This window comes from Pelobates fuscus, chromosome 9, assembly GCF_036172605.1.
Source record: "Pelobates fuscus isolate aPelFus1 chromosome 9, aPelFus1.pri, whole genome shotgun sequence".
Lineage (NCBI taxonomy): Eukaryota > Metazoa > Chordata > Amphibia > Anura > Pelobatidae > Pelobates > Pelobates fuscus.
In genome coordinates, this window is record NC_086325.1 from 152,027,689 (window position 1) to 152,099,777 (window position 72,089).

General features: G+C 44.1%; 1 protein-coding gene across 4 annotated transcripts; it reads left to right on the top strand.

Annotated features, from left to right (window-relative positions):
* Nucleotides 1-4,100: 4,100 nt before the first annotated feature.
* Nucleotides 4,101-38,285, top strand: LOC134573199 (oocyte zinc finger protein XlCOF7.1-like). Of its 4 annotated transcripts, XM_063432779.1 has the most exons (4): nucleotides 4,101-4,364; nucleotides 6,127-6,191; nucleotides 34,821-34,958; nucleotides 36,493-38,285. In XM_063432779.1, the coding sequence occupies exon 4, from the start codon at nucleotides 36,558-36,560 to the stop codon at nucleotides 38,106-38,108; it is 1,551 nt and encodes a 516-aa protein (XP_063288849.1). In that variant the 5' UTR covers nucleotides 4,101-4,364; nucleotides 6,127-6,191; nucleotides 34,821-34,958; nucleotides 36,493-36,557; the 3' UTR covers nucleotides 38,109-38,285. The 4 variants fall into 4 exon arrangements, with proteins under 4 accessions (XP_063288849.1, XP_063288847.1, XP_063288850.1 ...); XM_063432777.1 differs by lacking the exon at nucleotides 34,821-34,958; XM_063432780.1 differs by lacking the exons at nucleotides 6,127-6,191; nucleotides 34,821-34,958.
* The last annotated feature ends 33,804 nt before the right edge of the window (nucleotides 38,286-72,089 follow it).

The window sequence follows — 72,089 nt, forward strand, 5'->3', positions numbered from 1 at the left end:
CAAGTGGCTTGATTTGTCACGGTTTAAAATCTCAACTGTAAAAGTGCATGTCAGGGTGACATGCTACCCAGCAAGGTGGTCAAATAGGGCTGTCCATCTGTAGTGTGCTGCTGAAACATCCAGCAATTTGCATACACTAAGCTTCAATACTCTTTAATAAGTTGTTGTTCCTTCCTCTCCACTGGACAGGTAGCTTGTTAAGGACAGAACCTTTAAAGGTTTTGCTCTTCCTATGACTCAAACTCCCTCATCATATAACTGGCACCCGGCCTCACACACTTCACATTGTTTGAACAGTTCGTAAGTAGGCTATACCTGTCCTATGGATTTTTTGTTTAGTTAGGCTGCTAACCAGTAGTTTGTTGAATGTTATGTTCTGGGCCGCGTAGCCTGGTTACTGTTTCATTTGGTTTTATTTTCCTTCTTCTAGTGTGCTAGGCATAGGCGTGCGCAGCCTATTGCATTAGGGTGTGCACCCTAGAGCACAAACACACGCCGCGTGTATATATATGTATGTATATAGACACATATATATACACACACACATACATACACTGCTGTGTGTGTGTGTGTGCTGTTAGTGTGCTGTGTGAGGGTGTTGTGAGGGTGCTGTGTGTGTAAGGGTGCTGTGTGTGAGGGTGCTGTTAGTGTGGTGTGTGTGTGAGGGTGCTGGTGTGTGTGTGTTTGTGAGGGTGCTGTTAGTGTGGGTGCTGTGTGTTTGGAGATGCTGTGTGTGGGTGCTGTATTTGTGAGGGTGCTGTGTGTGTGTGTGGGTGCTGTGTGTGTGTGGGGGGGGTGCTGTATGTGTGAGGGTGCTGTGTGTGTGTGTTTGTGTTGGTGCTGTTTGTGTGTGTGGGTGCTGTGTGTGAGGGTGTTGTATGTGTGTGTTTGTAAGGGTGCTGTGTGTTTGAGGGTGCTGTATATGTGTGGGTGCTGTATGTGTGTAAGTGCTGTTTGTACGAGGGTGCTGTATGTGTGAGGGTGCTGTATTTGTGAGGGTGCTGTATGTGTGGGTGATGTGTGTTTGAGGATGCTGTGTGTGTGGGTGCTGTATTTGTGAGGGTGCTGTTTCTGTATGTGTGCTGTGTGTGTGTGTGCTGTATGTGTGAGGGTGCTGTGTGTGGGTTTGTGAGGGTGCTGTTAGTGTACTGTGTGTTTGAGGGTGCTGTATATGTGTGGGTGCTGTATGTGTGTAGGTGCTGTGTGTCTGCTGTGTGTGTGTGAGGGTGCTGTGTGTGTGTGTGGGTGCTGTATGTGTGTGCGTGCCGTATGTTTGGGTGATTGTGGGGGTGGAGGAGGGGGCAAATTAGTAAATATCCCCCCTCCCTTCTTACCTTATGTAGGAGGGGACCGTGCTGCTGCCATCCAGCCTGCAGGGCTAGAGTTCACTCTCGCGAGATCTGAGCGTTCCCGCGGCAACGCTCAGATCTCACGAGAGGAACCCGGCGGAGCTGCTGGCTAGAGCTCCCGGGGTCCTCTCCTGCCTCCCTCCATGCTGCTATGGGCCGGTGAGGGAGATCTTTGATCTCCCCACTGGCCCATGGAGGTTTAGAGCAGAGCCGGCGCTTGGATAGCGCCGGCTCTGTATGAGCCGACAGGGGAGATCCTGAGATCTCCCCTGCCAGTCTCTATCCATAGGCGTGCCGCGGGGATTAGGGTGTGCCCAGGCACACCCGGCACACCCTGTGCGCACGCCTATGGAGTTAGGTGAGATGAGTGATTTTGAGCAGCTAATTTGTAGAAGGCACAGTAATTGCTGGGGCCTTGTAAACAAACCTTTTCAAATGCAGACATCTGTATTCTAGGACAGCCACTAGGAGTATTAAAGGTGTGTATCCCTGGCTCATTTATCTCAGAAGACTATATGGCTGCTGATAAAATCCTTTATATTTTAAATGGTGTTTACACCTTTTTATCCCATACATGCACAGAGGCAGTTGTACCCTAAATCAGGATAGCCTACAGCAGACAATCCAGTGAAAAAAAAAAAAAAAATTGTCTCGAGTACTTAGCCTTTTCCACATAGCTGGTAAAGACCTATATAGTTTGTGTTAGATTACGGTTACTCTAGTGGGAGTCCCAATAAATAGACGACAAGGCTATTTTTCAATGCTTTGCTATGGGGAGGTCTAATGCGCATGCGCATTAGGTCTCACCCTGGTGGCCACGCATGAGCAATCAGTCTCCTCCGCCGGATGACGTCGGCGGGGAGGAGCGTGGGCGGACCCTGAACCAGCGCCGGGGATATTGGCGCTGGATGCAGGTATGTCACTGAAGGGGTTTAACCCCTTCAGCACCTTAGGAGGGGGGGTGGGAGGGAGAGGGGACCTGCAGTGCCAGGAAAATGGCTTGTTTTCCTGGCACTGGAGTGTCCTTTTAATTCCAAGAGACAAAAAAACAGTGGGTGAGTAGCTGAATATATAGCAGATGAGCAAAAATTAGGACTCTGGAAGACCCTGGCAAGTCACAGGTTGTTTCATAGATATTCCCTCTTGCAATATATCATATAGATTGTGCATCTTGCTGGAAGAAGCTGTCACTCATGACGGCTGATGGGGGTGACATAAGCAATGACCATTGACACATTTAAAAAAAAAAAAAAGTCAGATCCTAAATGAGACAAAGTATATACTCTGAATTTTCAATATAGAATCCATGTAAAGCTCCAAAGTGACAGCTCATTGAAACGGTCTGGCTGCAATGTCCCATGTCCCTTAAGCTTGAGAAAGTGCAATAATTACTTCTGAGGGTTAACTCCTCCTCTAGTGGCTGTCTACCAAACAGCCACTAGAGGGACTTCCGGAATTTAAATGGACCTTTGGTTTGGTATCTGACGCTGGACGTCCTCACGCTATTGAATAATGCTTTCCTATGGGGAAATCCTAATGCGAGCGTGGCCATTGCCGTGCATGCACATGAGGTCTTCCCCGCTGGTTGATGGCGGTGGAGGAGCACAGCCTGACCCAGCGCCGAGGGACATCGGCACTGGCTTCAGGTAAGTGACTGAAGGGGTTTTAACCCCTTCAGCGTTGCGGGAGGGGGGTACTGCAGGATTCTATAATGCCAGGAAAACAGCTTTGTTTTCCTGGCACAATAGAATAATTTTAAACCAAAACACATCACACTTCCATATCTCCAAAATTTGGGAGGTGTGAGATTGGGAAAGGTGGGTGAGTCTCAAAGGGGGTAACCTGCGACATACCGTGGCATTCCACCCTTTCTGAAAGTTAATTTCAGAAGCCGGGTGCTGCTTGGGGAACTAAATAGTCTGCACTGAAGGCAACCTTTTGGGGTTAAACCGATTTGAGAATGGTTTAACCTCTTCAGGTAAGAAAGTGCTCAGGTACCTCCTGGCACCATAACAAATTCCTTTTGATGAAGTTGTTATGGTGCCCAGAGTGTTCCTTTAAATGTTTTCTACTAACACTGCAATAACTAGAATACAATAATAATATTATACAAACAGTTACATAATATATCAGACACTGTATAAATGTGCTTGGTTCTATCGATTTATATTATTTCTCCATTTCAATGTTGCTATGCAGTCAGTACCAGTAGAAGGAGATGTAAACCCTGCCAAGAGCCCCCCTTTGATGGAAGAGCATGTTAATAGACGGTATGCTAATAGGGGGTATGATATTGTGTGGTGTGATACTGAGTGCGGAGATACATTTCATTCCATTCCCAGATCGCAAGACGTTCTATTCGGACATTCCAGCACTCTGTATCCTATCAGGGCAGCTAATGGGCGGTAACACTGTTTCCCTGAAGGCCCTGGAGGACCGTGCAGGCAGTCAGTGAGCGGCTCCGCCACATGGCGGCTGGTACTCGGTGTGTGCAGCACGGAATGTTCCCCGATACCCCGTGTTATGTCCTATTCAGTGACACTTCAGATTGTGTGCCGCAGGCTCCGCCCCCTCATTTCATTACTGAATTCTCCTGCTTTCTCTTCCCTTCCTGCAGGGGGAGGTGGAGAACTGGATGGAATGGCAGGCTGTGCAGGGGGAGGTGGAGAACTGGATGGAATGGCAGGCTGTGCAGGGGGAGGATGGAGAGCTGGATGGAATGGCTGGTTGTGCAGAGCTGTTTCCGGGGCTGTTGATAAAATAAAGGGGAGTCGGGTTTTATTGATCTTAAACTGCAGAGTTTAGTTTGGGATAAAGTATCTGTCAGTGTGGGGGAGATAACAGATACATGAACTAGTGAGGCGAAGTTTGTCAGATTGGGGAGAGCAGAGAAGCCAGGATCTCCCACTCACTACTGAACGGTCTGACTGGTAACAATGTGTCAGCAGTTTATATAGTGAGCGAAAATACCGCGCGCAGGCTCCTCCCTCTGCTTCGGGTTCGAGTCTTCTGATGGTGAGTTAGAACTATCAGCCTTTATACCATATCGCCTGAGTGCATTTTATACCCAGACACGGCCTGAGTGCCTCTCATGCCCAGACACGGCCTGAGTGCCTCTCATGCCCAGACACGGCCTGAGTGCCTCTCATGCCCAGACACGGCCTGAGTGCATTTTATACCCATGCGGACAGAGAAGGGAGAGGCTGCTGTTTAAAGAATGAAATGAGAGACTGAGCCGGGGAGAGCAATGCGAGCAGGGCCGGCCTTTAGGCGCCCTGTGTGAAAAATCTTCACTGTGCCCCCCCTCATCCATGTATGATGTAATGTTTGTGTTGTCTGTGTATGTGATAGTAGGTGTGATGACTGTGTGTGATATATATGCTATGTGTTGGCTGTGTGTGATATTTGTTCTGGGTTTATTGGCTGTGTGTGATGGTTATTTAATTCAGATAAAAACATGCATATAGGCCTGTGTGTGAATGCAGGTGTATATTTTTGCAGAGTTATGTGCACACAGTCAGATGCACACAGTTATACATATACACTGTCAAATCCGTCACATACACAGGATCAGGCAGAAACACACAGGATCAGGCAGAAACACACAGGATCAGGCAGAAACACACAGGATCAGGCAGAAACACACAGGATCAGGCAGAAACACACAGGTACAGGCAGTAACACACAGGTACAGGCAGTAACACACCTACACAGTTACAGGTAGATAAACACACTCACACACAATTACAGGCAGAAAGACACACATACAGTTTTACACACACACAGCCACACATACTTACATGCAGACAGCCACACACACACACACACAGTCAGGAACTCACACACCCACAGGCAGACAGTCATACATACACACACACACACACACACAGACAGTCACACTGACAATCACACCGTTACCTGTGGCGGCAGTGCAGCTCCTGGAGACTGGTTGTTGGGGAAGCAGGGACTCCTTCCTGCTTCCCCTGCAGCAGTTATCCGGCGCTTATAGCTCCGCCCCGCCGCAGGGAAGCTCCGCCACAAGTTATTTTAATATTTTTAAATGCCAGCCATGTGTGAGCGGTGGTGGCCACACAGCTCGCACACCCCTAAGGCCGGCCGTGAATGCGAGAGGCTGAGCTGGGGAGAGCAAGGGGCTGCAGGTGGATCAGCACTGCTCCATCCAGACAAGGAATCGGGAAGCAGACAAATATAGGTAGATACTGAAGCCCCCTGGTGGACAGCAAGGTAGAGAACCTGACTGGGATGCTGGACCTGTGAGTTGAAATCCAGCCAGGTCTCTTAAAGGGGCGGCCACACCTTGCTGTCTGCAGGTTCAGGTTGCACTATGACAAGGGGTGACCTCCGAGCGAAACACAGACAGGGCTTCAACTAGGGCAGGGCTGTCCAACCTGCGGCCCCCCAGATGTTGCTGAACTACAACTCCCATGATTCCCTGGCTATCGGTTTCATTGAAAGAATTATAGGAGTTGTAGTTCAGCAACATCTGGGGGGCCGCAGGTTGGACAGGCCTGAACGAGAGGATCTAGTTCAGGCTCAGACAGGGAATCCGTATCAATATATATCAGTATATATTGTCCAATGCAACTTTGACTGTATTATACCTATTCTATGAGTACAATATGTAATGTATTTGATATTTTACTTCAAAATGTATGTGCGCTCACCCTTTTTTCTTTTCTGTACACCTCTGCACAATCTGCAAAAATGTTAATAAAATTCTATTTAACAAAAATAACATTACAATTTTATTTTTTAGAACGTTTTATTAGAAAATAGTTTCCCTAAAGCAAACTCTGAGAAGCAGCTGTCAAACACTATTCGGTAAGCTGAATACGTTTTATTATATTTGTGTCTGTGTAATGCACTCATACATATGTGTGTTTTTGTGTATGTATACATATTTGTGATCGGTGACAAAAGACCAATGTTAATCAATAAGACTTGATCTATCCCAGTAATATCAAGTAGGTAGTGGTGTGCTGAAACAGACGAGCAGGTAGGCCTGAAAAATGAGGGCAAAAATAATTAATACTGCCTAATCTCAGAACAAAATAATTAGCAAAATCCACCCCCAATTATTAGGCCTGACTTATAGAAACATTGAATGTGACCGCAGATAAGAACCATTCGGCCCATCTAGTCTGCCCAATATTTCCAAAAACCTTTACTTAGTCCCTGGCCTTATCTTAAGTCTAGGATAGGCTTATGCCTAACCCACACATGCTTAAACTCAGGGCCGCCATCAGGGGGTGACAACCATAACGGTTGTCACGGGCCCGGCGGCCCTGGGGGGCCCGGCCGCCCGGGCCCCACGTGTAGCAGCGGAACTGCGGCGCCCGCACGCTGATGGGGCCCATCTCTTCAGGGGCCCGGTCAGCGCTGTGGCCGTGGTATAGCGCGACCGGGCCCCTTTAAAAAATAAATTGCCGCCGCAGCGCAAGTGCTGCTGGGAGGAAGTGGTCACTTCCTCCCAGTTCACTCCGCGCGGGAGGAGGGAGCGCCCGCCCGCCCGCCTGCCCGACAATGAAGAGGGAGAGCCCCGCCTGCCCGACAATGAAGAGGGAGAGCCCCGCCTGCCCGACAATGAAGAGGGAGAGCCCCGCCTGCCCGACAATGAAGAGGGAGAGCCCCGCCTGCCCGACAATGAAGAGGGAGAGCCCCGCCCGCCCGACAGTCCCATCAGCCCCAGCCAGCCACCCTCCTGCAAAGACAAGGTAAGAAACAGGAGGGTGGCTGGAAAATGAGCTCTGTGTGTGTGTGAATGTATGTCTGTGTGTGTGTCTGTCTGTCTGTGTGTTTGTGTGTATGTATGTCTGTCTGTTTGTGTGTATGTATGTCTGTCTGTTTGTGTGTATGTATGTCTGTCTGTCTGTGTGTATGTCTGTCTGTGTGTATGTATGTATGTTTGTGTGTATGTATGTCTATCTGTCTGTGTGTATGTCTGTCTGTCTGTGTGTGTCTGTCTGTCTGTGTGTGTATGCCTGTCTGTGTGTGTATGCCTGTCTGTGTGTGTATGCCTGTCTGTGTGTATGTATGTCTGTCTGTGTGTATGTATGTCTGTCTGTGTGTATGTATGTCTGTCTATGTCTGTGTCTGTGTGAATGTATGCATGTCATTATGTGTATGAATGTCAGTGTATGTATGTATGCATGTCATTATGAATGTGTGTATGTCTGTCTGTATGCATGTATGTCTGCATGTCATTATGAATGTGTGTCTGTATGAATGCATGTATGCCAGTATGAATGTATGTCATTATGAATGTGTGTATGTATGGATGTCAGTGTCTGTATGGATGCCAGTCTGTATGTATGTATGCATATATGTCTATCTGTATGCATGTCATTATGTGTGTATGAATGTCAGTGTATGTATGTCTGCATGTCAGTATGAATGTGTGTATGTCAGTATGAATGTCTGTCTGTATGTCATTATGAATGTGTCTGTGTCTGTATGTCCTTATGCATGTGTGTCTGTATCTATGTTAGTATGTGTCTGTCACTATGTACGCCTGTGTGTCTGTATATGTGTGTATGTCTCAGTATTTGTGTGTCAGTATGTATGCCTATTTGTGTCTCAGTATGTGTGTCTGTTAGTATTTATCAGTGTGTGTGTGTGTGTGTATCTGTGTCCTTTTGTATCAGTGAATGTGTTTGTGTCTGTGTGTGTATTCCTGTGGGCTGGATTTGGAGACCGTCTCTGTGGGCGGTTTTGGAGGCGGGCCCCCAGGGGCCCAGACCCTGAGCTCAGTTAGGGGCCCCAAAATTTCTGGTGGCGGCCCTGCTTAAACTCCCTCACTGTGTTAACCTCTACCACTTCAGCTGGAAGGCTATTCCAGGCATCCACATCCAAAGTAATACTTTCTGATATTATTTTTAAACTTTGCCCCTCTAATTTAAGACTATGTCCTCTTGTTGTGGTAGTTTTTCTTCTTTTAAATATAGTCTCCTCCTTTACTGTGTTGATTCCCTTTATGTATTTCAATGTTTCTATCATACCCCCCTGTCTCGTCTTTCCTCCATCCTCCAATCCTTTAACCTTTCCTGGTAAGTTTTATCCTGCAATCCATGAACCAGCTTAGTAGCCATTCTCTGAACTCTTTCTAGAGTGTCAATATCCTTAATTGATTCAGCAACTATTACAAAGCACAGAAATCTTTCCAGATTGCTATGAAGGTAAGTATGAAGGATTAATAATGTAATTAATTGGTAATATTGGGCAAAATGATACCATAATTCAGTGAGGAATATTTAAAACCTGAACCTATGCTGGTTATAAGATAATGTATTGGATGTAACCACTGCTCCTGACTAGCTGCTGTAAGGAAATACTGTCTCTTCCCATTGCTTCGTGTCTTGGTGCATCACCCAAATCTGGACCTGAAAACAAATTGTGAGAATGTTTATCATCCCCTAATTCCATCTTCTTTCTCTCCTCCGCTCTCATTCCACGTATAGTAGGGCTGTTATAACCATATCTGAAACAGAAGAAAATTGTTATACTGAAAAGATTTGAATGAGCCCCACTATGGGTTAGTAGGACAAACTGTAAAACACCCAGGTACTGGCTTACCTATCTCTTGCCAAGTGGCAATACAAATAAGTTCCAATTAATCACTTGGGAAACCGAACTAGTTGCCAAGTGGCAATGAGCGGCACTACATATGAGTTAGGGCGATGCGTAAGTAGGCCATCGAGCATTGTGGTGACAATAAAGATATTTGAGATAGATTGTCCTGGGACACGTGTGGCCCTAACTGCTTTGTCAAGAAGTCAGGGTTGTGAGGCATGAATTATGATTTGGGCTGAAGTTCGAAATAGCTTCTTAGTTGAGGTTGGGGATTAGCCTCATGTGATTGCTAGCTAGTGGCACAAGAAGCCAAAAACTAAGGCCAACAAAGGTACCCTAACAGCAAGACAAAAACAAAATATAAAAAAATATGGTACACTTACTAGAATCATATCTGTCCTTTTGTGAGTTCGTGCATCTGCCGGCTAAATCAAACCGTGCACCCTCATGATCGGCAAAGGCCTCCCGGAAGTATCCTGTGAACTTTGCCGATCGTGAGGGTGCACAGACTGTTTGATTTAGCCGGCAGATACACAAACTCACAAAAGGACAGTATTTTACAGGGATCCGGAACATGTGAATGGATGCTGTGTTTTTTTTTTTTTACTACTGTGGAAATAAACCGTTTTACCTTATTGGCTGCAGTGGATCTTTGCATTTCGAGCTGTCAAAAGTAGAGCAGGTTCCTCTGCTCTCTGCTTGTGACTGAAAATTTTACATACACTCTGTATTATTTTTTTAAAAAGCAATATTTCACTATATGTGCTTTGTATTGTATTTCTTTTTTATGTAACACTATTTGAAACCGAGGTTTACTTCAAGCATATGATTCTAGTAAGTGTACCATATTTGGTATTTTAATGCACTAGGTCACTTTACAATTTTGGCATTAAGGAGTTTTTCATATTGCACTTATAAAGAGTGGTATAAGTGTTTGGATGTAGCACTTGCATTTTGCACTTCATGAGAAAGTGGTATAAATTGTCTGCACTACCTCACTTTATTGATACAGTGAGTTAAATTTGCACTTATATAATAATATTTAACGCACTTATTTCTTTGTTTGGATTTTATTGTTGGGTGTTATGAGCTGATACACTTATATGTGCTGCTTTGTGTAATAAGGTCACAATCACTATTATAAGCGCCTTTTTTTTCACTTGCTTATTGTTGTTCTACGATGCGTAAGTAGGCCATCGAGCATTGTGGTGACAACAAAGATATTTGAGAAAGATTGTACTGGGACACGTGAGGCCCTAACTGCTTTGTCAAGAAGTCAGGGTTGTGAGGCACGAATTATGATTTGGGCTGTAGTTCGAAATAGCTTCTTAGTTGAGGTTGTGGATTGGCATCATGTGATTGCTAACTAGTGGCACAAGAAGCCAAAATATTAACTAAGGCCAACTAAGGTACCCTAACAGCAAGACAAAAACTAAATGTAAAGTCCTGTCCGAACAAGTGGCTGCCCTAAGAATGGAAGTCAATTTGGGGAAAAAATTGACTAAATAGATATACACCTGGAAGATTGAGAAAATGAGTACTGAAGCTGAAACTTCTCAGTAAGTATAAATAAATAGAAAAGTGTAAGGCAAAAAGTGTAGAGGTTCAATAGCCTAAAACCAAACCAGTACTACAAAGTGAAGTATGTACAGATTAGGTGACAGAACCATTTAACATAAAACTATATACTATTACTAGGATTAACAATACATTGTATATCATACTGTCTTACTTTGGAGGTATAGATAAAGTTAAATATATGTTTTCTGTATAACCAGTTTGTGGCTCAAGTTGCAGGGAGCTGCGAACAATACAAAACCAAGCGGTTTGTATTTATTTTTTGTTTTTATAAAAAATAAATGTAATCTAAATTATTGTTACGGTTGCCCCAGGCCAACTAAGGGGTTGGACCGTAGAAAGGATGCTCCTAGCGCTCACCAAGGACCATCAGCACCGCACCAGACACCATAAGCACTGCAGACCCCACCGACCACCGCAGCTTGGTTGGGGGGGTCTCGCCGTCTCCTACCCACCCTTGACTTACGACAAGGCTCCAGGTTCCAGTGGGTAAACATCTCTTCCTACCAGAGAGCGAAACAGGAAGAAGCTCTTGGAAGAGCTCAGTGAAGCCAAGGCAGTATGCAGAGTATAGCAATCCCTGTAGTGATTATAGCTGTCCCCTCCATACACGAGTCAAGGCTGCGAGTTGAGGGTCAAGTAGAACTGGTTTAATGAGTACAAAGGCATTTCTTATATACAGTTTTCCCCTCAAGGTTACCACCCACGTGGATCTTGTGGAGCACAGGACACAGTCACAACAGCCAATCAACACAGTATTGTACAGTTAGACACTCCCAGCTAATGTACACAAACCCTCCCCTCTGCCTGTGATACAATTGCCAAACACAATGGACTAACTCAATTACCACAGGCAGAAAATATCCTGTTTTACCCAAAGTCCAGAAACACCCTAAAAGAACAACATATCCCCACAATACATCCCTGGATAGCCCTGATCTGGGTGAACAACATATCCAAAAATCACCCAGATCAGATCAGTGGGGCTTGTCTATCTTCTCCTCTATCCTGGAGATAATTGACTTAAGTGGCTGTGGTACCTTAATTATCTCCAGTAACTGGAAATATCTCCAAGTAAGAAAAACTGTTACAAAAACCACATAAAATACATAACTCCTATAATACAATGTTTAACCTATATGTCCAACATATCCCCAGATAGCTTGGATCTGAGTGCTCAATATGTCCAATGTTAAAAGTGCACTATAGTACAAGGAAGGGTGTGGTCAGACAATAGCAAGGGCTGATGGGAGATTGAGGAGGGACAAAGCAGCCAGTTTCAACTGGTCTGGCAGTGTCCCTGGGACAACACCCTGCTGGAGAACAATAGGATAGGAAAAAGGGGGAGAGGAAGAGGCACATTTTCCCATGGAAGTCACTTTTTTGCATGTCTTTTTGCAGGGCCATAGTCATAGGGCAGGAGGCTGGCAATCAGGCTCCTCCAAAGGCCAGTGGCAAAGGGTAGTTTGTAACAATTATTCTCATATATTTTGACAAAAATTGCAATAACCCAACCCTATTGCAAGAAAAGGACTGTATGGTAATCCGCAAGGTTTATAACCCCTGATAAATTTCAACAGACAAACCAAATAGAGATCCGACTCCCAAAGAGATGGAGTCAAATCTCCATAGATTACCACTAGTATAAAAACACTTATTTTAACCATACAATAGTGATAAAATTAGAGATAATTAGATTATAGTCTTTATTAGTAATAACTTCTACATATACACTATCCTCAAAAAATAAAAAGTGAATGTGAATTAAAATAGGAGGGAATGAAGAGTACTAAGCTTGATATCTATCAGGGTACCTGAAGTCTCTACCTCCGAGAGAGGTAGAGACTTAGACGTCTATCCGTCCGGACGGCCTGTTTCCTCTGTTCCTCGCGGTCCACCCGGTCACGTAAACGCCGGCCGCGAGGGAGTCACTTCCTTTTGTAGCATGACGTCCGGAGGCCGACGTCATGACGCCAACCCGGAACGACCTGTCACTCAATCCTTTAGAGACTAATCCGGACTCGTCGGAGGCGTGTCTTCCTTCCGAGCCAGGGTATTTAAACATGCTTCTCCCATTTGCTCATTGCCCTGTCGTGGTTCTAGTCTGCCTAGTCACACAGTGCTCTTGTATTTCTGTTATCCCTTTGGTTCCGACCCGGCTTGTTTGACTTACTCTGATTACCTCTGTTACCCTTGACCCGGCTTGTTCCTCGCTTACCTGTCTTCTCGTTCCCTCGACCTCGGCTTGTCTCTGACTATTCTCTATTATCTCCGTACGTTAGTCCGGCCATTCTAAGGTCCGGTATACGTATCCTGTACCTGTTTGTACTCTGCGTGTTGGATCCCTGTCCCGATCCTGACAATATCATACATATGACAAGTTACTGTGTATATAATTAAATTTATATCACAATTTAACAGAGGATATGTCTTCAAGGATAACCGTAACTAGTTATCTTGAGACACACTAGATACTGGGCTTAGATATTTGTAGTTATATTAGCACACTATGGGGTCTCCTGAGTAAACAAAAGATTAAACTGCACTTGTGGTTCTCAGTTGTGGTATATTAAAAAAACAAAAACAAAAAAAAACCAAACTTGACCATGGAGCAATAGAAGATTGTTGTCTGATCTAATGAATCACATTTTCTTTTAGAATAGGTGGATGGCTTGGTGCATGTGCATTGTTTACTTGGGAAAGAGGGTACACTATGGGAAGAAGGCAGGCTGGCAGGGGCAGTGTTATCATGCTCTGGGTTGGGCAGTTATGTGGATATTGCTTTGACATGTACCATCTACCTAGAGATTGTTGCAGATAATCAACACCTCTACATGGCAATGGTGTTCCCTGATGGCAGAAGTCTCTTTCAGCAGGATAAAGCACACTGCTACACTGCCAAAAATGTTCAGAAATGGTTTGAGGAACATGACAAAATGTTCAGAAATGGTTTGAGGAACATGGCCTCCAGATTCCCCAGATCTCAACCTGATTGAGAATCTGTTTGATGTGTTGGAACAACACCTCCAATTCATGAGACCTCACCAAGCAACGTTCATGACTTAAAAGATCTGCTGCTAATCATTTTCTGCAAGATATCACAGGGCACGTTCAGAGGTCCATGGCGTGATGCATTATAGATGTTTTGGCAGCACAACATGCACCTACAGGATATTAGTCAGGAGTTTTTAATGTTGTCTGATCAGTGTTTTTTTTATATGTAAATAACCTAACTGGTTTTGCACTATATTATCTAGTTTTACATTATATGTACCTTTCTGTACCATGTATATCTGTGTACATTCATTTGAATTACTGGCATAATGAGCACACAGCAAGGGTGCAGGAAGCAACTGGGTCAAAATTTATGTTTAAACCATTTGTCGTTTACACTGTTCCTTCATCAGTAGGAGAACGTTTTTGTGCCATACACTTTATCTATTATTTTCCAGATGTTGACCTAAAAGTGGAGGATTTTAATTATTAGTAAACTCTCCATACAGCAAAAATGTGTTAAGAAACTCATTATACCTAATCCCCAGTACACAGAACGTGTTGCGTCTTGTTCCTAACTGAAGAAACAGAGTTCCATGTAGTGCAAGGAGATACATGGTCCCATTTATATAATTCATTGCACTTGCAGTAGTTTGGAAGAATTGGTGTGTCTATTTTACCATCCTCCCAAGTTACTGAGATCATAGAGGAAACTTGACTTCCTCCTGAACCACAGTCAGGAGTTCATGCCTCAACACATTAGAGCTGTTTTGGCATCACAGTCAGGAGTTCATTCATATTAGGCAGGTGATTTTAATGTTGTAGCTGATTAGTGTATTTTGTATGGCAAAAACTTTTAACTGGTTTTGCACTTTATTTGGTGGTACACTATATAATAGCTTTCTATTTCCATGGAAACCGCTGTGGGAGCTCTTTGCACTGTTGTACGATACCGTTGTACATCCGAAGACCGTACATTAAGTTCACGCATTTGCAAAAGTAGGTCCTCCATATGGAAAAACCACCAGTTTTCAGTCTTTTAGAACCAAAAAGTATCCTACAAAAAAAATCCCTACAAAGTTACAGTACTGTGGCAAACAACCACTTAATACCCCGGGAGGGAGAGGGGGTGGGATTTAATAAAAGAATAAATAAATAAATAAACACACCAAGAAATGTTTTGGATATACAGCTTAAAAAACTTTGTTTCCATCAGCATTTAATGTAGAATTGGAATGATCTAATATTCACTAAATGATGGGGCATATTTTGTTAAATAAGTTTACTTTATCTTACCTGGTTCGTGTGAACAAACCCACCGAACAGCGCTCTCCTGGCTTGTCTGAAAAAAGAAGGAGGCGTTCATGAAGTTGACCTGTGTTCGCTGAGTCTAGTGTCCGACTTTGGGTTCCAGACACTCGACGACCAAGTCCCGCTGCCTCTTTTCGTGCGACACGATGGCCGCTGTTTTCTCCAGCAAATGGCGTTCGGTTATATGAATGGGGGTAACAAGGAGAGAGCACTTAATCCTGCGGTTTCTTTATTGTTAATAAGCCAGGGGGGTGCTCGGTGTTCGGTAGGTTTTATCTACCGAACAAAGAAAAAATAAAGTTTGGGAACCAAAGTGTATAGCTTCGTTACAAGATGGATAGATACAAATGGATAAGTACAGAGGAATCGAGATGGATGGATGCATATGGATGGATGGAGTGATATATGGATGGAGTGATATATGGATGGATGAAGTGATATAGGGATGGATATGGATAGATAGGTATGGATGGAGTGACCAAACCCTGTAATTTCCTGGTCCCAGTTATTTTCCCTACATGCGGTAGAGTGATCTACCGAACACCGACCATCCCCTTGGTACTTGGTCGTCGAGTGTCTGGAACTCCTAAGTCGGACACTCGACTCCGCGAACACCAGTAACTTTGTACAAACGCCTGCTTCTTTTCACGACAAGCTAGGAAAGTGCTGTTCGTTGGGATTGTTTGCACGAACCAGACGAACAATCGCTACCTATGAGCCAGGAGAACCGTTTGACATTTTGTTCGTTTTGGAACTATTTTGGGCAGACGCCACGTTACAGATGGGGAGATGGAAATTAACGCCTATTTGCAGGATTTCAAAAGACAATGTGCTCTGGAAGACCTGGATAAAGAGAACTGGGCAGCCATTCTGAGCAGCAAATTATCAGACCGTGCAGCTGAAACCTACTGGGCAGTACCTGACTCAGACATACAACATTATGAGCGGGTAAAAGACATATTACTGGCCCGGTACACTGTAACAACCAAAGCTTACAAGAGAAAATTTTGAGGATTAAGAAAGGGTAACAGACTCTTTTGCAGAATCGAATTTCTGGATGCAGAGATACTAGGCAACCACCTTGGGAGATGCACTACAACTGTTGCTGCTAGAACAGTTCATTGACCATAAACCTACAGAGATCTGGGAATGGGTGAGGGATCGTAATCCTGGAGCAATGGAGGAGGCAGCTAGGTTAGCAGATGAATATCACGATGGAAGGAAGGTAGAATCCAGCAGAGGGTGACCCCCCTTCAGGCTGTCGTATCCGGCGCAAAGCACTCCACCTCAGCCCAGATGCGCTCCATTCACTCTGGCACCCACACCTCCCCACTCTGACACACTGGGCCCTTGTGCCATGGGTGCAACCAACTCGGGCAGTTCAAAAATAATTGCTCAATCCGTAACCGAGGGAGCTGGGAACGCGCAGTAGGTGCTTAAAACGTTCACAGCCTCCGGTCGGCACTGGGAAATGTTCCTTCCCCCACCTCCTGTTTGCCTATCGCGAAGTGCCCCAGAAGTCCATAGAACTCTCCACCTTCCAACTCCTATATGGGAGAAAAGAATGGGGACCCCTGGACCTCATATGGAAGCACTAGGAGGGTGACACAGGAGAGGGAGGGATCCCTATTGTACCCTACATCCTGAAGTTGAGGGATCGCCTGCAGGCTCTAACTGACTCTGTAAGGGAGAATCTGCATACGACCCAGCGACGCCAAAATAGGTTGTATGATAGGGGGGCACGGGATAGGATCATAGAAATAGGACAGACGGTGTTGGCGTTGAAGCCGACCAAAAAGGACAAGCTTCAGGCTGCCTGGTAGGGACTGTCTGTCGGCCTGTACCTCTCTGTCGGCCTGTACCTCTCTGTCGGCCTGTACCTCTCTGTCAGCCTGTACCTCTCTGTCTGTTGGCCTGTACCTCTCTGTCTGTTGGCCTGTACCTCTCTGTCGGCCTGTACCTCTCTGTCTGTCGGCCTGTACCTCTCTGTCTGTCGGCCTGTACCTCTCTGTCTGTCGGCCTGTACCTCTCTGTCTGTCGGCCTGTACCTCTCTGTCTGTCGGCCTGTACCTCTCTGTCTGTCGGCCTGTACCTCTCTGTCTGTCGGCCTGTACCTCTCTGTCTGTCGGCCTGTACCTCTCTGTCTGTCGGCCTGTACCTCTCTGTCTGTCGGCCTGTACCTCTCTGTCTGTCGGCCTGTACCTCTCTGTCTGTCGGCCTGTACCTCTCTGTCTGTCGGCCTGTACCTCTGTCTGTCGGCCTGTACCTCTGTCTGTCGGCCTGTACCTCTGTATCTGTCGGCCTGTACCTCTCTGTATCTGTCGGTCTGTACCTCTCTGTATCTGTCGGTCTGTACCTCTCTGTATCTGTCGGTCTGTACCTCTCTGTATCTGTCGGTCTGTACCTCTCTGTATCTGTCGGTCTGTGTCTCTCTGTCTCTCTGTCTTTCAGTCTGTCGGTCTGTACCTCTCTGTCTCTCTGTCTTTCAGTCTGTCGGTCTGTACCTCTCTGTCTCTCTGTCTTTCAGTCTGTCGGTCTGTACCTCTCTGTCTCTCTGTCTTTCAGTCTGTCGGTCTGTACCTCTCTGTCTCTCTGTCTTTCAGTCTGTCGGTCTGTACCTCTCTGTCTCTCTGTCTTTCAGTCTGTCGGTCTGTACCTCTCTGTCTCTCTGTCTTTTTTTCATAAAATGTTTGTAAGGTAAAGGGAAAATAAGAAGGTAAATGCCAGAAGGTGATACATCTGCAATATGACACATACGTGTTTTAGAGGCATACAATTGGCACACTATAGCAATCGACTTTGCAGCCAGACAATCTGGAATAATCATGGCAGCTTTAGATGAATAAACTTAGCACATTATGGCAATCTGCTTTAGAAGCACATAATTGGCAGATCATGCATAAAATTGGCATATCATGGCAGTTTTAGAGGCATAATTCTGGGATATTATGGCAGTATTAGAGGCAGTAACTTGGCATATCATGGCAGTTTTAATGGCATAATTGTGGGTATAATGGCAGTTTTAGAGGCAGAAACTTGGCATATCATGGCAATCTGTTTTAGAGGCATACAACTGCTTACTCACAGACTCGGTCAGAATAAGACTAAGACCTCTTTGTTCGTTCGTTCGTTCGTTCGTTCATTCATTCATTCATCCTTTCATTCATGCACTCACATTCATTCATTCGTGCATTCATTTATTCACTCATGCATTACCCATTATTTATTTGTAATGTTTGTTTATTGTATAGATTGCACACTGAATTCTCTCTCTCTCTCTCTCTTTTTCTCTCTCTCTCTCTCTCTCTCTCTCTCTCTCTCTCTCTCTCTCTCTCTCTCTCTCTCTCTCTCTCTCTCTCTCTCTCTCTCTCTATATATATATATATATATATATACACACATACATATTTACTATCTAATTAGGAATATATTGTTTTCTACTTTTTATAATTTAACTTTACATATTTTTATACATTTTTTTTTTCTTGAATAGGGTTTTTTAACACATAATGAATACCAAATGTGTCCTAGGTCCATTTCTCTAACGCAGGCACCTATGGTTTTTGTTTTTTTTTAAACAAAAAAGCATTTTCGGCTAACATGCTCAGCCTTTAAAATTGCCAATGTATTATGCCCCGGTGTTGAGTATAATTTTCCCCTTTTTTAAATTAGCTTGATCAGTGGTGGTCAGTATTATAATGTAATTCATATTAGCAATATTATTTCATTGACGTTCGTCAAACCGGAAGTGACATACAGACGCGGAAGTGCCGAATGCGTTCCACAGTGGAACGCACGCCAACAGCTGCCGTGAATATTATTATTATTATTTATATAGCACCAACAAATTCTGTAGCGCTACACGTTATAATGCTGATATAAAAGCAGAAGCTGGTCGGTTCAGATCTACACATCCCTGAGGAAGTCCAGAAGAGGAAGAAACGCGTTGGATTGACTATTTCTCTTGTTCATATGAACATTTTATTTTATCTTGATCTGTGATCCTGTTGTTGCTGCTGGAATTTCCGCTGTATTTTTTTTATCTGCTGAACACGTGGATTCCACCTTGGTGTGGAGATATGCTGTTTTCCATTTGATATATTTTAAGTGCCATATATACAATAATTTTTATACTTTTTATACAATCTGCACTATCTATTCTCTTCTTTGATTTGAGTGTCTAAGAAGATATCCCATATACCTAAGAATTTCATCGATGGAGGATTCTCTATATCTACACTATTACCCTAACATTAAGGGAGACATGCCTGAATTAATCATCTTCCTGTGAGTTTTATACCACCCCCACTTATGTTAATTGTACTATACTATTATGTTTTTTTCCCCCAATAGATATGCACCCATGGTAGATTCTACCAATCACTATACAGATACACGGTGCTTATGGTAAAATTACATTTACTATTGTACAGGTTGTACCATTTACTATAATCACTTTTTGGTGAATTACACAACTCTCTCTCCTTTGTTTTTTTTTTTTTGCTTTGTACGTTTTGTATTTTGAGTGTCTCTAGGAAACACTTTAACCTTAGGTGCTTTGTGTATATCAGAGCATAAACGTTAACTCATTGTTTGGGCTTTATAAAATATACCTTCTTAAGACAAATGCGGATCAATCCTAAGTCACATGATAAATGTAAAGGTTTGTTGGTGTTTCCTGATCTTTTGCTAGCTACAAGAATGAGTAGAATCCGTTTTAAAGATATAGCAACTCATCTTCGTTCAAAAAACAAAGGATATAGATGGGGCTTTCCAACAAAATTACTCATGCTCATCAAAGATGGTGAATTGAAGAAGCAGGTTACAGGATTTATGAAGCAGCTCTACGCGTTTCGTCTAGATACTAGACTTCATCAGGAGCAACAGCAATCAAATATATAAAAAGCATTTTATGATCCTGATTGATGTTAATTGGAGTATTGTGTTTCTTGTGTTTTGATATGTAATTTCTTGTTTTCCCATCGGTATCCACATTTCTCGGCGTTGGCCGAGGTGGAACGCATATGCGTTCCGGCCACGGAAAGATGACGTATTAGGATATGCGTCCGAAAGAGAGGATCTCTTCCGGATGGGTGGAACGCACGTGCGTTCCACGGCGGCAATGCGGAAATACATAGACGGACTTGAATTTTGAGAAAATGTATAACAGCTGCTATAGAACCCACGGATTGGTGAACTTTTGGCGCGGAATGGGACTAAGGACCTATATAAGAAGATTTAAAGAAACTAGACTTTTATTAATGCATTTGTATTTTACTATTGCTTTTTATATATTTGATTGCTGTTGCTCCTGATGAAGTCTAGTATCTAGACGAAACGCGTAGAGCTGCTTCATAAATCCTGTAACCTGCTTCTTCAATTCACCATCTTTGATGAGCATTTTTACTTCTGATTGTCTGTAAGTTTTTCCATTAAATGTGATTTTTTATTTAATTAAGATTTCACACTATGTCCAGTTCTCTTTTCTGCATGTACTCCTGAGGAATCATACTCCAGGATTTAAAGACATCTGATGGGCTTGAAATACTCCTTTATTTTGTGAGTGCATAATATTCATAGTAGGGACATATACACTAAACGGTGTTACCCTATGAGTGTTCTCTGCTTCCATTTTATCTAGGCGTATCTTGTTTTACAAATAAATTGGACAAGCCTGACTATAGATAGATGGTTGAAACGTACAGTTAAGGATAGTAACCTCAGAATTTTATATTAACCTATGGACACTTAACATTGCATTTGGGTTATAAGTAATTATTTAAGGTTAATGCGAATTAATTATATATTATTATTGAAAAGAAAACAAAAAAGGGCTAATAGTCATATACAAAAAAGAATAATTTTATAGAAAGTGAAATTTCCTCGTAAAAATTACTTACTGTGGCTGTCAAATACCATTTAAAAGATTTTTGAAGAAGATGGGCCTTAACACAACTTATGTAATATAACCTTATGTAACGGATCTCCAGTATTCCGACCGAGTACCTCCGTTTGACGGATGCTCCTAGTGCTTCCCGAGGGCTTCAAGCACTCCACTAGACACCATAACCACCGCAGACCCCACGAACCGCCACAGCTTGGTTGGGGTCTCGCCGACTTCCTCCTACTCTGGGCCCAAGACCAGGAACCAGCTTCCAGTAGGCAGACCTCTCCTAAATCCGGAGAGCAGGAACAAGCTCTTACAAGAATCTACTCTGGGGAGTATAGTGATTATAGCAATCCCCAGAGTGTAGGTCTCCAATCCCCCAAACATGAGCCGAAACTTTATGAAGGTGCAAGATGATCTGTTTATTGAGCACAAAAGGCATTTCTTTCATACACATTTTCCCCACAAGGTTACCACCCACGTTGACCTTGTAGAGCACAGGACACAAAGGACACAAACCAATCAAAACAATACAGTAATGTTTGACACTCCCACATACATCACAAGCCCACCCCTCTGCCTGGGATATAATTAAAGCAGCTAATACAATAACCTAATTATCCACAGGCAGAAAAACACACATTTCCCCCAAAGTCCAGAAAACACCCCAAAACATAACAGCCCCATAAATAATTATACATTCTTGGATAGCCCTGATCTGGGTGAACAGCATATCCAAAAATCACCCAGATCAGGGGTTCAAAAGTTTTGTGGAAGTCTCTTTTGACCGACCGCACGCATGATTTCATGCCCAAAACAGTTCCAGAGAATTTGGCTGTGCTGCCGGTCTATTTCCCATGTTAAAGTCAGTTCAAATAGACGAACGGCAACCGTTCGTGCAAATGTCAATGTTAAAGTGCCGTTCGTATTGGCGAATGGCGTTCGATTCCAGTCGAAGAGTTGAAGTTCAGAGAAGGTAAAGTTTCAGCAGTGTTAGTGCCGTCGCGTGTCCGATTGAAGGGGTAGACATCGGAGACCGTCTTGTCTTTGAGCCTCCTGTAGTCATAGAAACATAGAATGTGACGGCAGATAAGAACCATTCGGCCCATCTAGTCTGCCCAGTTTTCTAAATACTTTCATTAGTTCCTGGCCTTATCTTATAGTTAGGATAGCCTTATGCCTATCCCACGCATGCTTAAACTCCTTTACTGTGTTAACCTCTACCACTTCAGCTGGAAGGCTATTCCATGCATCCACTACCCTCTCAGTAAAGTAATACTTCCTGATATTATTTTTAAACCTTTGTCCCTCTAATTTAAGACTATGTCCTCTTGTTGTGGTAGTTTTTCTTCTTTTAAATATAGTCTCCTCCTTTACTGTGTTGATTCCCTTTATGTATTTAAATGTTTCTATCATATCCCCCCTGTCTCGTCTTTCCTCCATGCTATACATGTTAAGATCCTTTAACCTTTCCTGGTAAGTTTTATCCTGCAATCCATGAACCAGTTTAGTAGCCCTTCTTTGAACTCTCTCTAAGGTATCAATATCCTTCTGAAGATAGGGTCTCCAGTACTGTGTACAGTACTCCAAGTGAGGTCTCACCAGTGTTCTGTACAATGGCATGAGCACTTCCCTCTTTCTACTGCTAATACCTCTCCCTATACAACCAAGCATTCTGCTAGCATTTCCTGCTGCTCTATTACATTGTCTGCCTACCTTTAAGTCCTCAGAAATAATCGCCCCTAAATCCCTTTCCTCAGATGTTGAGGTTAGGACTCTATCAAATATTCTGTACTCTGCCCTTGGGTTTTTACGTCCAAGATGCATTATCTTGCACTTATCCACATTAAATGTCAGTTGCCACAACTCTGACCATTTTTCTAGTTTACCTAAATCATTTTCCATTTGGCTTATCCCTCCTGGAACATCAACCCTGTTACATATCTTAGTATCATCCGCAAAAAGACACACCTTACCATCAAGACCTTCTGCAATATCACTAATAAAAATATTAAAGAGAATGGGTCCAAGTACAGATCCCTGCGGTACCCCACTGGTGACAAGCCCAAGCTTCGAATATAGTCCATTGACTACAACCCTCTGTTGCCTGTCACTCAGCCACTGCCTTACCCATACAACAATATTGGAATCCAAACTCAAAGATTGTAGTTTGTTGATAAGCCTTCTATGTGCAACAGTGTCAAAAGCCTTACTGAAATCGAGGTAAGCAATGTCTACTGCCCCACCCTGATCTATAATTTTAGTTACCCAATCAAAAAAATCGATAAGATTAGTTTGGCATGATCTCCCTGAAGTAAACCCATGTTGTCTCTGATCTTGAAATCCATGTGTTTTTAGATGTTCAACAATCCTATCCTTTAACATGGTTTCCATCACTTTCCCCACTACTGAAGTTAGGCTTACTGGCCTATAGTTGCCCGACTCCTCCCTATTACCTTTCTTGTGAATGGGCACAACATTCGCTAACTTCCAATCTTCTGGGACTACTCCTGTTATCAATGATTGGTTAAATAAATCTGTTAATGGTTTTGCTAGTACACCACTAAGCTCTTTTAATAGCTTTGGGTGTATTCCATCAGGTCCCATTGACTTATTTGTCTTTACTTTTGACAGTTGAAATAGAACCTCTTCCTCTGTAAACTCACGTGTAATAAATGACTCATTTATCCTTTTTCTTAACTGAGGTCCCTTTCCTTCATTTTCATCTGTAAATACCGAACAAAAATATTAATTGAGGCAGTCAGCTAGACCTTTATCCTCATCTACATATCTTCCTTCTTTTGTTTTTAATCTAACTAATCCTTGTTTTACTTTTCTTTTCTCATTTATGTATCTAAAAAAGGTTTTGTCCCCCTTTTTTACTGACTGTGCTATTTTCTCTTCTGTGTGTGATTTGGAAGCTCTTATAACTTGCTTAGCCTCTTTCTGCCTAATCTTATAGGTCATTCTGTCTTCCTCACTCTGGGTTTTTTTATAATTACTAAATGCTAACTTTTTGTTTTTTACTATTTTGGCTACATCTGTGGAGTACCACAGTGGTTTCTTGAATTTTTTGCTTTTACTGACAAGCCTAATGCAATTTTCTGTTGCCTTCAGTAGTGCAACTTTTAAATAATCCCATTTCTTTTGGACTCTATTTAAATTGCTCCAGTCTGATAATGACTCCTTTACACATATTCTAATTTTGGAAAAGTCTGTTTTTCTAAAGTCTAAAACTTTAGTTTTTGTGTGGTGTGACTCAGTCACTGTTCTTATATTAAACCACACTGACTGATGATCACTGGATCCTAAACTTTCACCTAGTCCACACAGAACCGCGTGGTTTAGTCCTGTTTCGGATCAGCTTGATAAAGACCCTTAGGGGTTGAAACGTCGCTTTGTAGCTGCTGGTTCCAATAAATTGCCTTTTTCTTGGAATTCATTTGGAGTGCCTGGATTCATTTTCTATTTTTACCCCCCAATACCTGACACAATGGGTGCAGATTGAAGCCAGCTGCTTCACAGTCCCAATTCACACAGTACCATGGCACAAAACAGGAACAGATCTTCTGAAACCAACAAACTGTCCACACCACACAATCCAACCCACTCTAAAATCCTTGACTATAATCAGAAGAGGAAGAGACATAGCACCACACCCATCCCCACTGTACCCAATAACCATTCTCTCCGGGCCTACAACAGGCCACATTCCGAGACTTCACGGCCGAACCACGACATCTCCTACTAGAAGATGTGGTAAACGAGAAGGGGATCATCCCATTCACAGATCTAGTACCCCAATCAAAGAGGACAGAACTACATAAGTTCAGACACACACAAATCAGGCACTACATTCAATCTAAACCTCACCTGCTACTTGGAAGCAGACAACTCACGACCTTTGAAACAATTTGCAGTCAGCACACACTACGAGTAAAACACCTCTCCACATTCTACAAACTCCTACAAAAAAGGTCGGAGGACATTCTACCAGATTTCAATAAATCCTGGGCAGAGGAACTAGACATCACAATACAACCAAAGAAGTGGAAGCAAATATTCTCTAATATCTTTCATTCCTCCAACAGCAATGCCACGCACGAGGGCAATTATAAACGAGTTGCACGTTGGCATTACACGCCCTCACGCATCCATAAATTTTTCCCTACATCATCTAACTTATATTGGAGATGCAAACTCATGGAGGGCACTACTAGCCACATATGGTGGTCTTGTCCTATAATCCAAAACTATTGGAGCAAAATAACAGACCTAATACACATAATCACAGGGTATAAGGTCCTCCTGACTCCTCAGGTACTAATATTCATTATGTACCCCAACCCAATGGCCAGAGCACGACGTATATTATTAAACCACTTACTCACAGCAGCAAATGGGCTAAATGGAAACAAAACAAGGCACCAACCATTAGGGAATGGATCTCCAAAGTAGACACTTTTAGAATAATGGAAGGACTTTTCTACTCATTCACCCACAAATAGGGCGAGTACACAGACACATGGGCACCTTGGCTCTGCTTTCTTCAGGGGTCCACTCAACAACAATAAGATATGTGATACACACGGAGTATACAAGAAGGAAAAAAAAATCACTACTAGATCCCAGATTGTATCCCCTCTTGACGCCTCTCAGTAACAGGATAATAGATGAGCCGATGGAATAATGTAATAACATTGGTCAATCAACTGTTAGTAGCCTAAATAAGTTGAATATAGGTTATCGTTCTGATTCGCTGATTTTTAAAGTGTAAATGTACATAAGCACAATCTAGCACTGCAACATTTTGTATCTTATTGTTCATTATTTACTTACCAGAGACTGCTATGTTAGCATGTCTAGCAACTATTCATACTGTATTGCATGGAAATATTTCAATAAAAATTATAATTAAAAAATAAAAGTAATTTAGGAAAAGATCTCCACTATGTACCAAACTGGGCTTTTGGAAATTTTTCATGAACTATAAATATGTGGTCTATACATGCAAGTTAGATGATAACCTAGAGCCAGCATGTCTCAGTTGTATAATCCCTTTTTATAACAAGAATATTTTTAAAAGTCCCAAAGGGTCTATGATTTAAAAAAAAAAAAAAAAAAAAAGTCCCAAGGGACCTAACATTGTTAAATGACTGGTTAACCACAGGTCATACATAAGAGTAAAAATAAGAATCTGCAATTGAACCTGAGGACAGATACCTCATAAAGAAGTCATTTGTGTGTGTGTGTGTGTGTATGTATATGTGTATATGTGTGTATATATATCAAAAAAATTAAGGGAACACTTAAACAACACAATGTAACTCCAAGTCAGTCACACTTCTGTGAAATCAAGCTGTCCACTTAGGAAGCAACACTGAGTGACAATCAATTTCACATGCTGTTGTGCAAATGGGATAGACAACAGGTGGAAATTATAGGCAATTAGCAAGACACCCCCAATAAAGGAGTGGTTCTGCAGGTGGTGACCACAGACCACTTCTCAGTTCCTATGCCTCCTGGCTGATGTTTTGGTCACTTTTGAATGCTGGCGGTTCTTTTACTCTAGTGGTAGCATGAGACGGAGTCTACAACCCACACAAGTGGCTCAGGTAGTGCAGCTCATCCAGGATGGCACATCAATGCGAGCTGTGGCAAGAAGGTTTGCTGTGTCTGTCAGCATAGTGTCCAGAGCATGGAGGCGCTACCAGGAGACAGGCCAGTACATCAGGAGCCGTGGAGGAGGCTGTAGGAGGGCAACAACCCAGCAGCAGGACCGCTACCTCCGCCTTTGTGCAAGGAGGAACAGGAGGAGCACTGCCAGAGCCCTGCAAAATGAACTCCAGCAGGCCACAAATGTGCATGTGTCTGCTCAAACGGCCAGAAACCTACTCCATGAGGGTGGTATGAGGGCCACAGGTGGGGGTTGTGCTTACAGCCCAGGACTGTGCAGGACGTTTGGCATTTGCCAGAGAACACCTTGATTGGCAAATTTGCCACTGGCGCCCTGTGCTCTTCACAGATGAAAGCAGATTCACACTGAGCACATGTGACAGACATGACAGAGTCTGGAGACGGCGTAGAGAACGTTCTGCCGCCTGCAACATCCTCCAGCATGACCGGTTTGGCAGTGGGTTAGTAATCGTGTGGGGTGGCATTTCTTTGGTACCCCTTGTGAGACCATATGCTGGTGTGGTTGGCCCTGGGTTCCTCCTAATGCAAGACAATGCTAGACCTCATGTGGCTGGAGTGTGTCAGCAGTTCCTGCAAGACGAAGGCATTGATGCTATGGACTGGCCCGCCCGACCCTCAGACCTGAATCCAATTGTGCACATCTGGGACATCATGTCTCGCTCCATCCACTAACGTCACATTGCACCACAGACTATCCAGGAGTTGGCAGATGCTTTAGTTCAGGTCTGGGAGGAGATCCCTCAGGGGACCATCCGCCACCTCATCAGGAGCATGCACAGGCGTTGTAGGGAGGTCATACAGGCACGTGGAGGCCACACACACTACTGAGCCTCATTTTGACTTGTTTTAAGGACATTACATCAAAGTTGGATCAGCCTGTAGTGTGTTTTTTCACTTTATATTTGTGTGTGACTCCAAATCCAGACCTCCATGGGTTGAAAAATTAGATTTGTATTTGTATTTTTATTTTTTTGTGATTTTGTTGTCAGCACATTCAACTATTTAAAGAACAAAGTATTTCAGAAGAATATTTAATTCATTCAGATCTAGGATGTGTTATTTTTGTGTTACCTGTACTTTTTTGAGCAGTGTATATATACATATATGGGATGGCCGCAGGATCCCAGGGGGATTTGCCAATATCCTTTGCACAAATCCAGGGTAGTGAGGTAATTCCACCCCCCCCCCCCCCCCCGCCATCCTATCTAGGAGCTCGTCTATCCTAGGCATGGAGTAAGCGTCAGTTATGGTCCTGTCATTGAGCTTCCGGTAGTCAATACAGAAGCGAGTCGTACCGTCTTGCTTGGGTTACCAGCACTACCGGCGATGCCCAAGGATTCTGCAATGGCTCTATAACTCCTAGTTGGAGCATCTCTTGGACTTCTGCCAGAATGCTGTCTCTAACCTCCGCAGGGATACCGTAGGGTGTTGTCTGAGCAGGGTTTCCCTTTGGGTCTCGACTCGGTAGGGCAGAGAACATGTCCCTGTATTCCTGGAGCAGCTGATAGGCCTCACTCTTTTCCTGGGGGTTTAACGCCTCGCCTAGCTGCACCTGCTATATCGTGTTGGGGCCGGCAGCGAGTAAGTTTGGTAGGGGGATGCCCTCACTATCCTCACAAGCAGGGGCACATACGGCCGCTATATCCCCTATACACTCAAAATAAGGCTTAAGCATATTCACATGGAAGGCTCTCCAGATCCTTTCATCTGAACCTTTGCTGACTATATACATGGTGTCACTAATTGTCTCCACTACCTTGAACGTTCCCTGCCAGGCGGCCTTTCTTAGAGGGCTTCAGAGCCATTACTCACTGTCCTATTTCTAAGACTCCATCTCGGGCACCCCTATCCTACCATCTTTTCTGGCGCTTTTGGGTCGCCTGCAGGTTCTCCCGAACGGATTCATTGAGGGTCTGCAAGTGGTCCCTAAACTCTAGAACATACTGTACAAAAGAGACTCCCGCCTCCCCCCCTCACCTGTGTTGCCCTCCCAGTGCTCCCGCATGAGATCCAGGGGTCCCCGGACTTTTCTCCCATAAAGGACTTCAAAGGGGGAGAACCCTGTAGATGCCTGGGGCACTTCCCGCTAGGCAAACAGGAGGTGGGGACGGAACCTCTCCCAGTGTGGACAGAATGCTGTGAATGTTCTAAGCATTTGTTTTAGCGTGCTGTTAAAACGTTCGCATAGTCCATTGGTCTGGGGATGGTAGGGAAAGCTGAACAAGGGTATCACGTCGCAACTCTACCATAATTGTTGGGTCACAATTGTGGTGAACTGTGTCCCTCTGTCAGACAAAATCTCCCTGGGGAAGCCTACCCGAGTAAAGATTTTCACTAAGGTTTCCGCCACTGTCTCTGCCTCTATATTGGAAAGGGCTACTGCCTCAGGGTATCTAGTAGCATAGTCTACTACTGTGAGGATGTAACCATTTCCGGAGGCACTGGGTTTACTGCGGGGTCCTATTAAATCTATGTCCACCCTGTTAAATGATTCCTCAGTGATAGGTAGGGGGTGCAGTTTCGCTCTCTGGCAATCACCTCCCTGTCCTTTGACACACATCACAGGTCCTTCAATAATTCTTTAGATCCTGGGATATACCTGGTAACCTATCCTTAGTTTTAGTCACTCCTAAATGACCTGCCAATGGAATATCATGGCTGAGCTTGAGTAACTCAGCCTAAATTTTCAGGGTACTACTAGCTGATTTTTTTTTACTACTTGCATTGCCCCACTCCCTGCTCCCCCTGTTACCCGATATAAGAGCCTATTCTCTTGGGGTTCATCTGCCTCCTTCCTATAGCCCTCTAACGTGGGATCCGCCCTCTGTTCCTGCCCCAAACCTAAGGGGGGTGACTGGACCAAGGGTCCTACTTGAGGATCCTCTGAGTGCGCTGGCTCCCCTCTGCGTGTTTGTGCTCTGATGGTCACTGGATAGGACCATGCTGCTGGATTGCGCGTGAGCTGGGACATGAGGTAACCCACATCGTTTCCTAATAACACGTCCGCTGGAAAATCCTTCATAATGCCTACATCCAGGTGTTAATCTCCCGATCCCCAGTTAATGTGTACTCTGGCCATGGGGAGCTTGTGGATGGCTCCCCCTGCAACTCGCACAGCGACGGTTTGATTAGTGCGAGACTGAGCTCGAACTTTGTGTGGCTTAATTATGGTGAGGGTGGCCACTGTGTCTCTCAGGACCCTGGCGTACATGCCGTCCACGGTGACCCACTGGTGGTGATGATCTCGGTTGTCGCCTGCTGCTTGCACTGGATTCACTTCGTGCAGAGTGATCCACTGCTCCTCACTGTGCTCTGGAATAGTGCAACTCTCCTGCTGACAACAAATGGGCCATTGCTTGGCTGGGTTAAGGTGCTGACCTTTCCCAACCTCCCTGGTTCCGGTTGGGGCAATATTGCTTTATATACCCCATCGGCTTGCAGAGGTGGCATGTAAGAGGACCATGACTTTGGGGGGTTGGGGTAGGGTTGTAAGGATCTGGTCTTGTAGGGGTAGGTGGTACCTGGTAGGAGGGCCTGGGAACAGGTCGCCGTCTGCTTGGTTCCATACGTCTTCCATCCTGGTACTCCTCTGCCAGTCTGGCTGCCTCCTCCACAGTCTTGGGTTTGCGGTCTCTTACCCAGTCTCTGACTTTCGTGGAGGTATGATCGTAGAACTGTTCCAATTATAGAATTTGTACCGCATCCTCCAATGATGTGGCCTGGCAACCCTGCATCCAATTTTTGGCAGCCCGGTGTATACAGAGTGGAGAGGGGTATATGCCGTTGGAGACGTCTTTTCCCGGGCCAGGTGCTTGGTTGAGGTGAAGAGGCAAAGTCCCATCAGCTAAATCCCTGGAGGAGTAGAGAGGCAGAGCTCTGAGAAGAGCTAGTGATATATAGCAGGTTCCCTTTCAATAACGAGACACAGCTACATTTTGAAGGGTGAAGTAGAACTCCGCTTTAATGGCAAATGCTCTCCTTTTATGCGATGCTCCCATGCAAGGGAGACACTCACAAGCAATTATACAGTAACCAATAAAACACAAGGTACATCCCACACATCTCCTCCACTTAGATAAGCATTAACATAATTATTAAACACACATTTTTCCCCAAGTTTCTGGATGCACCCCAAATATCTGGGGTACCCTCACAAACTTGGTATCCCCTGATAGCCCTACTCTGGGTGAGCAACATATTTAAAAAATCACCCAAATCGGGCCATGGGGTTAGGGAGTTATGAGGGTTTAAAGTTTTGACCGACCGCACAGGTAAAGTATCTGAAAACAGTTCCATAAGCTTTGGCCTTGCGGTCGGTCTCTGTTCGTGCGCTAAAAGTCCCGAACTGCTTGCCATCCATGGGTCTCCTGGGGTTTGTATGAATCCCCATACTTAACTTAGTCTTTCTACCGAATGGCAGGACGTTCGGTAGTTGCAGCACGAATTTCTGGAAGTCTGGAGGTCTCAGCAGTGTTTGCTTGGGCAAGTGTCCGATTTTAGTTCCAGACACTCGACGGCAAAACACCGCTGTTCGGGTGTTTAAGATGGCCGCCGCCATGTGTAAAACACGTGGCGGCCACCCAGGGACTTGAACAAAGTGTTCGCACAGGGAGGTAAATTGAAGTACAATTAAGCATCAGGGTGGGACGGTGTTCAGTATTTAATTCGGTATTTTGGACAGTTCGTATTATAGTCTACGGCAATCGGTTGTACAGTGGTTTTTAAACGAATGAACAGTTCACATAAAGTACAGATCCCACGAATGAGTTCAGAGGGGATCTGTTACACCATTCACCTTTCCTCCGGTTCGGGACGTCCATTCGGGATACGAATCCCTCTGCTTGCCAACAATTGTATTGGACCCTGATGTGGTCGATATCGGTTTGTTTGTTTCCACCCGAACTGCTATAAGCATGAGTGAATATACAGACAGTAGTGGGTTCAGCGCTTAGTGATCAATAGAAAGCTGAAAGTAAAATATATAAAAGGCTGCATCCTAAAATTATGACGTTCCCTCAAAAATCGTCAGAAAAGGAAAATCTAGAGAATACAAATTATAGGTTGCGCCACAAAAAAAGACACAGTACAAAGATATGATAAGACCAAAAATATTTGTAAAAAATATATAAAATGATGAGGATAATCACACCGCAATAGACTACAAAGTAGTGGAAATACAGTTATGTACTTACATATATCGATATAAGATAAATAATAGTCCTGATAAAAAATGGGCATGTAGAAGACTAGGTCCACTTGTAGGAACTTGAGTGTAATGGAGGTCTGTAAAGGTTATATTATACATTCGAGGCTGAGTAATAAATATATATAAAGTGCATATTCAATATAATGAAACTCACCTATTCTTACATGGGTGATATTTGAAATAGCAAAGTATATTATAAGTGTATTAGGATGATAGTAGCCAGATTTTATATACACAAATTTGTGTATATTATTATTAGACATTGTTTGTAATTTTCCTTAAATTTAGTGCAGTGTTTATGTAAACATGGACACTGATATACATTTGAGGTTAAGTGAGAGGTATATAAAGTGCATACTTGACACTTTAAAACTCACACATTTTTACATAATTGATATCCAAAGTGACAAAGTATATAATAAGTGACGAAGTATATTAACCCCTTAAGGACACATGACGTGTGTGACACGTCATGATTCCCTTTTATTCCAGAAGTTTGGTCCTTAAGGGGTTAAGGTGCCAATAGCCTAATCTTATGGGCAAATTAAACGGGAACAAGAGAAAGTACATTTTAGTGTTTCTTAGGAAACATATTGCTGATAAATATCATTGGAGTTTCTTCTGAGTTTAAAACGGAGTCTATCTGAAATAGACATTGATATACATTCATTATTAACTGAAAAGTGTGAAATACTTTAATAACTGAAAAGTATGAGATAGATGCTCAGTTTCGTTAAACACTCTCTTAAATAAGTGGTATTTTAAAGTGCTAGTGACCTGATCTTAAAAGCAAGCAATGGGGGGAAGAGGGATAAAGTGCATACAGTGGACCACTTATTTAAAAAAGTGTTTAACGAAACTGAGCATCTATCTCATACTTTTCAGTTATTAAAGTATTAATATACGTCGTCACGCGTTTCGGACATCTTTGGATATTATCGTCAATTGGGTGGACTCTATTCAGGACTGATTGAGCTCAACTGTTGTATTTTATTTCTTGGACCAATTTTATTTCTTTCAAGTACTGGATTTCTTTGGCTCAGATTTATTTTATTTTTTATCCCAATTTTGGAAAATAAAGTTTGCTTCTTTGAAAAAGAACACCCAGCCTGTGCAGCCTTACTTCATCCAGAAAAGCTCCAAGGTCATCTGAAAAAAAGGACGGGGACGTCCTTATGAAAAGTCCCACCTCACTATCCATGAGAGCCATATGCTGCTATTTGGCTCTAGGCTTGTGAGTACCTGACTTCCACATCATTTTACATATTGTATGTACTGACAATATTACTCAATATTATTTATGTGTCTTTTATAGATACATTAAGACGAGTGATCCAACTACTGTATTGTACCTTTGTATCTTTTAGAGTGGTGTAAGGGGTTCCCACTCAGGTGGTCTGTAGCATTGTGTGCTACCACACTCTTCCTCATCACTGTATATTTCTCTGTTTTATCTCATAGTAGTGATTGTTCCCCTTGGTTCGTGGAAATCAAGTTACCGAATAGCGCTCTCCTAGCTGTTCGGGAAAAGGAAACAAGCGTTCGTATGGTTTGACCGTTGTTCGGGAAGTCGAGTGTCCGATTTTAGTTCCTTTCGTGCAAACAAGATGGCCAACGTTTTCTCCACACAGGGAGAGCGCTGAATTGATGGTTTCCTTTGGTGATAATGAGCCAGGGAGATGGTCGGTGGTTAGGTAGTTTTGAAACTACAGAACAAATAAATGAAAACTGTGAAAATATGCAAAATATTGTTTGAAAAAGTCTTGGAAATGCTGAGTTTTCTTACACACCATATTTATTTTACAATAGTAGAAAGGTAGGTCTTCAGCACTTTATGACAGTGTAAATGTAATGTCATATTACACCACGATTTCAAACATTACACCCAAAACAATGTAAAGGGAAAATGTTGTGCTAAAATCTAAGCTAAAAAAAAAAAAAATTTACACAAACATCCCAGTGCAACTATAAAAATCACCCAAGTGCTTTGTCACTAAAAATACTTAATACATACGTAGGAATAGGAACACAGTGGTGTAAGATGTTCTTGATATACGGTAACTGGTATATCCTATGCAGTGTAAACATAAAAAACTATCATAGGGCAATATATACACCTAAAATGACAAATAAAATAATTTGGAACACTTACAATTTTTAGAGCCCTTATGAGTCGGCTCTAAACTGCAGGCATTTCATCTGTATAATTATGTAAATGTGGAAGAACGTGGCTATCAGCAAAAATCTGCATGGTTTTACCTGTAGCATGTAAGCTCTTTGAGCAGGGCCCTCAACCCCTCTGTTATTGTGCGTCCATTTGTTTAGTTACAATTACGTGTCTGTTAGTCCACCCATTGTACAGCGCTATAGAACTTGCTGGCGCTATATAAAAAAATAATAATGAAGCATTGGTCATGCCAAATTAACTTAATTGCATTCTACGAAGAAGTCATTAGAAGTATACATCAGGGTGTTGCAGTGGATGATCTGTTTGGATTTTGCCAAGGTGTTTGATACAGTTCCACACTATAGATTAGTGTTCAAACTCAAAGGAATTGGTCTAGATGAAAATTCTTGTTCTTGGGTAGAACATTGGCTTAAAAATAATGTACAGAGAGATGTAAATAATATTACATTTTCAAGCTGGGTAGATGTGGTTTCCCTCAGAGTTCTGTTCTGGGACCCCTTTTATTTAACATGGTTTTTAAATGATCTTGAAAAAAGCATTTAAAGTCATGTTTTAGTATTTAGTGAACAAGATATTACTTTTTTGCAGAAGGTTTTAGATGGACTGGGAATTGGGCGCTCAAATGGCAGTTGAAATGTAATGTAGAAAAATGCAAAGTTATGCAATTTGGGAAAAGAATGCACAAGCAACGTATACCCTAAATGGAAGTGAATTAGGGATAACAATACAGGAGAAGGATTTGGGAATTGTTATAGGCAAAAATGTGCAATGTCAATCAGCAGTGTCTAAGAGCCTTAATTCTAGGGATGAGAATATAATTTTGCTACTTTATAAGTCTCTGGAAGTTCACATCTTGAATACGCTGTGCAATTTTATGTACCTGTTCTAAAGAAGGATATTATGGCACTAGAAAGAGTGCAGAGGCGGGCTACAACATTATTAAAAGGAATGGAACATTTAGAAAAATGTCATATGAATTTTTTGTAGTGCTATAATATCCTTTTTTTTTTTTTAGAACAGGTTACAAATATTGCACTGCATATTCAAGGTGTGTATAGCAAAGGTACATCTACACCAATATAGAATAATGGATAAGTCCTAGAAATTACTTATCCAATACAAATAAAAAACAGCTTCCTTCTGATAATCTACAGAAAGGTAAAACAATCTAATAGTGGAATACAGTTAAAATAGGTTGCTGTGTACTAATTGCATTCACTAGATGGAGACTTGGAAATCGCCTTAGGCTGCCTCCCCTTGGATGATTGGGGGGTTGTTTCAAGGTACCCTCTCAGCTTGCTTTTGGATGATGACACCACAGAATGGAAAGACTGACTCATAAAAAAATTAAGAAAAATGGTCCTTTGCGTTTCGTCTCGCAAGAGACTTCTGCAGGGACACTATAATAAAAACAATCCTAAAGCAGGAAAATACCTTCCTCACCCGCATCCCTCCTAAGTCCTTCATTCTATATGGCCATCCTTCCATATCATTGGGAGTTCTGTGGCTGTTTCTAACAATATTAAGCTGTTTTGACTTGTCAAAAATCAATTTTCCCGGGTTTTCCTTGTTCAATTGACGTCCGTTCTGGTGCGTCACTTTTGGTAGTCGCGTCTGTCTGACGTGTGTTCCAATCGGCGGCCATCATGCATTCCACGCTTGTAAGTTGTCACCAGGGTTACACAAGCTTCTTTCTTTAGTGGAGCATAAGGAAGCCTTAAAGCAGGGGTCCTCAAACTCCGCCCCCCCCAGATGTTGCTGAACTACAACTCCCATGATTCTCTGGCTATCTATGTAATTCAAAAAATCATGGGAGTTGTAGTTCAGCAACATCTGGGGGGCCGGAGTTTGAGGACCCCTGCCTTAAAGGCTCTAAAGGGCCAAGTATCAGAAATAAACAGCAGCATGTAACTGCATCAGTAACCAAGTTGCATTTGATTAAATAGAGCCCAAAGCTTATGCCTGTCAGTATCACTCTGGATAATTCAAGCTGATTTATTAGGGGAAGTATCCTTTAAAAAAAATATTTTTGTTCCAGGTGTTTGTGTTTGGAACATAATAATATGACCAGAATTTTTTTTCCCTCTTTAATGCGATTATAAATCCCCTCATTTCTGTTTGATTAGTTTCAATACCCAGAGAGAACTCACATGCACAAGCCTTGGCTCTAGCTGTATATGAATTGTAAAGAGCTCAAAATCATAATAAAACTAAGACAACATGTCAAAACCCTTGGAGTGGAGAGACAGGTGTGGGGATACTTTGCTGAAAAACACTGTACATCTGTAATAAATATGCAAACTTAACTGAACTTATTACTGAACTAAAAATTGATATATATTTCGAGCAACCAGAAAAAATATTGTCAATTTTTCTAAGTATAGTAATTACTATTTCCATTTCCACTGATGGGTCAAACCAGGTATCTACTACAATTTCAATATCACAACCTTAATGCAGATAAGTGAGGCTTTATGGACTAAATCTCATTTTGCAAATTAAAGTAAAAGGGAGTATACATAATTTTGCTAGTGAAGGGGATAAAGCACACACAAAACTCGATTTCTCTACAGTCACCATGACACCCAATGTTTGTGTTTCTTAACTATTGCAAAAATATTGTAATTTTTCTAAGTATGGCAAACAATTTATTGTGACCGATTTCCTTTAACTTACAGTATATTTCTTTCAGGTGTATTTGCCAGGAGCGGCATTACTGAAAGGGGTGACAAGAACAGAAATCCATGAAGCAAGGCTATGAAGAAATCTTTTAATAGCAGAACCAATGAGTCTTACTCTGAAAAATCAAGCAAAACAGATTCCTATATGTTCTCAAATGAGATAGTAAACATTAACCCCAAACCATTCTCATGTTCTGAATGTGGGAAATGTTTTAGCTATAACTCAACTCTTATTAGACATCAGAGAACTCACACAGGAGAGAACCCATTCTCATGTTCTGAATGCGGAAAATGTTTTAGGGAACTCTACAAACTTCTTCGACATCTGAGAACTCACACAGGAGAGAAGCCCTTCTCATGTTCTGAATGCGGAAAATGTTTTCGCTATAACTCAACTCTTATTGCGCATCAGAGAACTCACACAGAAGAGAACCCATTCTCATGTTCTGAATGTGGAAAATATTTTAGCTATAACTCAACTCTTATTGCACATCAGAGTATTCACATAGGAGAGAAACCGTTCTCGTGTTCTGAATGTGGAAAATGTTATAGGCAAAGTTCAGGTCTTGTTATACATCAGAGAACTCACACAGGAGAGAAACCGTTCTCGTGTTCTGAATGTGGAAAATGTTTTAGCTATTACTCGACTCTTATTGCACATCAGAGAACTCACACAGGAGAGAAACCTTTCTTATGTAGTAAATGTGGGAAATGTTTTGTCCATAAACATCATCTTATTAAACATCAGAGAACTCACACAGGTGAGAAACCATTCTCATGTTCTGAATGTGGAAAATGTTTTAGCCAATGTTCAAATCTTGTTAAACATCAGAGAATACACACAGGAGAGAAACCGTTCTCATGTTCTGAATGTGAAAAATGTTATATGTATTACTCAAGTCTTGTTAAACATCGGAGAACTCACACAGGAGAGAAACCGTTCTCATGTTCTGAATGCAGAAAATATTTTGGTACTAAAGCAGGTCTGGTCAATCATCAGAGAATACACACAGGAGAGAAACCGTTCTCATGTTCTGAATGTGAAAAATGTTATAGGTATTACTCAAGTCTTGTTAAACATCGGAGAACTCACAAAGGTGAGAAACCGTTCTCATGTTCTGAATGTAGAAAATATTTTTTTACTAAAGCAGATCTGGTCAGTCATCAGAGAATACACACAGGAGAGAAACCGTTCTCATGTTCTGAATGTGAAAAATGTTATAGGTATTCCTCAAGTCTTGTTAAACATCGGAAAACTCACAAAGGAGAGACACCGTTCTCATGTTCTGAATGTAGAAAATATTTTGTTACTAAAGCAGATGTGGTCAGTCATCAGAGTATACACACAGGAGAGAAACCGTTCTCATGTTCTGAATGTGAAAAATGTTATAGGCATTACTCAAGTCTTGTTAAACATCGGAGAACTCACAAAGGAGAGAAACCGTTCTCATGTTCTGAATGTAGAAAATATTTTTTTACTAATGCAGATCTGGTCAGTCATCAGAGAATACACACAGGAGAGAAACCGTTCTCATGTTCTGAATGTGAAAAATGTTATAGGTATTCCTCAAGTCTTGTTAAACATCGGAGAACTCACACAGGAGAAAAATCTTTCTCATGTACATAATGTTGAAAATGTTTTGTCACTAAAGCAGAGCTCTTCAGTCATCAGAGAACTCACACAGGAGAGAAACCATTCTCGTGTTCTAAATGTGGAAAATGCTTTTGCTGTCACTCAGCTCTTGTTACACAACAGAGAACTCACACTGGAGAGAAAGCGTTCTCGTTCTGAATGCGGAAAAGATTTTACTAGTTAACAAATTTAAACCTATTTAGTTTAGAAAAACGGAAATCTATTCACAAACCGGACTTTACATAGGACACGAGGCCATGCGTTTAGACTGGAAGAAAGAAGATTTCGTCTAAGGCAAAGGAAAGGTTTTTTTACTGTAAGAACAATCAGGATGTGGAATTCTCTGCCTGAAGAAGTGGTTTAATCAGAGTCCATACAGATGTTCAAACAGCTACTAGATGCATACCTGCAAAGACAGAATATTCAAGGATATAATCTTTCAATGTAGGGTAATAACTGCTTGATTCAAGGATAAATATGACTGCCATTCTGGGGTCAAGAAGGAATTTTTTGTCCTAGCTTGTTGCAAAATTGTGCTTCAAACTGTTTTTTGGTATTTTTTTTGCCTTTTGGATCAACAGCAAAAAACAGGTGTGAGGAAGGCTGAACTTGATGGACGCAAGTCTCTTTTCAGCTATCTAACTATGTAACTCAACATTCACATTTTATTATACATCAGAGAACTCACACAGGTGATGAGTCTCTAAAATGTTATAATGCATCTATGCATTAACATAGGAATAAAATATCTTGTAGTGTGAATTTTCTCATGCTGACACAATAAATAGCTGTGATAGTAGCAGTCAATGTACATATGATGCTATCATCCGGGGTGCCTAACCTGCACTGCTAACTCTAGAGACTAGTTCCCCCAACCCCCATGTTAATACAGACTTCAAGCAAAGGTTATGTTTACTTCTATTTCTCTAGGATTTTTCTTAGGGCATACAATGCAGCTGAGACTATAACTAATAAATATACCAATTTTGTCACATTATCAAATCAGACATTCATAATTTGGAGTCAAATAAAGAGCCTTCTGAAAAATATTTAATGTGCTTTAGAATATCTGTGTTGCAGGATTTGTTTCTTTGTTATATTATTATCATTCTTGTATTAGTTGCAAATTACATAATTTCAGACTTATTTCATACACAGGAACTGAGAGGCCCTACCTACACATCTAATATTAATTATAGGACTTATGTCCATTGTATATCAATGGTCAACACATATGGTTATTGTTCAGATAGATTGATGAAGGCCTGCTGTTATAACCTTCAACCTAGCATTCCAGGCCAGACTCACATGTATATTAAGAAGGGACTCTTTTTGAATGTATTCATTTAAACATATATAGTAAAGTCCTATAACCATTTTTATAATTTATGGCTCTAACCATAGATTAGGCAGAATGGAGATTAGGTCACAACCCTTTTTACACTTATTTTAAAGAATCAAATAACCCTATCCTTTTCAAATCTTTATTGAAGATTTTAAAAAATAAGTATCATAGTTTACAAAAACATTATATTAGGGGTGGGTAAGGAAAGGGGGAAACTTGGAAGTGGGGAAGGGTATCCATCCATTATGATAATACAAATCCTAATGAACATAGTATAAATAACATAGATTTTACAATGATGCAATTCAGCAATGAATTAGCTATTTATAAACTGTATACTTTTTTAACGTCATCTTCCCATTTGTCCCAAAAATATTTTAGGGAATGCATATTGCTCCTATGCGATAGTTTGTGTGCTTTATTGTCAGGAATTTAATTTATAACTTCTTTAACTGATGGTATATTGTTTGACTTCCAGTATCGCGGCAGACAAGAGGTAGCAGAAATCAGAATGTGGCCTATTATTATTTTGTCAATTTTACTAACGGACTCAGGGAGTTTTTTAAATAATGCGACCTCGGAAGTTAACATACCAATAGTACTGTAGCGGAGAGCTGATTTCCCACAGCTTAACTCCACCAATATATTAAGAGGATGCAGGAACAAGTACTAAATCCAAGAGAATATCCAGCACACTCAGCAATAAAATCCAATAGTATCACATCACCTTTCCCAATCACTGGACGACACACAGTATCAGGAGTAGAACTGAAGTTTAATGGCAACATTCCTGCTTTTATGAGATTCTCCCATGCAAGGGAGGGATTCACATCAATTATACATTACACCAATCATATACACGTTACCTCCTACACATCTCCTCCTCTTAGCTTCACAGTTAACACAATTAGAATGCACATACTTTTCCCCACTTTTTAGATTTACCCCAAATATGTGTGATATACCTTTAGATACCCCCTGGTAGCTCTGATCTGGGTGGGAAACATATCCAAAAATCGCCCAGATCAGACCAGGGGTTCGGGAGTTATAGGAAGGTCAAGTTTTGACCGACCGCATGGGTAAAGTAGCCGAAAATAGTTCAATTCGTGCCCCAAAAGTCCAGAAAAAGGCTATACCTTACATAATGTAGTCGGTAACCGGATGAATCCCCTAGTTCGTGGGATTCATCCTACCGAACGAAGGGCCATTCGTGGGTTTCTTTCGGTGTTTTCTGCCGCCCTGGAGGTCTTAGCGGTGTTCGGCTAGTCGAGTGTCCGTTTTGAGTTCCAGACACTCAACGACCAAACACCGCTGTTCGTGGGTTTAAGATGGCCGCCGCCACGTGTTCGGCTGCCGAAATGGCGGCCACCCAGGGAATGCAGCAGCGTGTTCGTTTGTAAAAAGGGAATAGGAGAAGCGATCAGGGAGGTAAATTACATGTTGTAACGAATATATACCCCAACACGCAGGATTCAGCTAAACAAAGAACAACACAGAGGAGAGATACGTCTACCGGACCTTAGAATGGCCGGACTCGACGTATATGAGAGGAGACAGAGTCAGGAACAATCCGAGGTCAGGGACACAGAGAGACAGCATAAACTAGGACTAGCCGGGGTCTGGTACACAGTAAACAGTAAGCCGGCAAACAGAACAGATAAGGATAAAGAGATAACGTAGTCAGAAACAAAGTCAAGGTCAATACGAAGGAACACAACTGCATACAACAAGCGCTAAAGGGAACTGAAACAGAAACCACGATAGGGCAGGGAGTAAAGGGAGAGGTAAGTTTAAATAGCTTCTAAACTAATGTGATTGGCTCCTGTCATATCCACACCCCCAAAAGGTAAGTGTATGGGGAGTGTGGCATGACAGGGGCCAATGGGAGCCTTTTGACAATTTAGGCTCCCACTGTCTCTTTTTAGAGCGCGCCCGAGACTCGCGGCGCGCTCTTAGATTCAGGCGGGACACGTGACCACTTCTCGCGGTCACTGCCCGCCTTCCTATTGAAGCCGTCGGATGAGCCGCGCGCGGCTCGTGCAGCATCAGGACTGCACGCGGCTCGAAGAGAGGACCGCGGCCGACCCCTGGATAAGGTAAGTAATGCTACAGTACCCCCCCCTGAGGACACGCCCTCTGGGCAGGCAGGGCCAGGCCTGGCAGGAAAACAAGAATGGTAAGAACGCACAAGGCGGGGAGCGTGAACAGCATCCGCTGAAATCCAACTGCGCTCCTCAGGCCCATAGCCCTTCCAATGCGCCAAGTACTGAAGTTGACTCCTAAGGTAACGAGAGTCAAGAACAGCAGAAACTTCGAATTCCTCATGACCCTCCACGGAGACAGGAGGGGGAGGCGGAGTATGCCGGGTATAGCGGTTGCGCACGTAAGGCTTCAACAATGAGGTGTGAAAGACATTAGGAATATGCAAATTCTTAGGAAGACCCAAGGCATATGAAACAGGATTAACCTTATGCAGAATACGATAAGGACCAATGAAGCGGGGAGCCAATTTCATAGAAGGCATCCGTAGGCGAATATTCCGCGTAGAAAGCAAAACCCTGTCCCCCACAACATAAGAAGGAGCCGCTCTGCGATGCTTGTCAGCCTGAGCCTTCTGGCGAGCAGCGGAATCCACCAAAGAACGCTGAACCTGCTCCCAAGTATCACGCAAACCAGCCAAATGCTCATCCAGAACTGGCATGCCCTGTGAGGAGAATGCAGCCGGAAGAACAACGGGATGCTGGCCATAGACAACGTAAAAAGGGCTGTAGCGGATTGGTACCGGGCTGTCCCACAACATGTATGAGAATAATTGTATTTGGTCATATTGCTGGTTTAATGTGTGTGAACAGGTATAGAAAATCATGGTATCCGGTTATATGGACAGTTGAATGTATGTAAAGAACTGTATTCCTCTAGTTGTTCGGTAGAATCATTCATATAAAACCAGGGAATGAAACTACCGAACAACCAGACCACCCTGTGTAAAGTGTGCCTTCAATTACCGTTTGCAACAATGTTGCAAACGGGTAATTACCTATTCGTGCAGTGTGGTCTTTGTCCTCTGGGTGGCCGCCATTCGGGATACGAACACGTGGCGGCGGCCATCTTAAACTGCCGAACAGCGGTGTTTTGCCGTCGAGTGTCTGGAACCGAAATCGGACACTTGACTAGGCAACCACCGCTGAGACCTCCAGACTCCTAATACTTCGTGGGGAAACTACCGAACGGCCCGCCGTTCGGTAGGAAGAACCCCACGAACTAGGGGATTCATCCGACTCCCCGTCAGGCCACTTAACAGCAATATTTCACCCATTTGTATTCGCCTGTTTGTGACCGACCGCAGGGCCAAAATGCATGGAACTGTTTTCGGATACTTTACCTCTGCGGTCGGTCCAAACTTCAAAGTCCCATAACTCCCGAACGCTTCATCCGAATGGGCTGATTTTAAAGTATGTTGGTCCCCCAGAATAGAGCTATCTGGGGATATCAGATTTGTGGATGTACCCCAAGTATTTAGGGTACATCCAAAACTCGGGGAAAACTATGTACATGCTAAGGGGATTATGATGCTAGAGGAGGGGAGGAGATCTGTGGGAGGTTACTGCTTGTAGATTGGATAATGTCTTAAGTGATAGAACCTCCTCCCTTGCATGGGAGAGGGCTTTATAAGGAACTGTGAAATAAAGCTTGTCAGTTCTACTCCTGAAACTGTGTGTCGTCCAGTTATTGGGATTGCGATGGGGATATTGCTGTATTACTCTACCTGCTGGAAACCTTGCCTGTGGACTGATCATCACCTTGTTCCTGAGCCTCACTGGGATCTCTAGTGGAGAATAGCTGTGCAAGATCGGCTCTCCGCTACAAGGGCTTTTGCCGGAAGAATCATGAGTGGCGTTATTCCGAGCAAACTCAGCCCAAGGAAGCAGGTCAGACCAATTGTCCTGATGGTGAGATACAAAACAACGAAGGTACTGCTCCAGAGACTGGTTGGCATGTTCAGCAGCTCCATTAGACTTGGGATGGTAAGCGGAAGAAAATGAGAGAGAAATACCCATTTCTGAACAAAAGGCTTTCCAGAACCTGGAAATAAATTGGCTACCCCTATCGGACACAATAGATACAGGAATACCATGTAACCGAAATACTTCTCTAGCGAAGATAAGAGCCAGTTCCTTGGATGTGGGCAACTTGCGAAGAGACACAAAGTGAGCCATTTTGGAAAACCGATCTACTATCATCAGGATGACTGTATTACCATTCGAAGGGGGTAATTCAACAATAAAATCCATGGATAGGTTAGACCAAGGTCTCTCGGGAATGGGTAAGGGATGCAGAAGCCCACAAGGAACTCTACAAGACGATTTCATACATGCACAAGTAGTACAAGCACCTATATAGTCAGTGACATCCTTGCGTAAGGAACCCCACCAAAAATATTGAGAAACAGCTGACATTGTTTTGGTAATATCAGGATGTCCAGCAGTCTTAGTATCATGATATAATGACAGAATCTCCCGTCTCTCGGGAACATCAACAAACAACTTATCAATAGGCCTCTCGCTAGGTGCCATACTTTGTTTCGCCTGTATGGTCTGCAAGAGGGATGAAGAAATAGACAACATAGTAGTAGCTATTATCCTGTCTGCGGGAATGACAGGAGTAACATCAACCTCCTGTTTGTCAGTAGTTTCGAACTGTCTGGACAGAGCGTTTGCTCTAATGTTGCGATCACCTGGCCTATAGATGATAATATTATTGAAACGGGACAAAAATAGTGACCACCTAGCCTGCCTAGAAGATAATCTTTTAGCTTCACCAAGGTAGGATAGATTCTTGTGATCCGTAAAAATGAGGATAGGATCCTTAGTTCCTTCTAACAAGTGTCTCCATTCTTTAAGAGCTAAGATAATAGCAAGGAGTTCACGATTACCCACATCATAATTCTTTTCAGCTTTGGACATTTGTCTAGAAAAGAAGCCACAAGGATGAAATGGCTTTTCAGGCGATTCTCTTTGGGACAAAACAGCACCTACCCCGATATCACAAGCATCAACTTCAAGAATATAAGGCAGTGAGGGGATAGGGTACTGTAAAATAGGTGCAGAGGCGAATGTAGTTTTAAGAAAGTCGAAAGCCTGAAGTGCCTCGGGAGACCAGACACGAGTATTACCACCCTTTTTTGTCATACGGGTGATAGGCGCTACAATAGAAGAAAAACCCTTAATAAAGCGTCTATAATAGTTAGAGAAACCAAGAAAACGCTGAATTGCTTTCAAACCTTGTGGTAGGGGCCACTCTATGACAGCAGAAAGCTCCTGGGTATCCATACAAAACCCTTTGGCGGAAATCAAATACCCCAAGAACTGGACTTCGGATTGGTCAAATAAACATTTTTCTAGTTTACAATAAAGACCATTAGCAAGAAGGGTCTTCAGGACCATTGTGACATGTCTGTGATGAGTGTGTAAATCTGTAGAATATATCAGTATGTCGTCCAAGTATACAATTACAAATGTGTGAATAAAGTCTCTTAAGACATCATTAATTAATTCTTGAAAAATTGCTGGGGCATTGCAAAGACCAAATGGCATAACAGTATACTCGTAATGAACGGATCTAGTGTTGAATGCAGTCTTCCATTCGTGACCTTCCTTTATACGTATTAAATTGTATGCACCTCTAAGGTCCAATTTAGTGAACACAGTAGCATATTTCAGCCTGTCAAACAATTCTGTAATTAAAGGTATAGGGTATGCATTTTTAATAGTGATTTTGTTTAGACCTCTATAATCGATACATGGTCTTAAATCACCCTCTTTCTTAGATACGAAGAAAAACCCCGCTCCAGCCGGAGAAGAGGATCTTCTAATGAACCCCTTTTCTAGTGATTCTTTAACATACTCCTCCATGATACGGTTTTCTTGAATAGATAAAGGGTACACCCTGCCCTTTGGAGGTATAGTGCCAGGCAATAAATCGATAGCACAATCATAGGGTCTGTGAGGCGGTAATTTATCAGCTTCCCTTTTATCGAATACAGTCTTGAGAAACAAGTACTGAGGAGGTATAACAGTAGACAAAGGAGGAATAGTAGGAACATTAATAGTATTTAAAGGGGTGACTTTAATCATACAAGATTCGTGGCAGGCTTTGCTCCATGATTTTAATTGTCCCAACTCCCAGTCGAAAATGGGATTGTGAGAACATAACCATGGGTACCCTAACACGATATGAGAAGAGGGAGAGGTGATAACCTGGAACTGAATGGTCTCAAAGTGTAAAACTCCTGTGTACATAAATAATGGTACAGTTTCATGGGTAACGACTGGAGTACTTAGAGGTCTACCATCTATGGCCTCAATGGTCAAGGGTATCTCCCTCTCTCTGATGGGAATGTTGTTTTTCGTAACAAACCCAGAGTCAATGAAGTTCTCAGCAGCCCCGGAATCAACCAAGGAATTTAGGAGACTTAGATATCACACCCAAGGCCAGTCCCCTATAAGGTCTTAGGTGCGAGAGTTTTCCAGAAGCAAAGGACATTCCTTTACCATATGGTCTCTCCTACCACAGTATAGGCAGAGTGCGTCCCTTCTTCTAAGTAATTTTTCAGTATCCGAGAGTTTGGCAACCCCTAATTGCATGGGTTCCTCCTCGGATACTTTAACACTCTCAGGTTTATCAACTCTGGGGTTAATAGGTGTAACCAAACGTCTATTCCTGTTCTTAGTATAGAGCCTGTCACAAATCCTATTATCTATATCAATGAGGTAGTCAATAAAGTCCTCTAATGGAATAGGAAGCTCCCTTGCTGCTACCTCATCCAATATAGTGTCAGATAAACCTTCCATGAACGCAGTAGTTAACCCATTATTGGTCCAATCTACCTGTGAAGCAAGGGTACCAAACTGAATAGCATAATCAGCCACAGACCTAAAACCCTGTTTAATTCTCATTAATGCTCTTGCGGTATTTGACCTTTTTGTTGTGTCAAAAGTTCTACGAAAAGCTTTAAGAAAACTATTGAAATTATGCACCATAGGTCCATTGGCCTCCCAAATAGGATTTGCCCACTCAAGTGCTTTGTCAGTAAGTTGATGCATCAAAAACCCCACTTTAGACCTATTGGTGGGAAAGGAACGTGGATACATCTCAAAGTGGAATTCTATTTGATTAATGAAACCTCTGCATGTCTTAGCTTCCCCTCCATACCTTGGAGGGGGTGTTAAATGAGGTGAAGTATTAGGTAAATTAGATACTTCGGGAATAAGAGGTGTAGGAGGGTTAGGTGCGGTTGCAGGAATAGTTCTAGACAAGAGCGTCTGGAGAGCCTGAGCTATCTGATCCATACGTTGATCCTGCTCTACAAACCTTGCCTCATGAGAAGCCATTTGCTGAGCCAAATCTGCGGGGTCCATGGCCCTATCGTAATGTAACGAATATATACCCCAACACGCAGGATTCAGCTAAACAAAGAACAACACAGAGGAGAGATACGTCTACCGGACCTTAGAATGGCCGGACTCAACGTATATGAGAGGAGACAGAGTCAGGAACAATCCGAGGTCAGGGACACAGAGAGACAGCGTAAACTAGGACTAGCCGGGGTCTGGTACACAGTAAACAGTAAGCCGGCAAACAGAACAGATAAGGATAAAGAGATAACGTAGTCAGAAACAAAGCCAAGGTCAATACGAAGGAACACAACTGCATACAACAAGCGCTAAAGGGAACTGAAACAGAAACCACGATAGGGCAGGGAGTAAAGGGAGAGGTAAGTGTAATGGTCACTTGTTGACAATATGGATCACAACTGTAGATAACTGAATTTGTTTATTAAATTGGTATAATTGAAATAAAGTAAAAATCAAGTTGAGCTGTCTCTTTAATTCCTTGTCAGAAAATTAAGCAGCAGCAGGATTTGCAGAGAAGATTAGGTTGAGGCAATTATTAGTCTGAAAAGAGATGAGACTCCAATGTAGAATTGTTAAATGGCAGCAGAACAATTAGTTAGGTTGAAGCAAAAGAAGTTAAGCAGAGCTGCAGGATTTTAATACTCCTGTTTAGGCAGAAGAGTTCTACTTAGCTTTGTAGGGGGTTAATCCGGTTTGCTGAGAGATGTTTCTCAGAGAGGATTAAGGTTGCTGCAGGCAAAAGAGTATCCAAAGGCAAGTCCGTGGTCGAGGAGAGGAGAAGGCAGGTAAACGATAACAGTCCGGGTCCGATACACAGTAGAGGTAAACACAGGTACACTTAGTTTGAAGTTTTCGCGGGAGGCTTTCAAATTGATCCAGCACTGAGGTGTTGCCGCGGTCTCCCTTTGTATCCTGGGAGTAACCGCGTCAGAGGAGGGGGAGTGGCCGCGCTCCGTCTACCCGGAAGTCCCCGGAGTACGGATGCCGGAAGGTCTGACAGTAAGTTTAAATAGCTTCTAAACTGTGATTGGCTCCTGTCATATCCACACCCCCAAAAGGTAAGTGTATGGGGAGTGTGGCATGACAGGGGCCAATGGGAGCCTTTTGACAATTTAGGCTCCCACTGTCTCTTTAAGAGCGCGCCCGAGACTCGCGGCGCGCTCTTAGATTCAGGCGGGACACGTGACCGCTTCTCGCGGTCACTGCCCGCCTTCCTATTGAAGCCGTCGGATGAGCCGCAGGACCGCGCACGGCTCGAAGAGAGGACCGCGGCCGGCCCCTGGATAAGGTAAGTAACGCTACACATGTATATTGTACATCAGGGTGGTCCGGTTGTTTGGTACTTTGTTCGTATACCGAACAAAGTATGGCCATAGATAGTGACATGTAATTCTGTGTACTCCAGGCATATGAAAAACCTCTGCAGTGCCAACAATAAAACAATAGATGGAACAGTCAAAAAGGGGTTCTGCAACACTGCTCCCCCTTGCTCCCCACAAGCCGGCATACACAGTCAGATCCAGCACGGATCGACTTGGGGATGTCCGGGGATGCTCACGGATAATTTTTCCAATTCAGTTTGTCTTGACAACCCATCAGCTTTCCCATTCTGTTTTCCCGGGCGGTATTGTATATTAAAGTCAAATGGCTGCAGCGCCAAACTCCAGCGCAGCAGCCTGGCATTGTCCCCTGCCACCCGGTTCAGCCATACTAACGGGTTGTGATCCGTAAGAAACGAAAATGGCTGTCCATACAAATACGGCTGTAATTTCTTCAGTGCCCACACCACGGGCAGGCATTCTTTTTCGATGGCGGCGTAGTTTACTTCTCTCCGTAACAATTTTCTACTGATGTAAGCCACGGGATGTTCTCCGCCATCGGCCCCGACTTGGCTCAGTACTGCCCCCAATCCAAACATAGAAGCGTCTGTGTGAACAAGAAAGCGTTTAGTTGGATCAGGGGCTGCCAAGACAGGAGCATTTACAAGTGCGTTCTTCAACTGTTGGAATCCCTGCTCACACTCCGGGGTCCAGATGACTTGACGGGGAAGGTTCTTACGGGTAAGGTCAGTAAGGGGTTTGGCCAGGGTGCTATACTTGGGCACAAACTTCCTATAATACCCTGCCATCCCTAGAAAAGCTGACACCTGAGTAGTGATGTACCGAACTGTCCGCTGGCGGACAGTTCCCGGCGAAATTAGCTTGTTCGCGTTCGCCGCGGCGGGCGGACACATACGCAGTTCGATCCGCCCCCTATTCGTCATCATTGGGCAAACTTTGACCCTGTGCCTCTCGGTCAGCAGACACATTACAGCCAATCAGCAGCACTCCCTCCCTTCCACACCCTCCAACCTCCCTCCCAGCATCCATTTTCGATTCATTCGGAAGATGCATGCTTAGTGAGAGGAGGGAAAATTTAGCTGCTGCTGATTACATAGGGAAATTGATAGCTAGGCTAGGGTATTCAGTGTCCACTACAATCCTGAAGGACTCATCTGATCTCTGCTGCAAGGACAGCACCCCAAAAAGCCCTTTTTAGGGCTAGAACATCAGGCTGCTTTTTTTTTTTTTCCTGTGTAATGTAATTGCAGGTGCCTGCCTGCCAGCCTGTGTGTCAGGCTCACAGCATATACTGTGCCCACTTGCCCAGTGCCACCACTCATATCTGTTTTAACAATCGGTTAAGCTTTACATTTAAAATAAATATTTTTTTTCACTGTAATAGAAGAGCAGTTGCCTGCCTGCCAGCTTCTGTGTGAGGTTGGATGCCTTGCCCATTTGCACAGTCAGTGCCACCACTCATATCTGTTTTAACAATCGGTTAAGCTTTAGATTTAAAATAAATAATTTTTTTTTCACTGTAATAGAAGAGCAGTTAGTTGTCTGCAAGCATCTGGGTGTCAGGCCTACTTCAGCGTGTGCTCTGCAGACCTGTGCCAGCGTGCTTTGACAGTTGCCAATCATATCTGGTGTCTCTTTAGCGTGCTTTTACAAAGAAAAAAGGTTTCCAGTGTAAGCTAATAGCAGCCAGTCAGTGTCCTTCAAGCGGCTCTGTCAGGCCTTCCATCAGCGTGTGCCCTGCACAACCCTGCCAGCGTGCTTTGACAGTTGCCAATCATATCTGGTGTCTCTTTAGCGTGCTTTTACAAAGAAAAAAGGTTTCCAGTGTAAGCTAATAGCAGCCAGTCAGTGTCCTTCAAGCGGCTCTGTCAGGCCTTCCTTCAGCGTGTGCCCTGCACAACCCTGCCAGCGTACTTTGACAGTTGCCAATCATATCTGGCGTCTCTATAGCGTGCTTTTACAAAGAAAAAAGGTTTCCAGTGTAAGCTAATAGCAGCCAGTCAGTGTCCTTCAAGCGGCTCTGTCAGGCCTTCCTTCAGCGTGTGCCCTGCACAACCCTGCCAGCGTACTTTGACAGTTGCCAATCATATCTGGTGTCTCTATAGCGTGCTTTTACAAAGAAAAAAGGTTTCCAGTGTAAGCTAATAGCAGCCAGTCAGTGTCCTTCAAGCGGCTCTGTCAGGCCTTCCTTCAGCGTGTGCCCTGCACAACCCTGCCAGCGTACTTTGACAGTTGCCAATCATATCTGGTGTCTCTATAGCGTGCTTTTACAAAGAAAAAAGGTTTCCAGTGTAAGCTAATAGCAGCCAGTCAGTGTCCTTCAAGCGGCTCTGTCAGGCCTTCCTTCAGCGTGTGCCCTGCACAACACTGCCAGCGTGCTTTGACAGTTGCCAATCATATCTGGTGTCTCTTTAGCGTGCTTTTACAAAGAAAAAAGGTTTCCAGTGTAAGCTAATAGCAGCCAGTCAGTGTCCTTCAAGCGGCTCTGTCAGGCCTTCCTTCAGCGTGTGCCCTGCACAACACTGCCAGCGTGCTTTGACAGTTGCCAATCATATCTGGTGTCTCTTTAGCGTGCTTTTACAAAGAAAAAAGGTTTCCAGTGTAAGCTAATAGCAGCCAGTCAGTGTCCTTCAAGCGGCTCTGTCAGGCCTTCCTTCAGCGTGTGCCCTGCACAACCCTGCCAGCATACTTTGACAGTTGCCACTCATATCTGGTGTCTCTATAGCGTGCTTTTAAAACCAAAACTTTGTTTCCACTGTAATAGAAGAGCAGTTGCCTGCCTGCCAGCTTCTGTGTGAGTTTCACAGTGGATACTGTGCCCTCTTGCCCAGTGCCACCACTCATATCTGTTTTTACAATAGCTTAAGCTTTAGATTTAAAATAAATAATTTTTTTCACTGTAATAGAAGAGCAGTTAGTTGTCTGCAAGCGTCTGGGTGTCAGGCCTACTTCAGCGTGTGCTCTGCAGACCTGTGCCAGCGTGCTTTGACAGTTGCCAATCATATCTGGTGTCTCTTTAGCGTGCTTTTACAACCAAAATTAGTTTTTCACTGTTATAGATTGAATAGCAGTTACTTGTCTTCAAGCGGGTGTCTCAGGCCTACTTCAGCGTGTGCTCTGCAGCACTGTTCCAGTGCACATTGCCAATCATATCTGGTGTCTCTATAGCGTGCTTTTAAAAACAAAATTTGTTTTTCACTGTTATAGATTGAATAGCAGTTACTTGTCTTCAAGCGGGTGTCTCAGGCCTACTTCAGCGTGTGCTCTGCAGCACTGTTCCAGTGCACATTGCCAATCATATCTGGTGTCTCTATAGCGTGCTTTTAAAAACAAAATTTGTTTTTCACTGTTATAGATTGAATAGCAGTTACTTGTCTTCAAGCGGGTGTCTCAGGCCTACTTCAGCGTGTGCTCTGCAGACCTGTGCCAGTGTGCTTTGACAGTTGCCACTCATATCTTGTGTCTCTATAGCGTGCTTTTACAACCAAAATTTGTTTTTCACTGTTATAGATTGAATAGCAGTTACTTGTCTTCAAGCGGGTGTCTCAGGCCTACAGTGTGTGCTCTGCAGAACTGTTACAGTTGCCAATCATATCTGGTCTCACAGTAGCTTGCACGCATAGTACCACTAATCCCCAAAAAAATGACAGGCAGAGGCAGGCCACCCCGCAGGGGCCGTCGTGGTCGTGGTGCTGTGATTCCCTTTTGCCCTAGAATAATGCCCAGTTTTCAGAAGCCACGTACCCTGAACTTGAAAAGTTCTGAGGACATAGTTGACTGGCTAACACAGGACACCCAATCTTGTACAGCCTCCGCTCGGAACCTTGACGCACCATCCTCCTCCAGCTTAGCTTCAGGCACCTCTCAAGATAGCACTCACCCGCCTGCCGCCACCACCAAAACTAGCACCACAGCCGCTTTACTTGGTATGTCAGAGGAGTTATTCACACACCCGTTTGAAGAAATGAGTGATGCGCAACCATTATTGCTAGAGGATGTAGATAACAGGGATATGTCTCAGGCAGGCAGCATTAAACACATGGAGGTACGGTGTGATGATGATGATGTTGTACCCGCTGCTGCTTCCTTTTCTGAATTGTCAGATACAAGCGAAGCGGTTGATGATGACGATGCGTCCATGGATGTCACGTGGGTGCCCGCTAGAAGAGAAGAAGAACAGGGCGAAAGTTCAGATGGGGAGACAGAGAGGAGGAGGAGGAGACCAGTTGGAAGCAGGGGGGGGTCGTCGCAAGGAGCTAGTGGCACAGTCAGACAGCATGCATCGGCACCCGGGGTCAGCCCGACAGCACGCCAATCAACGCATGCTGTGTCCACCACCAGAATGCCGTCATTGCAGAGCTCAGCAGTGTGGCATTTTTTTTTGTGTGTCTGCCTCTGACAACAGCGATGCCATTTGCAACCTGTGCCAAAGGAAACTGAGTCGTGGGAGGTCCAACACCCACCTAGGTACAACTGCTTTGCGTAGGCACATGATCTCACATCACAAACGCCTATGGGATCAACACATGAGTACAAGCAGCACGCCTACTCTAAGCCGCCATCCTCCTCCTGGTCCAGCATCTTCAGCCACGTCAACCACTGCTGTCCTTCTTGCCCCCTCTCAACCATCCGCCACTCCGTCTCCCGCCTTGAGCAGTTCCCGCTCATCTGCCCACAGTCATGTGTCTGTCAAGGACATGTTTGAGCGTAAGAAGCCAATGTCACCAAGTCACCCCCTTGCCCAGCGTCTGACAGCTGGCTTGTCCGAACTATTAGCCCGCCAGCTTTTACCATACAATCTGGTTGAGTCTGAGGCGTTCAAAAAATTTGTAGCTATTGGGACACCGCAGTGGAAGGTACCCGGCCGGAATTTCTTTTCACAAAAGGCAATCCCCAACTTGTACTCGATTGTGCAAAAGGAAGTCATGGCATGTCTGGCACACAGTGTTGGGGCAAGGGTCCATCTGACCACTGATACCTGGTCTGCAAAGCATGGTCAGGGCAGGTATATCACCTACACTGCGCATTGGGTAAACCTGCTGACGGCTGACAAGCAAGGAATGCGTGGCATTGCAGAGGAGTTGGTGACACCGCCACGAATTGCAGGCAGTCCTGCTGCCACCTCCTCTACTCCTCCTACTCCATCCTCTTCCATAACCTCCTCGGCTGAGTCCTCTTGTGCCGCTGCTTCTTGCTCCACATCAACGGCACCCCCCCAGCTCCCCAGGTACTATTCCACATCCCGGATACGGCAGTGTCACGCCGTCTTGGGTTTGACTTGCTTGAAAGCAGAGAGTCACACCGGACAAGCACTCCTGTCAGCCCTGAATGCACAGGTGGAAAAGTGGCTGACTCCGCAGCAACTGGATATCGGCAAAGTGGTGTGTGACAACGGAAAAAATTTGATAGCGGCATTGAAGTTGGGCAAGTTGACACATGTGTGTAATCTGATCGTACAACGCTTTGTGCATAAGTACACAGGCTTACAGGACGTCCTGAAGCAGGCCAGGAAGGTGTGTGGCCATTTCAGGCGTTCCTACACGGCCATGGCTCACTTTGCCGATATCCAGCGGCGAAACAACATGCCAGTGAGGCGCTTGATTTGCGACAGCCCTACACGTTGGAATTCAACACTCCTAATGTTCGACCGCCTGCTCCAACAAGAAAAAGCTGTTAATGAATATTTGTATGACCGGGGTGCTAGGACAGCCTCTGGGGAGCTGGGATTTTTTTTGCCACGTTACTGGACGCTCCTGCGCAATGCCTGTAGGCTCATGCGTCCTTTTGAGGAGGTGACAAACCTAGTCAGTCGCAACGAAGGCACCATCAGCGACATCATACCATTTGTTTTCTTCATGGAGCGTGCCCTGCGAAGAGTGCTGGATCAGGCTGTAGATGAGCGTGAAGAGGAAGAGGAAGAGTTGTGGTCACCATCACCACCAGAAACAGCCTTATCAGCATCGCTTGCTGGACCTGCGGCAACGCTGGAAGAGGATTGTGAGGAAGAGGAGTCAGAGGAGGATTGTAGCTTTGAGGAGGAGGAGGAGGAGCAAGACCAAACACAACAGGCATCCCAGGGTGCTCGTTGTCACCTATCTGGTACCCGTGGTGTTGTACGTGGCTGGGGGGAAGAACATACCTTCAATGACATCAGTGAGGAGGAGGAACGGGAAATGAGTAGCTCGGCATCCAACCTTGTGCAAATGGGGTCTTTCATGCTGTCCTGCCTGTTGAGGGACCCTCGTATAAAAAGGCTGAAGGAGAACGACCTGTACTGGGTGTCCACGCTACTGGACCCCCGGTATAAGCAGAAAGTGGCGGAAATGTTACCCAATTACAACAAGTCGGAAAGGATGCAGCATTTGCAAAATAAATTAAAAAGTATGCTTTACACAGCGTATAAGGGTGATGTCACAGCACAATGGGAATCTAACAGGGGGAGAGGTGGAAGTCATCCTCCTCCTCCTCCTCCCACGACCACGCCGGCAAGGACAGGATGCTTTAAAGACGTGTTGTTGATGGAGGACATGCGGACCTTTTTAAGTCCTATGCATCGCCACAGCCCTTCGGGATCCACCCTCAGAGAGCGACTCGACCGACAGGTAGCAGACTACCTCGCCTTAACTGCAGATATCGACACTCTGAGGAGCGATGAACCACTTGACTACTGGGTGTGCAGGCTTGACCTGTGGCCTGAGCTATCCCAATTTGCGATAGAACTTCTGGCCTGCCCCGCTTCAAGTGTCCTGTCAGAAAGGACCTTCAGTGCAGCAGGAGGTATTGTCACTGAGAAGAGAAGTCGCCTAGAACAAAAAAGTCTAGATTACCTCACCTTTATTAAGATGAATGAGGGATGGATCCTGAAGGGTCTAAAGAGTCCTGTATTGTTATTTGTCGTCACTACCTTCCCGCGTCGGGAGTGGGTCATTTGCGCCCCTGCTGCCTTCCTTGCATGTGGTAGCTGTTTGTCAGGGATTTGTCAATCCATATCTGCCAAGTGACCCTATGCAGGGGTAACATTCCCTATTCTGCTCTGTGTCAGTGTGTATCATGGTCTCTGTGGACAAGGAACAGTCTCTATTCTGCTCTGTGTCAGTGTGTATCAGGGGTTTTGAGGACAGGTGTCAATCCATATCTGCCAAGTGACCCTATGTATATCTGCTGTCAGTACACAGGAAAAGTTTAAATATTTCTTGTTCTACGTTCTCTGCAACTCCACGCACCGACTCATCCAATACGTGAAGATCTGGGGTTTCTCTGACTCTCCTCAGTAGTGTATCAAACAGAGTCTGCACTGTGGTAACACGGACATCTTCAGGACATAACTCAACTATTTGCAGATAGGCAGTCTGCAGCTTCTCTTTTTCACCTGTTCTCTTCTTTCTCTTATGCGTATTCTTGTCTATATGCAGGTGGTCTCTTGCCTTTCTTTTAACCAATTTGTTCCTTCCATATGGTTTCAAAAGATCTCTGGCATCATTACTTTCAACGCAAATAACGTCATCATAGTTAGTCTCCTCATTATTCACCGGGAAGAGAGTGTTTGCACTGACTACCCACAGCATGCTCTTGCCATTGCCTACTCCACCTTCAACGACAGGGTGCAAGTCCCAAGGAGAAGGATCATTCACTTTATTATCTGTCTTTATTTCACAAGTAGTGCCTGGAACATCCTCATGGGTCACAAGATGTAAATCTGGACTAATGTCAACCCCAGGGTCTGGAAAATCTAAAGAGTCCTGTATTGTTATTTGTCGTCACTACCTTCCCGCGTCGGGAAGATTTCTTCCACAGGGCGCCTAAAGGCCTAAGGCTGGCCCTGTGCATGGGTCAGTGGCTCTGCACCAGACTTCCCTCCAATTGATCAAAGTTAAAGGATTTCAAGTGGACTGATTACAATCACAGGGCCTCTAAAGAGTCCTGTATTGTTATTTGTCGTCACTACCTTCCCGCGTCGGGAAGATTTCTTGCACAGGGCGCCCAAAGGCCTAAGGCTGGCCCTGCGCATGGGTCAGTGGCTCTGCACCAGACTTCCCTCCAATTGATCAAAGTTAAAGGATTTCAAGTGGACTGATTACAATCACAGGGCCTCTAAAGAGTCCTGTATTGTTATTTGTCGTCACTACCTTCCCGCGTCGGGAAGATTTCTTGCACAGGGCACCCAAAGGCCTAAGGCTGGCCCTGCGCATGGGTCAGTGGCTCTGCACCAGACTTCCCTCCAATTGATCAAAGTTAAAGGATTTCAAGTGGACTGATTACAATCACAGGGCCTCTAAAGAGTCCTGTATTGTTATTTGTCGTCACTACCTTCCCGCGTCGGGAAGATTTCTTGCACAGGGCGCCCAAAGGCCTAAGGCTGGCCCTGCGCATGGGTCAGTGGCTCTGCACCAGACTTCCCTCCAATTGATCAAAGTTAAAGGATTTCAAGTGGACTGATTACAATCACAGGGCCTCTAAAGAGTACTGTATTGTTATTTGTCGTCACTACCTTCCCGCGTCGGGAAGATTTCTTGCACAGGGCGCCCAAAGGGCTGCCTTCCTTGCATGTGGTAGCTGTTTGTCAGGGATTTGTCAATCCATATCTGCCAAGTGACCCTATGTAGGGGGAACAGTCCCTATTCTGCTCTGTGTCAGTGTGTATCATGGTCTCTGTGGACAAGGAACAGTCTCTATTCTGCTCTGTGTCAGTGTGTATCAGGGGTTTTGAGGACAGGTGTCAATCCATATCTGCCAAGTGACCCTATGTAGGAGGAACAGTCTCTATTCTGCTCTGTGTCAGTGTGTATCAGGGATCATTAGGACAGGTGTCAATCCATATCTGCCAAGTGACCCTATGTAGGAGGAACAGTCTCTATTCTGCTCTGTGTCAGTGTGTATCAGGGATCATTAGGACAGGTGTCAATCCATATCTGCCAATGTAGGAGGAACAGTCCCTATTCTGCTCTGTGTCAGTGTGTATCAGGGATCATTAGGACAGGTGTCAATCCATATCTGCCAAGTGACCCTATGTAGGAGGAACAGTCCCTATTCTGCTCTGTGTCAGTGTGTATCAGGGATCATTAGGATAGGTGTCAATCCATATCTGCCAAGTGACCCTATGTAGGGGGAACAGTCTCTATTCTGCTCTGTGTCAGTGTGTATCAGGGATCATTAGGACAGGTGTCAATCCATATCTGCCAAGTGACCCTATGTAGGAGGAACAGTCCCTATTCTGCTCTGTGTCAGTGTGTATCAGGGATCATTAGGATAGGTGTCAATCCATATCTGCCAAGTGACCCTATGTAGGGGGAACAGTCTCTATTCTGCTCTGTGTCAGTGTGTATCAGGGATCATTAGGATAGGTGTCAATCCATATCTGCCAAGTGACCCTATGTAGGGGGAACAGTCCCTATTCTGCTCTGTGTCAGTGTGTATCATGGTCTCTGTGGACAAGGAACAGTCTCTATTCTGCTCTGTGTCAGTGTGTATCAGGGGTTTTGAGGACAGGTGTCAATCCATATCTGCCAAGTGACCCTATGTAGGGGGAACAGTCTCTATTCTGCTCTGTGTCAGTGTGTATCGGGGGTTTTGAGGACAGGTGTCAATCCATATCTGCCAAGTGACCCTATGTAGGGGGAACAGTCTCTATTCTGCTCTGTGTCAGTGTGTATCAGGGCTGGGCTTTGAGGACAGGTGTCAATGTTAGGTGATGTCTGCCCTTTATGGATTAAAAGCAGACTCTGCATCAACTGTGCAATTTTCCATGGGAGTTTTGCCATGGATCCCCCTCTGGCATGCCACAGTCCAGGTGTTAGTCCCCTTGAAACAACTTTTCCATCACTATTGTGGCCAGAAAGAGTCCCTGTTGTCTTTAAAATTCGCCTGCCCATTGAAGTCAATGGCGGTTCGCGCGGTTCGCCTGTTCGCGAACATTTGCGGAAGTTCGCGTTCGCCGTTCGCGAACCGAAAATTCCGGGTTCGCAACAACACTACACCTGAGTTTTGGTTCTAGCCACTGTATGAGTTTGGTTCTAGTGGGTTGGCCACTGAGCTACGGCCTCTACCTTTGCGGGTTCTGGCTTCTGCATTCCGCAACCTACTCGGTGGCCGAGGTACTGAACCTCAACCATTCCAATACTGCACTGGGCTGGCTGTAAAGTTAACCCTGCCTCCCTAATCCGGTCTATAACGGCTCCTATATGGGCCAGGTGCTCCTGCCAGGTATTCCTGAAGATGGCAATATCATCAAGGTAGGCACAGGTATAGTCCTGGAACCCATCTAAGCTGGAATGTGGCCGGGGCATTCTTTATCCCAAACGGCATCACCTTAAATTGGTACAAGCCGAAGGGGGTGACGAACGCCGACTTAGGGATAGTGTCTGGGGCTAAGGGAATCTGCCAATACCCCTTACAAAGAACAATTGTAGTGAGGTATTGGCCCCTGGCCATCCGGTCCAGCAATTCGTCTATCCTGGGCATAGAATAAGGGTTAGATACGGTTTTCTCATTTAATCTCCGGTAGTCCATGCAGAAACGGGTGGTACCATCCCGCTTAGGTACGAGGACTACTGGAGAAGCCCAGGGACTGTCAGAAGTTTCAATGACTCCCAGTTGGAGCATCTCATTGATCTCCTGGCGCATGTGTTCCCGCACCGCCTCTGGTAAGCGGTTTGTGGTTTGGCGCATAGGTAACTGACCTGGGGTTTCTACGCGGTGAGTCGCCCAGGGCGTGTAATCTGGCACATTAGAAAAGGATTCTTGTTTTTCCCTCAACAGCTGTTGTACCTCACTACGCTCCTGTGGACTCAGCCGCTCCCCCAGCTTAACCTCGGCTTTGTCACTACCTGACTTCCTGTCTTCTAGCAGGTCTGGGAGGGGTAAGTTGTCAAACTCTTCAGAGGGGGGTGCTCAGATGGCTGTCACCTTGTCGGAGCGCTCCCGGTAGGGCTTTAGCATGTTCACATGAATCATGCGTCGCACCCCTGAGCCCGCACATGGGCCAATTATATAGGTGGTGTCGCAGCGCTGCTCCAGCACCTTATAAGGGCCCTGCCAGGCGGCCTGTAGTTTGTCATGTTGAACAGGTTTTAAAAATAAAACTTTCTGTGCTACCTGAAAACTACGGTCCCTGGCGTTCCGATCATACATTGTGCGCTGGCCTGTCTGGGCCGCTTGGAGGTTCTCCCGTACTGCTCGGGTTAATTCCTCCAGTCGGTTCCGAAACTCCAGTACATAAGGTATGATGGGAGTACCTGTGGAGCTGTGCTCTTCCTCCCAGTGCTCCTTAATGAGATCCAGGGGACCTCGGACCCACCTCCCATATAACAATTCAAACGGGGAGAACCCCGTGGATTCCTGCGGCACCTCCCGATAAGCAAAGAGGAGATGAGGTAGGAACTTTTCCCAGTCCCGATGAGTTTCCGCAAAGTTCAGAGCATCTGTTTTAATGTCCCATTAAACCGTTCGAAGAGCCCATTGGTCAGGGGTTGATATGGGGCACTAATTATTGGCCTAATGTCACAGAACTTCCATAGCTGCTGTGTGACCTCCGCAGTAAACTGAGTACCCTGATCGGAGAGGATCTTCCGGGGTAATCCTACCTGGGAGAAAATCTTCATGAGAGCCTCAGCCACTTTTTCTGCATGAATATTACTTAGGGCTACCACCTCGGGATACCTGATAGCATAATCTACAACTGTCAATATGTATTTCTTACCCGAGGGGCTAGCTTTCTTTAAGGGACCTACTATGTCCACCGCTATTCGGCTAAATGGTTCCTCTACTATGGGTCACCCCTTTTTCCTACCCTCTGGCAGGTGTCGCAGGTACTGCAATACCTCCGGGCCTCCTGACTTATCCCTGGCCAGAAAAAACTTTGGGTCAATCTATACCGGGTGCGACTGACCCCCAGGTGTCCGGATAGCGGTATATCATGTGCTATCCGGAGTAATTCAGATAGGTACCGCTATGGTACCACTAACTGCCACAAAATGACTGGGTCTGCCCCGTCTATCTTTTTCTCTTTCTCCCATACAATTCTCTCTCCGTCTGTCCCTGCCAGCCCTGTGGCTATCTTATCCCTATACACCTGTAACGTAGGATCTGTGGCTACTTCGGCTTCAAATTCACTAGGTGGGGCCCAGGGTATACATTCTACAGATGGGGAAGGGTCTCTTACCTGAACCTCCGGGTGTGAGTTGTAGTCCTGGGTGCGGGCCTGCTGGCGTGTGACCACGGGGTGAGCCTCTCCAACAGCGGGGTCTGAGGCTCATACGCTGATGTTAATTTCCCCAAGTCATTCCCCAACAAAACTTCCGCAGGTAGTTGTGGCATTAACCCCACCTCCACATTCCTATGACCTGCCCCCCAATTCAAATGTACTCGGGCGGTGGGTAGTCGGTATACTGCTCCCCCGGCTACCCTTACGGCTACAGTCCTGCTGGTTCTTGCTTCCGTAGGGATTAGGTGGCTCTTTACCAAAGTAATGGTGGCTCCAGAATCACAAAGCCCTTGTACTGCCTTCCCCTCTAGGTAGACTGTATGCCGATGGTGTTGGCGGTTGTCTGCGTGGGCCTGTAGGGGATCTGCCTCATGGAGCACTTCCCACTGTTCCACTTGGGTTGTGGGGACTCCGGCGTCATATGGCATTGCAGCCTCTGCCTGGTAACAATGGGCTGCTGCTCTGGGTGGTGGTGGTGGACTGGGTCAGATCCATGTGGAGCGATCTCGCAGTTGTGGACATTCTCTTTTATAGTGTCCCCAGCGCTGGCATTGATGGCACTTAATGTTGTTAGGCTGTCTAAACTGGGGTTGAGCGGCTGCAGGTGGTGGAAGCTGGCGTGGTGGAGCGGTTGTACTGGACGGATAGGAGGGTGTTATATTTGGGCGTGTTACGACTTTACCCAGGGCCGGTTTCTGTTGCCTCTGAGCATCTAGTCTAGGTAGTCATCTGCCCTTCGTGCTGCTTCAGTGAGGTTGGTAGGATTGCGATCCCTCACCCACTCTTGTATCTCTGGCGCCAGTCCGTCGAAAAATTGCTCCAACAATACCATTTGTAACAAATCCTCCATGGATTGCGCTTTGTTTGCCTGTATCCAACCCAGTGCCACTCTTTGTAATCGACAAGCCCACTCTGCATGTGAATCTTTGCCAGTCTTTTTAAGGTCCCTGAACCGCCTTCTGTACGCTTCTGGTGTCATGGCATATTGGGCCAGTATGATTTCTTTAACCCAGTGATAATCTCTTAGTTTCTCATCTGGTACCGTGCAGTACGCTTCTGCTGCTCTTCCCGTTAGCCGCCCTGCTAAAATAGGAACCCAATCCTCGACATTTATCTTATGCAGGTGGCACAGCCTTTCAAAATCCTCTAAAAGGGCATCAATTTCTTCCTCTGCTTCCACATAAGTCTTAAATGCTTGGTACAGTACTTTTGGTTTGCTCTCCTGTACCATGGGTACGGTCTGGTTCCTCTCTGGAGCTTGTTGGACCCTTTGTCGTAGTACAAACTCCTGTACCTCTGTCATGGTTCTGGAGATAATCTCCGTTGGTGGGTTTTCCCCATAGAATGACAGCCGGAATTGTAATTCTCTTTGAAATTCCAACCGTCCCTGTTCCTCTGCTGGGTTGTTCTGTACCAAAGCTGGACCCTCTTCTGCTCTGTATTCCGCCATGACTTCTGCAACTAGGACTGCCTTGGTCTTGTTGCTGGCAGGGATACCCCTTGCTTCTAGGAGGTCCTTTAAAGTGGATCGCTTTAAAGTGGTGCAATCAATCTCCATCCGTGATCCATTGGTGCTGTTGCCTTTCCTGGTACTTGCTCCTCTGTGGGTCTGGATCCCGATGCTGCCAACCAATGTAGCGGAGAGCTGATTTCCCACAGCTTAACTCCACCAATATATTAAGAGGATGCAGGAACAAGTAATAAATCCAAGAGAATATCCAGCACAATCAGCAATAAAATCCAATAGTATCCCATCACCTTTGCCAATCACTGGACGACACACAGTATCAGGAGTAGAACTGAAGTTTAATGGCAACATTCCTGCTTTTATGAGATTCTCCCATGCAAGGGAGGGATTCACATCAATTATACATTACACAAATCATATAGACGTTACCTCCCACACATCTCCTCCCCTTAGCTTCACAGTTAACACAATTAGAATGCACATACTTTTCCCCACTTTTTAGATGTACCCCAAATATGATACCCCCTGGTAGCCCTGATCTTGGTGGGAACCATATCCAAAAATCACCCAGATCAGACCAGGGGTGCGGGAGTTATAGGAAGGTAAACTTTTGACCGGACGCATGGGTAAAGTAGCCGAAAATAGTTCCATGAGATCTGGCCCTGCGGTCGGTCTCAATTCGTGCCCCAAAAGTCCTGAAAGACTATACCATACATAATGTAGTCGGTAACCGGATGAATCCCCTAGTTCGTGGGATTCATCCTACCGAACGACGGGCCGTTCGTGGGTTTCTTTCGGTGTTTTCTGCTGCCCTGGAGGTCTTAGCGGTGTTCGGCTAGTCGAGTGTCCGTTTTGAGTTCCAGACACTCGACGACCAAACACCGCTGTTCGTGGGTTTAAGATGGCCGCCGCCACGTGTTCGGCTGCCGAAATGGCGGCCACCCAGGGAATGCAGCAGCGTGTTCATATGTAAAAAGGGAATAGGAGAAGCGATAAGGGAGGTAAATTACATGTATATTGTACATCAGGGTGGTCCGGTTGTTCGGTACTTTGTTCGTATACCGAACAAAGTATGGCCATAGATAGTGACATGTAATTCTGTGTACTCCAGGCATATGAAAAACCTCTGCAGTGCCAATAATAAAACAATAGATGGGACAGCCAAAAAGGGGTTCTGCTACAAGTACTATCTACTTTAATGATTAGATCATGAATAATTTTCCAGTACTTTGTAAGTTTTGAGTAATACCGCCATATATGAGCCATATTTCCCAAACCCCCGCAGTCCCCCCAGCACCGATCAGAATACATATTATTCATGTTGTGCTGCCTTGATGGGGCCAGGTACCAGCAGCATAGATGTTTGTAGTGATTCTCAAAGTGGTCATTACAGAAAGAAATCACTTTCAACGTGTTAAAAAAACTGAACCACTCTTCAAGCTCGTATTGCGTGCCTAACCCTGACTCCCAAGATACCATATGTTTCAGTTTGTCCGTAGGTTTGGTATTATATAGTGATGTACCGAACTGTTCGCCGGCGAATAGTTCCCGGCGAACATAGCGTGTTCGCGTTCACCGCCGCGGGCGAACACATGCGCAGTTCGATCCGCCCCCTATTCGTCATCATTGAGCAAACTTTGACCCTGTGCCTCACGGTCAGCAGACACATTCCAGCCAATCAGCAGCACACCCTCCCTAGCAGACTCTCCCACCTCCCTCCCAGCATCCAATTTAGATTAATTCTGAAGCTGCATGCTTAGTGAGAGGAGGGAAAGGGTAGCTGCTGCTCATTAGATAGGGAAATTGATAGCTAGGCTAGGGTATTCAGTGTCCACTACAATCCTGAAGGACTCATCTGATCTCTGCTGTAAGGACAGCACCTCAAAAAGCCCTTTTTAGGGCTAGAACATCAGTCTGCTTTTTTTTTTCTGTGCAATGTGCTTCTGTGTCAGGCTCACAGTGGATGCTGTGCCCACTTGCCCAGTCAGTGCCACCACTCATATCTGGTGTCACAATAGCTTAAGCTTTACATTTAAAAAAAAATAAAAAAAAATTAGCTGTAATAGATTGAAGAGCAGTTAGTTGTCTGCCAGCTTCTGTGTCAGGCTCAGTGGATACTGTGCCCATTTGCCCAGTGCCACCACTCATATCTGGTGTCACAATAGCTTAAGCTTGACATTTAAAAAGAAAAAAAATATTTTTCACTGTAATAGATTGAATAGCAATTAGTTGTCTGCAAGCGTCTGGGTGTCAGGCCTCCTTCAGCGTGTGCTCTGCAGACCTCTGCCCGTGTACTTTGCCAGTTGCCACTCATATCTGGTGTCTCTATAGCGTGCTTTTACAAAGAAAAAAGTTTTTCAGTGTAAGCTAAAAGCAGTCAGTGTCCTTAAAGCAGGTGTCAGGCCTCCTTCAGCGTGTGCTCTGCAGACCCCTGCCAGTGTACTTTGACAGTTGCCACTAGTATCTGGTGTCTCTATAGCGTGCTTTTACAAAGAAGAATAGTTTTTCAGTGTAAGCTAATAGCAGTCCGTGTCCTTAAAGCGGGTGTCAGGCCTCCTTCAGCATGTACTCTGCCAACCTCTGCCAGTGTACTTTGCCACTCATATCTGGTGTCTCTATAGTGTGCTTTTACAAAGAAAAAAAGTTTTTCAGTGTAAGCTAATAGCAGTCAGTGTCCTTAAAGCGGGTGTCAGGCCTCCTTCAGCATGTGCTCTGCAGACCTCTGCCCGTGTACTTTGCCAGTTTCCACTCATATCTGGTGTCTCTATAGCGTGCTTTTACAAAGAAAAAAAGTTTTTCAGTGTAAGCTAATAGCAGTCAGTGTCCTTAAAGCGGGTGTGTCAGGCCTTCAGCGTGTGCTCTGCAGACCCCTGCCAGTGTACTTTGACAGTTGCCACTCATATCTGGTGTCTCTATAGCGTGCTTTTACAAAGAAAAAAAGTTTTCCAGTGTAAGCTAATAGCAGTCAGTGTCCTTAAAGCAGGTGTGTCAAGCCTTCAGCGTGTGCTCTGCAGACCCCTGCCAGTGTACTTTGACAGTTGCCACTCATATCTGGTGTCTGTATAGCGTGCTTTTACAAAGAAAAAAAGTTTTTCAGTGTAAGCTAATAGCAGTCAGTGTCCTTAAAGCGGGTGTGTCAAGCCTTCAACGTGTGCTCTGCAGACCCCTGCCAGTGTACTTTGACAGTTACCACTCATATCTGGTGTCTGTATAGCGTGCTTTTACAAAGAAAAAAAGTTTTTCAGTGTAAGCTAATCGCAGTCAGTGTCCTTAAAGCGGGTGTGTCAGGCCTTCAGCGTGTGCTCTGCAGACCCCTGCCAGTGTACTTTGACAGTTGCCACTCATATCTGGTGTCTCTATAGCGTGTTTTTACAAAGAAAAAAAGTTTTCCAGTGTAAGCTAATAGCAGTCAGTGTCCTTAAAGCGGGTGTGTCAGGTCTTCAGCGTGTGCTCTGCAGACCCCTGCCAGTGTACTTTGACAGTTGCCACTCATATCTGGTGTCTCTATAGCGTGCTTTTACAAAGAAAAAAGTTTTTCAGTGTAAGCTAATAGCAGTCCGTGTCCTTAAAGCAGGTGTGTCAAGCCTTCAGCGTGTGCTCTGCAGACCTCTGCCAGTGTACTTTGCCACTCATATCTGGTGTCACAATAGCGTGCATTTAAAACCAAAAAACTTTTTTCACTGTTATAGATTGAATAGCAGTTAGTTGTCTCCAAGCGTCTGTGTGTCAGGCCTGCTCATCTGCCCACAGTCAGGTGTCTGTCAAGGACATGTTTGAGCGTAAGAAGCAAATGTCACAAAGTCAAACCCTTGACAGCTGGCTTGTCTGAACTCTTAGCCCACCAGCTTTTACCATACAAGCTGGTGGAGTCTGAGGCGTTCCAAAAATTTGTAGCTATTGGAACACCGCAGTGGAAGGTACCCGGATGAAATTTCTTTGCACAAAAGGCAATCCCCAACCTGTACTCGATTGTGCAAAAGGAAGTAATGGCATGTCTGGCACACAGTGTTAGGGCAAGGGTCTATCTGACCACTGATACCTGGTCTGCAAAGCATGGTCAGGGCAGGTATATCACCTACACTGCGCATTGGGTAAACCTGCTGACGGCTGCCAAGCATGGAATGCGTGGCTCTGCAGAGGAGTTGGTGACACCGCCACGACTTGCAGGCAGGCCTGCTGCCACCTCCTCTACTTCTCCTAGTCCATCCTCTTCCATAACCTCCTCGCTGAGTCCTCTTCTGCTGCTGCGTCTTGCTCCACTTCAACGGCTCCCCAGGTACTATTCCACATCCCAGATACAGCAGTGTCACGCCGTCTTGGGGTTGACTTGCCTGAAAGCAGAGAGTCACACCGGACAAGCACTCCTGTCTGCCCTGAACGCACAGGTGGATCAGTGGCTGACTCCGCACCAACTGGAGATCGGCAAAGTGGTTTGTGACAATGGAAGAAATTTGTTGGCGGCATTGAATTTGGGCAAGTTGGCACATGTGCCGTGCATGGCACATGTGTGTAATCTGATCGTACAACGCTTTGTGCATAAGTACCCAGGCTTACAGGACGTTCTGAAGCAGGCCAGTAAGGTGTGTGGCCATTTCAGGAGTTCCTACACGGCCATGGCGCACTTTTCAGATATCCAGTAGCGAAACAACATGCCAGTGAGGCGCTTTATTTGCGACAGCCCGACACGTTGAAATTCAACACTCCTAATGTTCGACCACCTGCTCCAACAAGAAAAAGCCGTTAACGACTATTTGTATGACCGGGGTGCTAGGACAGCCTCTGCGGAGCTGGGAATTTTTTTGCCACGTTACTGGACGCTCATGCGCAATTCCTGTAGGCCATTGCGTCCTTTTGAGGAGGTGACAAACCTAGTCAGTCACACCGAAGGCACCATCAGCGACATCATACCATTTGTTTTCTTCATGGAGCGTGCCCTGCGAAGAGTGCTGGATCATTCCGTAGATAAGCATGAAGAGGAAGCGTTGTGGTCACCATCACCACCAGAAACAGCCTTATCAGCATCGCTTGCTGGACCTGCGGCAACGCTGGAAAAGGATTGTGAGGAAGAGGAGTCAGAGGAGGAATGTGGCTTTGAGGAGGAGGAGGAGGAGGAGGAGGAGGAAGACCAACCACAACAGGCATCCCAGGGTGCTCGTTGTCACCTATCTGGTACCCGTGGTGTTGAATGTGGCTGGGGGGAAGAACATACCTTCAGTGAGATCACTGAGGATGAGGAACGGGACATGAGTAGCTCGGCATCCAACCTTGTGCAAATGGGGTCTTTCATGCTGACGTGCCTGTCACGGCAAGGGTGCATAATTTATTATTACACTATGAAATATTATCCTTTAATGTAATTTGTGTAGTAAATTACACAAATTACAGAGATGGTATTGCTGAGGTCAAAAGGGGGTTACATCTTTTGAAGCTGGGACCCCCACAGAGGTCGGATGACAGAAGGAGAAGTGTGGATGGCATAGCAAGGTTGAAAGGATTTTACTAATATGGATGTGAAGTAATCAAGGCTCTGAAAGGTGTGAGGGTCTACACTTGGGAAAAGTCTGAATGTCTCTTCATCCATTTGGCCTGTACCATTAAGTGCTGAGTAAAACTCTTTGAAATGTAAATGCCATTTTAGCTTTGCTCCAGTATCATACCCAAAGGAAGGACAAAAACCTTCATATTTACCCCACAGAATAATAATAAAGCCTAATTTTTATTATATTTGGAATGGGACAAGCCCAATCTTTTAATTAAGCCTAAACATGAGTTGCACAACTTAAACCGTGTGGCAGGAATTGTGATGTCTGTCCTATTGGATCGCAGGTGGGGCGTGCAACATGTCTATGGAATGGGAAAACAATAACAAATTCATAGAGGCAATTATTATTTCTGTGGCAGGTACAGTAGAGGAGATAAAACCAAAAAGTTTATATTTGGCTTGCTGTTTCTGGAACAAAGGAGGTGGTCACTTGGAATCACTATAGGTACGCCCCTGGGTGGGGTGTGATAATTCCACAGGGTATATCTCCTGTGATCCTGAAGGGTGGTGTGTACTTGCTTGGGGCCAAGATCTAATTTTGAGTGAGTCACCATCATCCTTCCTTGCCAGAGACCCCCTGGACAGAAGTTGTACTTTGAAAAACCTAAGTGAGTAATTAGGACTTCTGTTATTTTATCCTTTTTGTTTTTATCTGTTGTTGGTGTAAATAATTTGTTTATTATATATTGTTATATGCACTGTGACTATTTTTGCTCATAATAAACATTAATTTATTAAGTTCTACCTTTGTCTGGTTAAGAATCACGTTACCTGAAGAGACTAGTTAGTATTTTTGTAATTCCTTAAATATTGTACTAAGTAATATTTGGTGGGTTTTATTGTTGATTTACCTGGGGGACCAAGGCACCCCATTTATAAATTGTCTTGGTGGTGGCAGCATTAAGATAGTAATAGTTATATTATTATGTTTAAGTGTGGGTGGTGTTAAAAAGGGGGATTTTGTCATTATTTCCGGTCTAGTGCAGACAAATAGTGTACTTTAACCCTTTCACCACCACAACTATGTCACGCACACTCTTGTAGTAGGGTGCGTTCGTGACAGTGCCTGTTGAGGGACCCTTGTATAAAAAGGCTGAAGGAGAACGACCTGTACTGGGTGTCCACGCTACTAGACCCCCGGTATAAGCAGAAAGTGCCTGAAATGTTACCGAATTACCGCAAGTCGGAAAGGATGCAGCAGTTCCAAAATAAATTTAAAAGTATGCTTTACACAGCGTATAAGGGTGATGTCACAGCACAACGGGAATCTAACAGGGGAAGAGGTGAAAGTAATCCTCCTCCTCCCACGACCACGCCGGCAAGGACAGGACGCTTTACAGACGTGTTGTTGTCAGGGTATTTATATCGGCAGACATTTTGTGCTATGATAGAAATACAAAGTGTATATTCTAAAGTCATTGTTGAACAGACCAGACTCCATTTTGTTATTCTCAAGTTAACAAAGACACAAAATTTCTATCCTTTCTCTTTGACTGACTGCTTTGCCCAAGCTGAATGGAATGTGTATATAACCAAACCAAAGAGATAAGACATTGAGAACGGGGGATGGACAGACTGTATAAATTCTATTCCCAGACTTAGGTGACAGAGGAGATTAAATAAGTAAATTTTACTTTCGATATTGTACAACGTCCCATTATAGTTTAAGGTGAAACTTAGTTCACAAACTATCAATTTTAGGAATTATAGCAGAATTTGCAGACGCATAGTCTGGACAAAACTGAGAAAAACTGTGTGATCTGACAAGTGAATATAAAATTATGGCTACATAAAGATAACGTAAATGACGTCAAAAATAGCCACCAGGAAAAGTTAACTCTTTCCTGGATAGGTATGTGTAGTGGAACAATACTGCCATCTAGAGTCTGAATATTAAATTGGTTACCTAGAAGGGAACCACACCCCACATTTGTGATTGGCTATCACCTAAGGAATTTTTCCCTTTAAAAAGTTAAGACAAAGGAAGAGAGGGAGATTCAGAAATTCGGAGATTCAAAGATTGAAGAGAGACACATTACGACACTCTGGGGATTCAGAGAGATCCAGGCAGAATCGGGCGACCAGAGTAACCAAGAAACTCTTACACTCCATGCAGAGAAAGAGATCTATGACATTTAGCTACCTGAGGATATCTGATGAGAAAATATCTACATAACTGGTAAATATACAGGCATTTAATTAATTAATTTAAATTAATTAAAATTAATAGCATGATATATGACTGGATAAATCATGTTTGATTTCATATTTAGAAATCTTAATTATTAAAGAATATATATATGGTTATAGCATCCTATCTGCAGCTGGGATCAATATAATCATTAATTTATTTGTGTGATTAATATCACGTTAGCATATCATGACCATTTATCCAGCTGTATTGATTGGCTCTAAAATAAGATAAAATATCTATTTAGGCAAATTAATTAAAATATCAGCTTATGTAACATGTAGATTTCTCATTGGATGGATCAAGGAGTGATTACTGACTATTTAAATATTATTTTTATTTAATATTACATAGGAGTAAATCTTAACTACTTAGGAGGTCTAGCCAGCATTGAAAGGGTTATTTCTAACTGCTAGCTAAGTTCTATTGCCCTACACTGCAGCTCAGTGTGAAACTCACATTCTTTCTCCCTGTAAAGCCTATCATAAATTGTCCTGACAGCTAAGTGCTGTAGAGGCGTTTATATTAACCAGGAAGTAAATGGCCTATTGTATTGCATATATTGTTTTATACTGAATATTCATTGATTATTGCCATATTGTATTGCATATTGTTATACTCGAATTCCATTGATTATTATCATGCATGTTACTCATCATTATTATTTAAATTGTTAAGAAATAAATATCTATTTTTATAACAATTTTTTATTTTAATTACCGGTATATGGTTATACATTTCATTTAACACGATAACGATTAAGGATCTGAGAATTGAAATCGTGGGCAATTCTCTCTGTTTACAATTATTATCCCATAAATATCCCCACAAATTGGAGGCACGCTGCTGAGATCGTTTAAGTTGAAATTATATTCCATATACAATAATAATATTTGTGTAATTCATGCAATTAATCTTAATATAGAGTTTTGTATTGAGATTAAATCACTGTATAAAATATGGCCAGCGGCAGCGATACATCTATAACAGATAATACTGAAATAATTGAAGACTTAAGAAAACATGCTTTAATCAATATTCATACACATATGAAAAATGATTTAAGCTATGACGTTTGGTTAAAGAGCGTAGAATGGGATGCTAAACGGACGCTTATGACTGCTGAACACATACTGAAACAACTTAAAGTAATTGCTGAACAAAAGAACATAGAGAAAAAGATGGGGTACATAATACACTCCTGGCCTTTCTTTATGACAGCACTTCTTAAGGCGTTAGATGAAAACAAGGTATTGAATACCAAACTGGACAAGTACAGTGAACAATTTGGCATTCAAGATGGGAAATACCAAGATTTACTTGCTGAGCATAAAACTCGTCAGGCTGATCATGAAAAAGAAATGACAGCTTTGATGGATAAATATGCACAGGAAATAAATCAGCTCAAAATGCAATTGGATAAATATGAAGAGGAGAGTCTGAAATCAGGCAGTGAGGTTGATAGCCATCATTCTGGGCCAAAAAGTTGCACAAAAATGAAAGAAAAGACTATAAATCCCCTCCTTGTCATGATTTTCCCACACCAGACCAGGTTTTCATAAAACAGTCTGTAAGGAATGAGGTGAGTAATTCAGGAATATCACCTGTGAAACAGAATTCTCCATCTCCTGGCATTGCCAAACAACCTTGGCAATCTTGGGCAGAACAGTTTGAAAAAGCTGTCTTGGCCAAACTTGAGAGGGAGAGTCCAGTTCAAGGTGATAGGAATGAAAACAGATATGGTTCTGTGCACTGGCAGGATTCTGATGCTGATCAGAATTGTGACAGTGAACAAGAAGCTCAGAGTGATGGGAGTGAAAGTGATTGCACTGTCCACTCTGAAGGCCATGTGACTGATATGCCATCTGCACTGTTGTACGGGTCTAATTCCTCTTCAGCAGACAGATCGCATAGACGTTTAAAAAGAAACAGAAGTCGCAAATCAACGACGCCTGTTTATGAATCGCCAAAGGTTGTTAAGTTCCTTAGAGAGACTGTCCCACAATTTTCTAGAGGTTCAGGAAACATATCTGAACATCTGGAAAATTATGATAGAGCAATGAATTCATTGGGCATGTATGATGACATTCAAAAGAAATGGTTCATTACATGGACCTTTGATTCAATGTGCCGTGTTCATCTTGAAAGTCTTCAAGCTATGCAGTTAATGTCCTGGTCCAAGATGAAATATGAAATAATCATGGAATATGGTAAGTATAAAACCGTTGCTTCTGCAAAGAAGGCGCTTTATAACTTAAAGTGCCGTCCAGATCAAAGCCCCAGAGAATTTTTAGTAATTCTTAAGAATGCATACTCCGTGGCCCAAAGAAAACCCAGGTATGAAAGCACAGACTTCAAAGATCTGTATTTTCATGCCATGCCGGTAAACATACAAATGAATCTCGCAAGAGATTATGATTGCAAGTTACCATTAGAATGGCTAGTCAGTCAGTGCATGAAATTGTATACCATACA

Bases quoted from the DNA above. Each gene is read 5' to 3' on its own strand.
- LOC134573199 (XM_063432779.1), top strand. From the start codon at position 36,558: ATGAAGAAATCTTTTAATAGCAGAACCAATGAGTCTTACTCTGAAAAA.